The 59,253-nt window shown below is 46.9% G+C and overlaps 2 protein-coding genes across 3 annotated transcripts; one reads left to right on the forward strand and one right to left on the reverse strand.

Annotated features, from left to right (window-relative positions):
* The first annotated feature begins 33,612 nt into the window (after positions 1-33,612).
* PERM1 (PPARGC1 and ESRR induced regulator, muscle 1) lies at positions 33,613-40,704 on the forward strand. Of its 2 annotated transcripts, none has more exons than XM_074218795.1 (4): positions 33,613-33,778; positions 35,622-38,079; positions 38,625-38,750; positions 39,196-40,704. In XM_074218795.1, exons 1-4 carry the CDS (start codon positions 33,707-33,709, stop codon positions 39,273-39,275), a joined length of 2,736 nt encoding a protein of 911 aa, XP_074074896.1. In that variant the 5' UTR covers positions 33,613-33,706; the 3' UTR covers positions 39,276-40,704. The 2 variants fall into 2 exon arrangements, with proteins under 2 accessions (XP_074074896.1, XP_074074897.1); XM_074218796.1 differs by having other exon boundaries at positions 33,697-33,778; positions 35,680-38,079.
* Positions 40,705-40,729: 25 nt separating this feature from the next.
* On the reverse strand, positions 40,730-59,006 carry PLEKHN1 (pleckstrin homology domain containing N1). Its single transcript, XM_074218797.1, has 16 exons — positions 58,757-59,006; positions 58,219-58,321; positions 54,776-54,913; positions 53,250-53,330; positions 51,665-51,737; positions 50,390-50,514; positions 48,927-49,070; positions 48,617-48,697; positions 46,920-46,995; positions 46,077-46,234; positions 45,626-45,784; positions 45,124-45,282; positions 44,612-44,752; positions 44,226-44,432; positions 42,909-42,963; positions 40,730-42,512 (listed from the first exon to the last, which is right to left on the reverse strand). Exons 1-16 carry the CDS (start codon positions 58,837-58,839, stop codon positions 42,328-42,330), a joined length of 1,968 nt encoding a protein of 655 aa, XP_074074898.1. The 5' UTR covers positions 58,840-59,006; the 3' UTR covers positions 40,730-42,327.
* Positions 59,007-59,253: the final 247 nt, after the last annotated feature.

A 59,253-nucleotide genomic window follows, 5' to 3' on the forward strand; every position in this document is an offset into this window, starting at 1 on the left:
AAAAAAGAAGTGTTGGATGTGTTTGGACACCAAAAAGGCAATTAATTAATAGAGGTTTTTTTAAAACTCTGATATAAGGTACTGCTCACATAACTTATAGCTATTTTATTTGCCAAGGGTCCAAAAACAGGAGAAAAGTTGCTTGAGAGTGTATGCTGAAGACCTGAAAGAAGTCTGGCCCTCAGATAAATGGACTATCTGAAAATTCAACAGGGTCCAGAGTCTGGTTGGAGATGGTAGAAGCTGAACCATTTTCCAGCAGGTGATAGATACATAGGTGGCAGCTAGATGACATAGGGTAGAACGCTGGCCTTGAAGTACAGAAGACCTGACCTCAGACACTTACTAGCTGTGTGACCTTGGGCAAGTCAGTTAACCCTGATTGCCTTGCATTGGGTTATCTTCAATCATTCTGGTTCAGATGGCTTCAGAGGAGAAGATGAGGCTGGTGACTTTGAACAGTAATCCCCTTACTCAAATCCTATTCACAGGACAGGCTTCTTCCATGCTTTTCACTCCCAAGATACTTTTCCTAAAAATTGATTGATTGCAGAGCACAGTGCTTTCCTTCCTACCCTTTCCAATTCAAGACTTAAAATCAACAAATCAATACTGTCTCCAATTATTATGGTCAACTTTTAATTCCTCATGATGGCATTCCATCTACTACCACATGCCTATGCCCTGACTGTCCCCCATGCCCTCTCACCCCTACTTCTAAATTTCTCCTGGTTTCCTTCAAGAATCTTCTACAATTCCACCCCTAGCTGCTAATACTTCCCCTTTCAGATAACCTTCAAATAATCTATGTATGTCTCTTAACAAGATATGTAAAGATGGTCTCCCATTAGAGCATTCAAACCCCAATGAGGTGATTACTTTGTTTGAATGCCAAACATACATTTGCCTACAAGTAAACTACCTAAGTGAGTTTTTCAAAACTTCTCCATTTGCTGTAACTGATGGTTTCATGAATGGATAATATGGTGTTGGCTGGTGTTTTGGGGATTTTTTTTTGATGGTGTTAAATGTTAGGCCAAAATTAGCATAAGTAGCAGAGAAATTTATCTATACTTTGTTGCATCTCAGTTTCAGAGACTGCAGTGAGCACACAGTCATCTCCAAACAAAAAAAAAAAAGTCATGTGCCAATTCTCCTTCCACTTTAGTGCTGGCTTGTAGCATTTTCCCTTTTTCCTTTTTTCTTTCTTTATTTTAAAATTTTATTTATTTATTTACACATTACTAAAATAGTCTTCATGTGAACATGTAAAAAAAAATGAAGTGAGAGAAAAAGAAAATTGTACTTCAGTCTGTGTTCAGATACCATCAGTTCTGTCTCTGGGATGGATCGCATTCTTTATCAAGTCTATCAGAGAGGGGTGGCTAGGTGGCTAGGTGGCTAGGTGGCTAGGTGGCTAGGTGGCTAGGTGGCGCAGTGGATAGAGCCAGCCCTGGAGTCAGGAAGCTTCAAGCCCAAATCCTGCCCCATACATCCAACAACCACCCAGCCTGGAGGACTGGGCAGGCCACCCAACTCCATTACCTGGCAAAAACCAAAAAAGTGTTGTATCTTATTGGCCTCTCTCACAATCTTCCCTCTTCTCTTTCACCTACTCCCTCCCCTCCCATTGACCCCTTTCTCCTATCCCTTTCGTCTCCTTATTCATTTTGAGGTAGGACAGATTTCTATACCCTATTAAGTGTGTGTGTGTATTGTTTCCTTTCTGAGCCAATTCTTTGTTTTTTGGAGGTTTTTTTGTAAGGCAATGGGGTTAAGTGGCTTGCCCAAGGCCACACAGTTAGGTAATTATTAAGTGTCTGAGACTGGATTTGAACTCAGGTACTCCTGACTCCAGAGTTGGTGCTCTATCCATTGTGCCACCTAGCTACCATCTAGCTACCACCTAGCTGCCCCCTCTCTGAGCCAATTCTGATGAGAATGAAGGCTCACTCATTTCCCCTTGCCTTCCCCCCTTCCACTCCATTGCAAATGCTTTTTCTTGACTCTTTTATGTGAAATATCTTAACCCTTTCTACTTCTCATTTCCCTTTCTCCTAGTACATTCCTTTTTCACCCATTGACCCCATCTTATAATATATAATACCTTCATATTCAGCTCTCTCCCGTGCCTTATCTATATATGCTCCTTCTAACAGCTTGATCAAGCTGATGACGTGGATTTCATGATTTTCCTGCATCACTCTCATTTCTCTTCCCAATTTTTCCTCTACCTCCCTTTCTTGATTTTCAAAATCTTTTTTGAGCTCATCCATAGTGTGAGACCAATTCATATTTTTCTTCAAGGATTTGGATACAGAAAATTGGACTTTGTCATCTTCTGAGTGTGTTTTGATCCTCCATGGGACCAAAGTAATTATTCACTGTCAGGTTTTTTTTTTTCTGTTTACTCATTCCCCCCCCCCCCAACCTCTGGTTTAAAGGTGCTTCCCAAGCTATTGAGTGTTACTGGGACACCCCACAAGGACTGCTGTCCTGGTCTGTGCTCTGGTCTATGGATGAATACAAGCACTCCACTATGCCCTAGATCTGTGAGGAGGGTCCCTGTTCTTCTGTGGTAATAGGCTGACCAGGATCTGAACAGAGCACCAGAGTCCTGCCCCAGGGATAGCAGAGAGACCTTGACAGTCTCCCCTGATCTCCTTACCTTCTGTGGGCTGAGCACTCTGGAAGCAGCTGCTGGGTGGCTCCCTGTTGGGTGGCTCTGCAGGCCTACTTCCATTTCCTGGACAGGGGCTGATTTGAAGACCATGCTGGCCTGAGTTCCATGATTACTGTGGCAGAAGTTTTTTTGCTGATCTTCTAAGTAGTGCTTGGTGATCCCTGGGTCTGGAAACTGCCTTGGCTATCCTGAGGCCAGGCACCCCCAGAGACCCAGGCTACCCATGGGCTACCCCTGGAAAGTTGGAGCATGTTTGCTCTAGCACCCTGGTGGAACAGAGCCTTCCCATGGATCTTCCAAGTTACCTTGCACTGGAGAATTGATTCACTGGGGTTTTTATGTGGGTTCTTCCTCTCTAAAATTTGGTTTGAGTCATAATATTAAGGTTTTTGGAGTATTTAGGAAGAGACTTTCTGCAAATTCCTGCTTTCATGCCGTTATCTTGACTCCGCCCCAACTTGTAACATTTTCAAGTTAAATAATTTATTGTCAGTAAAGCAGTTGATCTTATTGGAGGCATCTGATGAATCTGCTGAAAATATCATGCTAAAAAGCATGGGATGGGCCGGCTAGGTGGTGCAGTGGATAAAGCACCGGGCCCTGGAGTCAGGAGTACCTGGGTTCAAATCCGTCTTAGACACTTAATAATTATCTAGCTGTGTGGCCTTGGGCAAGCCACTTAACCCTGTTTGCCTTGCAAAAAAAAAAAACCAAAACAATAAAAAGCATGGGAGCAAGCACATAACCTTATTTGCTCCATTAGTGACTGGGAAAATGAAAGAGCAATGCCCATTATCCAGAGTCTGAGAAGCATGCCATCTTGGAAATGGTGTAGAACAGTGTTGAACTCTTCTGAGTAACCAAATGTTGACATAATTTTCCACAAGTCCTCATGAATGACAGTATAAAAAGCCTTGGTCAGATCTATAAATGTTGTAAATATACTTTTTTCTTTTTCCTGAAGTTGTTGAACAGCAAACCACACTGGCTGTTCCTTGGTTCTTTCTGAAGCCACACTACCTCTAAGTTAAATAAGCATCTTCCAGGTGAAGAATCAGTCTATTAAGGAGGACTCTAGTAAGAATCCTACCAATAGGGACAAAGAAAGAGATCCCTCTGTGATTGTCACAGGGCAATCCATTTCCTCTACTTTTATAGAGATGGAGACTTGAACTTCTGAGGGCTAATCTCCTATAGCTATGTGCAACTTTGAAAATTTCAGTCCACTTGGATATCCCCACTCCCCACCCCCATGTAATTCTCAGCTGGAATAGAATAAAACACAAGGTGCCTTGCCATAAGAGGAGTCTAATGATTTTCAAGACCTCTTCAATTGGAAATTTGACTAGAGAAGGGACCTGAAGTATAAGTCAATTGATAATGATCTGTTGAGAACACTGTGATGTGTTCAACCCCTCTCTCTAGAATCCTGTCCTGATTAATCCATGTGGCTCCATCAGCACTGAGTAGTTGAGATGTTTCATAGGTCTTTGGCCCATAAATAGCCTTCAGGGCAGTACTAAAAGTACTTTGGATGGTTACTATTGGCATAAAACTAAATTTCATCTGCCTTTTTTACTGAATCAAGAATCCTGCATCGCAGGGCAGCTAGGTGGCACAGTGGATAGAGCACCATCCCTGGAGTCAGGAGTACCTGAGTTCAAATCCGGTCTTAGACACTTAATAATTACCTAGCTGTGTGGCCTTAGGCAAGCCACTTAACTCTATTTGCTTGCAAAAACCTAAAAAAAAGAATCCTGCATCTCTCTAAACCCTAACACACTTTATACTTTTGATGGAGTTAACCACTGCCTTCTTAGAAGCAGATGAATTATCCTGCTAGGAAACCTTGGAGTTCTCTTTGTTTTTTCATTTAACAGCTTCTGAATTTCTCCATCATTTTCATCAACCAGTATTATCCTTCATTTGGGGGGGGTTGGGGGGGCTTGCTTTTTGTAAGGCACAGGGGTTAAGTGACTTGCTCAGGGTCACACAGCTAGGCAATTCTTAAGTGTCTGAGGCCAATTTGAACTCTGGTCCTCCTGACTCCAGGGCTGGTACTCTATCCACTGTGTCACCTAGCTGTCCCCATCGACCAGTATTGATATTTGCAGGTGTTCTGACCCAGATAAGAAAGGCAGTATACCAAATCTCTGAAAGCTGCCCACTCCTTTTCTCCTCCTCTTTTGCCAAACTGTATTGATTCATCTTTCCCTCTAAGTTGGCAACAACCTTTTCTGCTCAGAGAAACATTCAAAATTGTTGACATTAAGTCTTTGGGTAGTCATCTTGCCTTGGGGTCTTCATTTTAGATGAGTGGAAATATTTATCTTGGAGAGGATAAGTCTATGATCAGTCTGACACTGCATCACACATTATCACCTTTGTCATTCTCACATCTTGGGTTATTTTTTAGGTTTTTGCAAGGCAGTGAGGTTAAGTGGCTTGCCCAAGGCCACACAGTTAGGTAATTATTAAGTGTCTGAGGCCAGATTTGAACTCAGGTACTCCTGACTCCAGGGCCGGTGCTCTATCCACTGTACCACCTAGCCGACTCATCATTCTCACATCTTATCTGTCTCTTCTCTTTATAAAGACATAATCTATTAAATATCCTCATTAGTTCCAAGGACGTATGCACAAAGTTTTATGGCATTTAGGTAAATGGAAGACAATGCTTGTGATGAATGAGAAGACCAAAAGACACACAAATCTTCAGTAGTAATGTGATCAATATTATTGCTGTTTCAGATTCCATTCTATCAACCAGCACCACATTCATCCATATGTGGAACCAGTGACTACAGCAAATGGAGAAGTTTTGAGTACTGTGGACAAGTTCACTGACCTTGGCAGTGCCTTTTCCAAGGAGGTTCACATTGACAATGAGATCAACACACACATTACCAGAGCTAGCTCAGTATTTGGGAGACTCCAAAAGAAAGTATGGGAGAGAAGAGTTATTAGACTGACTACCAAACTGAGGATCTACAAAGCCGTTGTGCGGACCTCACTGCTATATGCCTGTGAAACCTGGACAGTCTACCAGTGCTATGACAGTAAACGGAATCACTTCCATTTAAACTGTCTTAGGAACATTCTGAAGATCACCTGGCAGGAGAAGCTACCACACACTGAGGTCCTTTCTCCAGCTAAACTACCTAGCATTCCAACATTACTATAGAGAATGCAGCTGTGATGAACTGGACACGTTGCTGGAATGCCAGATGTACTATGCCCAAAACACTATTCTATGGAGAACTCACACAGGACAAGCACTCACAAGAGGGTCAGAAGAAGGCTTATTGGGACACCCTAAAGGCTTCTCTTAAAACTTTTGGAACTGATTGTGCAACATGAGAGACACCAATCAGCATGATGTGCCCTCATCAGTGAGGGGGCTATGCTCTATGAGAAGGGCAGAATTTAAGCAACTCAAAGGAAATGTGGCATATAAAAGTTTAGGGTACTCATCCCAGGTTTTCACATGGACTATTTGTGCCCAACCTGTGGTAGAGGATTCCAAGTTCATACTGGTCTCATGCAGTCAGATACACTGTAATTTGTCTTAGACACAGGGATGGCATTTTTTGGTCTTCAATAATGGACAAGAACCAAACCAAACCAACCAAACCTTCCAAGGACTCCCTGATAGTCTGAGCCTACTGTAGCATTAAGATTCTCAAAAATTATAAACTTGTTCTCTTTTAGCACATTAATGATGATAGTTTCCAGGTCTTCATAAAATTTTTCTTTAGCTTTATCAGATGGTGAGAACATAGGCACTGATGACGAGATGATGGTGATATGTTGGGAGCCAGGGTCTTTAATCTGCTTGACACAGTCGAGGAAAGAAGACGCAAGGTGGTCACACCACCTGATGGAACTACATTTCCTTCTGTGATATATATAGGGATTCCATGCATACCAATATTTATAGGTCTATTATTGATTGCAATACTTACTCATCCTAATAGTGGAATGACTATAAAGGAAGGATTCCAGAGAAATTTCCTGAATAAAAGAGATTGTAAACTCTGTCCAGATTTAACAGGACTGCCTCTCCCTGAGGCATACAAAAGGTTTAAACATTATGAAATCTCTGGAAAACCCAACACTGGGAATTCCAAGGAGATGTCAGAATATAGACAGGGAAAACAGATACAAGATGGGTCAGATAGAATTCCAGGGAAATTAACAGTTTTTCCCCCCTACCATACACAGGAATATATGAAAAAGATGGTGAGAGAATAGTTAGTATAGGTGACCGATATGTGAACACCAGCAGCCTTAGTTTTGTGGGAAAGAATAAAAAAGTTACAGAAACTGTGGTTTCTACCAACAAGGCCTGAAAGGAAACTTGGTTATTGTAAGAGTTAATGGATGGGTGGACAAGCATAATGACCCTCACTATAGATTGTTAAGGAAGTGTATCAAAAAACATTACTTACATAGGAAATATAAAAACTTTCCATTAAAAAACTGCTTAATTAATAACTTTAAATGAATTAACAATTATACATTGTAGTAATAAACTAGGTAACAGATAGGTTGAGGTCATCATGGTCTGAGTAGGGATAAGAAATCAATTAACTATATGATTATTAATTAAACTTGTAATCACATGATCAAACTTGTAACCATATGAACTATATGATTGATGATGAAAACTGTACACTTTTGTAACCAAGGAAATGATCTTAGCTTGCTTGCTTGATGCATACATGATTCTGAGACTCTAAAAATAAATCCAAGCAGTTGATAGTCAGTCAACCTGCTCCTGCCTTTACCCCTTTGTTGACTCAACTCATTTCACCAACTCTACCCCTCCTGTCAGGCTCCAAGGACCCCGCAGAGGCTGGACCCCTGCAGTGAAATGGCATTTTCCTGCAAATGGCAATTGAATTATAGTGAGCTTCTTTTAGACAGGCATACACGTTTTGATTGCAAAACTGACCCCAGCTTCATGGAGCTCCCCTTCACTGCAGCCACTCCAGGAAAAACTTGTATCCAATTCCAACTTGAGTATTTCTTATCACTGGTGGTTCTCAGGAAGGGAAGAGGGAGGAATGAGAGGCAAAAATCTGAATGATAAGAAGGGAAAGACATAAGTAGTTATTAATCACTGGGAAAAGTGCTGCCCTTAAAGAGCTTACAATCTAATAAGCAAAACAGCCTGCTAACATCTATATACAAATCGAGTTACCTACAGGATAAATAGGAAATAATAAACAAACTTTACATTTGATTAGTCATTGTAATATAATAAATAGTTAACAGACTTTTGTCTCATTTGATCCTCAAAACAACCTTGAGATATGAGTTCCTTTAGTGTGGCTGTTACATCTCTCTCTGAGCCTCAGGCAATAATTACAATTCACATCTCTGTCTGTTTCTAAGTTTTTCAAATTACCTTACAAACATCTTCATCATCACAGCAACCCAGAGAGTTAAATCTTATTATTCTCACTATTTTATAGGTGAGGAAATTGAGGCAGGCAGAGGTTAAGAGACTTTTTTCATTTAAACTCAAGACTTCTTGACTTCAGGCCCAGAAGTCTGTTCCAAGTTACTGCCCATGGGCTTGGAGCTAATACAAAAACAAATTCATAAATTATAAATAAAAGCAGACACTGACATACCAACTCTGTCCACAGAGGAACTCACATCTACACGTATAGATATAGACATAGATACAATAGAGACACAGAAATATAAGAACTTCAGTCAGGACTCGCATCAATAAACATACAGACACTATAGACATATAGACACTGACTTTAGGGATGGACCATTACATCAAAGATCCTAACATCAGAATGGTGATGTCATGACAAGCACATGAATTGGATTTGAGTGAGAGGGTGCTGTCCTAAGCGCCAACCTCACTTTTTCCTCCTGAACCATCTGCATCCAAATTTGAATCAGGATGACTGAAGATTGCCCTTGATGCCAGGCAATCAGGGTGAAGTGACTTGCCCAGGGTCACACAGTTAAGTGTCTGAGGCTAGATTTGAACTCAGGTCCTCCTGACTCTAGGGCTGGTATTCTACCCATTGTGTCACCTAGCTGCTCTGTTATGATACTACTACCTGTGAAATCACAACAGCAGTATGCTTAATGAGAGCATGCTGGACTTGGAGTAGGGAAGATTTTGAGTTCAAATTCTGTCTGTTGTGTGAATGTAAGAAGATAAGTTAATGTTTCTGAGACTCCATTTCTTTAGTGGTAAAATAAGATCTAGAAAACTGTCCACTTAGTTGGAGACTTAGGAAAACCAAAGGGAAATAATGATATATTTTTTAAAGTTCTTACTATACCTCAAGCCCTTAGGCTAACCCCCTAGGTATATGAATTTAAAAGCAAGATAATTCCTGCCCTCCAAGAGTTTTACTAATTGGGAAAGAGAAGACTTCTCTGGGAATCTAGAGTGGGTGTTTTAGTTAGGGAAGTTAAGAGTAGTGAATGAAGAAGTGAAAGTGTACAGGTTGATATGTCTGATTATTTTTCTGAAAAGGGGAAGATGGTAGTTGGACAGCAGATTTAAAGGGTTATTTTGTCAATTGGATTGTTACCTTCCTGAAGCTCCCAAAGCCCTAGTTTCCTATCAAATGGAGATAGCACTGGTAGCATCTATCTCTAAGGAGTTATTATTCCAAGGATCCAGATAACTAATAACTTTATAACATACCTATATGATATTTAGCTATATAAATGTAAATTGATTATTTTTACCCCAGTCAACCTAATCTAGGAGTATAAGATCCAATTCCCCAGTGCTTAAGGCCATTTGTGGCCCCTGAGGTAGGAGTATGTAGTATAGAAAAAAGTAAAATGTAGTTTAATACAACAATCCAAATATGAAGTTCCTCTTAGGGGGACACAAAAATAAGAAATCTCAGTAGTGGATAAGCTGGCTTTCTTCCAAGGTGGGATGGGAGATAATTAAATACAAAATACTAAGACAGCAAGCAGTTCAAATTGAATAAGGATTCCCAGATCACTATAAGGGCTTACAGATCCTTCTCTTTTCAAGTGACATCAAGCTGATGAACAGAACCAGAAGAACGTTGTACACCATGACAGCAATATGGGGTGATGATCAACCTTAATAGATTTGCTCATTTCATCAGTGCAATAATCAGAGGCAATTTTAGGGTAAATGCGATGTAGAATACCATCTGTATCCAAAGAAAGAATTGTAGAGTTTAAACAAAGACCAAAGACCTTTAATTAAAAAAAGTAATCTTATGAATTATGTAATTTGGCTATCTCTGATATTTTATTTTCACCTTAAGGATATGATTTTTCTCTCCACATGTTCAATTTTGATCAATGTATAGCATGGAAACAATGTAAAGACTATCAGACTGCCTTCTGTAGGGGGTGGGGGGAGGGAAGCGAGATGGGGGTGGGGATTGTAAAATTTAAAAAAATCAAAATCAAATGATATCAAGTTGGTTACATCAGTCCTAGGCATACTGCGAGCATCCTGGAAAAAATCCATAACCTAGTCATTCACACAGGAAAAAACAAGTGGATGAAAAAGGTTATTTTTCCAGATTATGACATCAAAAATCATGTTCTTCCAAGTGTTTATAAGGTCAATGCCACAAAATTTCTCCTGGTTTTCACTGGAAGGCTGATGTTTTATAAGAACATAATGGATTACATTAAATCTTTATTACTGCAAGTTTAAGCAAAACTAGGAAACCATCACAAATATTCTTGGAACCTGGAAAGTCAATCCATTGAAACAAATATCTCTCCAAAAACCAGTAAAAACAAAACAGAAAATCCATTCCAGGTACTGTTGATAACTGACTAACCCAACTAAACACCAAAATGTTGATTTAGGGATGTAGGAAGACTCCTTTGGCACAAATTTTTATTTTAGATTTTTCAAGGCAGTGGGGTTAAGTGGCTTGCCCAAGGCCACACAGATAAGTGTCTGAGGTCAGATTTGAACCCAGGTACTCCTGACTCCAAGGCCAGTGCTTTGTCCACTGCGCCAGCTAGCCACCCCAACACAAAATTTTCAAGAAAAAAATGTTTCACACACAAAGATAACTCTACAAAGTAGACAGTTAACTCCAAGATAATGAAATTTAAAAAAAAACCTATTGAAATAGACATTAATACACACTCTTGTTCCCTGTTCATTTTTGTCTTTCTGATTATGATTTTGTTATTGACGATTGTTTGATATAATGTCCTAACCCTTATAGAAAGTACCTAGATGTCAGATTTAGAACACCACTAGAAAGGTAGGTGGCACAGTGGATGGAGCCAGGAAGACCTGAGTTAAAATCCAGCCTCCAGCACTTACTAGCTATGCGATCCTGGACAAATGAATGGAAACAACATAGGTCTCTCTAAGTTCCTAATCTTTGAGGTCTGGTTTCTTCATCTCTAAGCATGGTTAATTTTACCAAATAGTTGCATCTGTTTTAAGACTATAGCTGTAGAAGCTGTATAATGGGGACTGAATTCTACAAATGATTGTGACTTTCTTATCTTGTTAAGAAGTTTGGATTAGACTTTTGGGGGGGGGTGCAAGGCAGTGGGGTTAAGTGACTTGCCCAAGGCCACACAGCTAGGTAATTTTTTTTAAATGTCTGAGGTCACATTTGAACTCTGATTCTCCTGACTCCAGGTCCGGTGCCCTATCCACTGCACCACCTAGCTGCCCTAGATTAGACTATTTTAAATTTATTTTTTATTCCTTGTCAAATTTATTATAGTGTATGCAAATAACTCTTCCAGTATTGCAAATACTTAGCTGACCCACTGATTTAAAAAATATTTTTTAATCCAAGGCCAAAGGGAGAATAGTTGAAAGTGGCTTTTTGGGAGAATATAATTGATTATGTTTATACTATTTTTGCTATTTTTTATTTTTTCTTTCTTTCTTTTTCTTTTTTTTTAAATCTATACTAAATACTTTGATAAAAGAAAAAATGCAGACTTTCTATCAATCCAACTTGGTTCAAAATCACTACTTCTATAGACTTGATAAAAATGGAAACTTTCAAGGTATACAGGCATTTTCTCATCTTGTCAGGGAAATACCAATATGATTTTTTAAGAGCTTGCAAATTCATAATCTACACCAATTCCTAATTTAGGTTTCTTATCTTCTAATTCACCTAGAAAATTAAATTCCTAAATTATTCACCACTAACATATCACAGGGTGGGGGAAAATTCTGATTCCAAAAAGTATTTTTCTTTACAAGCTGGACAGAATAGTTCATAGGTGCATTAAATTATTAATAGTCTTTAAAAGTTTACTTTTTATTGCCTTATTTGAAAGATAAAACTTTTAAACTTCCTTTAATTCTATTTAAGGATTGAGCTTTTTTTGTCATTCTCTAGAAAAGAGAGAAAATAATAGGAGTGGTACTGCTTCTGTAAAAATTTACACTAAGTTGGAGCAATCAAGTGGCTCTAGGAGCACCAGGCCTGGAGTCAGAAAGACCTGAGCTCAAATTTGACATCAGACACTTAATAATTACCTAGCTGTGTGACCTTAGGTAAGTCACTTAACCCCATTGCCTTGCAAAAACAAAAACAAAACAAGACATGTTAACCTTTAAAATTTCACTAAGTTAAATACTAGCTATCTCCTAACATATTTTGACATTTATTTTTAAAAATTCATTCATTTTGACATTTATTTTTAAAAATTCATCTTATCTCTTTTTCTCGATTCTGCCTTCTTGAACAGAATTGAGAATATCAACAAAAAAAAAATCAATAAACATTTATTTGACTGTTTGGTTGGTTTTTCTCAGTTCTGGAAGATGACCAAAATAACATCACTATATTTGAGTCAAGTCGCACTGTGTCCATCTGTGGATGATTAGACCATTAAGAGTTTAGAAGACTTTACCACAGGTTAGGATAAATAATTCATGTGAACATTCAGGATATGTAAAACAAATACTGGGAAAAGGAGGAACAACAAAAACATAGTCTCTGCCCTCAAAGAGCTTACAATCCAATGGAAAATCTCACAACTTGGAAATTTTCTTCTTTCTTTTTTCCTTCCCTCTTTTCTTCCTTCCTTCCTTCTTTCTTTCTTTCTTTCTTTCTTTCTTTCTTTCTTTCTTTCTTTCTTTCTTTCTTTCTTTCTTTCTTTCTTTCTTTTCTTTCTTTCTTTCTTTCTTTCTTTCTTTCTTTCTTTCTTTCTTTTTTCTTCCTTTTATTTCTTTCTTTCTTCCTTCTTTCCTTCCTTTTTTTCCTTCTTTTTTTGCTTCCTTCCTTTTTTTTTTTGAGATAATCAGGGTTAAATGATTTTGCCTGGGATCACACAGCTAATAAGAGTCTGAGACCAAGTATTAACTCAGGTCCTCTTGACTCCAGGTCAGGTGTTGATGCTCTCTCCATTGTACCACTTAGCTATCTCCAGCTTTGAAATTTTCTTCCCCCCCCCCAATGTTATTTTATTTTTAATTACTCGAAAAGATAGTTTTTCCTCTTTTTTGTAAGCTTTTGAATTCTACATTTTTCTACTTCCCTCCATCCTCCTCAGTGCTCTCCATGTTGTGAAAGAAGAATCAGAACAAAAGGTGGAGGAACTATGAGAAAAAAGAAAAAGAATATAAAACCAGTTTTATAAAGTGAAAGTAGTATGCTTTGGTCTGCATTCAGAATCCATAGTTTCTTCTCTGGATATGGATGGCATTTTCCATCACAGGTCTTTTAGAATTGTCTTTGCTCATTGAACTCTTGAAGTGAGCTGGTATCTTAGCCACTGCACTACCCAGCTGATTTAGAGAATAAAGGTTCTGGATAGCAACTTTTGCAACTGTTCCAGTTTCTCTTCTCTAGACATTCCCAAATGGGTGAATCACCTTCTATGGATGCACTGGAAGTTCTTTAGGATGAAACTCTGAAAGTCTGAATCAGCAGTGCCTTCGTGGTTGCCTGAATTTTTATGGTCCTTGCTAGCCACAGCACAAATAAGCCAGCCAGGTTACAGACAGGTTACTCATCCCCTGCAGGTTAATTATTCATTCAAGGGTGTGACCCACACCATTCATAGGTGAGAGACATGTATGTCTCACAATTCCACAGAATCTCTCTCACACACACAAAAGCACACACACACACACACACACACACATAAACACGTGTCCATTTTTGGAAGTAATCAGGGTTAAGTAACTTGTGGAGGGTAACATAGCTACTAAGTATCTGAGATCAAATTTGAACTCAGGTCCTGACTCCATTGTACCTCCTAACTGCCCCTGTACATAGAAGCTGTCTTCCAGAGTTGTGTGATCCAGAGTTTGGGTAAGATCATATTGGTTATAGACAGCAAAAGGTCCATTTTTATAAAAAGATTATATTTATAAAAAGATAAAAAGAAAAATATTCTTAAACTGTTCTTTATTCTGTAACCCTCTTCCTTTGAGGCTCATGTTTTTCATGTCAAACACCCTATCAAAATCCTGGTAGTTATTATCTCTAGACCCCCCAAAATCACTCCCCTTTCTTCTTTTCCTTACTTTTTTTTTGCAAGGCAGTGGGGTTAAGTGGCTTGCCCAAGGCCACACAGCTAGGTAATTATTAAGTGTCTGAGACCACATTTGAACCCAGGTACTCCTGACTCCAGGGCCGGTGCTTTATCCACTTCACCATCTAGCCACCCTCCCCTTTCTTCTTTGATAAATTCTGTATGTGAATTACATTTTCCACTTTCCCCTCCCCAAATCCTGCCCTCATACTAGGGAATTTTAATATACAAATTTGCTCTTCCTGGAATACCCTAACCATTCAGTTCCTCAACCTACATACCTCCCCTGAGCTATACTCTTGCACTCCCACTCAGCCACACACAAAGATGATCATACTTTGATCTTGCTATCACTCACAAATGCACCACTTCATATTCAAGAAATATGAAATCCCCTTCTCTAACCATATTTTATTGAATCCTCACCTCTCTTTCTGCTTTCACTTACCAAGCCCTTCTCTATCCACACTGTGACCCCTTATCCCTTGACCCCTCAATTCTCTCCCAGGCTATCTCCCTTGCACAAGCCACTCTCCTCTTTGATGAGCTCATTCAACTCTATACTCTCCCCATCTCTTGAATCCCTTCCTCCCTTATCATATCCTCAATTATACCAGCTAACCCTTAACCTTGGATCATTTTCAATATTTATTGCCTTCATTCCTGAAAACACAAATGCCAAAAGAAGGTGGAGAAATCCACACAACTTTTCATATGAATTTATGCTATATAACCTCAACTGGGCCCTCACTGTTGCTAGGCAATATTACACTCACTCTCACTCTCTCTATAATAGTTCTTACAAATCTTTTCATCCTTCTTCAAATCTCCCAAGGCTTCCTTCTATTTCCACTTGCTTAGCTGAGAACTTTGTCTCATAATTTATAGAAAAAAAATGAGACCATTCACCAAGAGCTCCCTCTTCTCCCTCCTTCCTTATCTCCTGGCACTCAAGTACTTTCTGCCACTGTTTCCCTTCTAGGATGACTAATGATTTCTTAGATGCCAAATTCATGGTCTTTCCTCTCTCCTTGATTATTCTGTAGCCTTTGACACTGTGTATCCCTCTTCCTTGAGACTTTCTTCTCTCTAGGTTTTCAATACACTGTTCTCTCCTGGTTCCCTTCCTACCTATCTGACCATTTCTTCTTTCTCCTTTACTGATTCCTCTTCCAGATTACACCCTCTGATTGTAGGTGTCCCTCAAGGTTCTGTCCTGGATCTTCTTCTTTTCTCCCTCTATAGGACTTCACTGGGGTAATCTCATCAGTTCTCATGGATTTAATTACTATTCCAATGCTGATGATTCTCAAATCTACTTTTCCTGACCTACCCTCTCTGTGGATCTCTAATTTCACATTTCTTTTTGTCTTTCAGACATCTCAACCTGGATGTTCGGTGGTCATCTTAAATTCAGTATTCTAAAATAGAACTTATGATCCTTCTTCCTAAATCCTCCTCACCTACCACCTTTCCTTTTATTGTAGAGGGCAATATCATCACCAGTTTCCCAGGTTCACAATCCAGAAGTCATTCCAGAATCCTCACTCACTCTCCCCTTACACATCAAGATGTTGTCAAGGCCTGGTGATGTCATCTCTGTAAGATTTCTCTCATCTGCCTCCTTTTCTCCTCTGACACTACCCATACCCCGGTGCCTACTTCTGATCATCTCGCCCCAAATTAGTGTCATAGTTGCTGATGGGTCTGCTTGCCTCAGGTCTCTTTCCAATCTAATCCATTCTCCATTTAACCACAAAAGTAATTTTCCTAAAGCACAGAAATGACTGTGTCACTCATCTACTCAATAAATTCCAGTGGTTTCCAATTACTCCAAGATCAGGTCATTTTCCCAAAGCCCAGAAATGACTGTCATTCCCCTACTCAATAAACTCCAGTGGTCCCCTATGACCTATAGGATCAAATACACGATCATCTGTGTGGTATTTGAAGCTCTTCATAAGTGAGCTTCCTACTTTTCCAATCTTCTCATGCTTTATTCCCCAATCCAGAGAGACAGTTTCCTGGCTATTCTAGGAGAAGGACCCACCCTCTCCAGGGATCCTGGTAAGTGGTGTCCCTGTTCTGCTTCAATTAGTTGGCTTCCTGTCTTCCTTGAAGTCCCAGCTAAAATCCCACCTTTTCCAGGAAGATTTCCCCAACCCCTTTCATTCCAGGACCTTCCTCCTATTAATTTTATCTCCTATTTAACTTAAGCATTGTTTGCTCTGTGTGTGTGTGTGTGTGTGTGTGTGTGTGTGTTTTGCATATTGTTCTCTCCATTAGACTTGTAAACTCCTCTTGATTCTTCTTTGTATCCTCAGAGCTTAGCACAATGTCTAGCATAGAATAGGAGTTTTTGTTTTTGTTCAGTCTTATCAGTCATGCCTAACTTTTCATGGGCCCATTTGGAGTTTCTGGGCACAGATATTTCAATCATTTTCCATTTCCTTCTTCAGTTCATTTTACAGATGAGGAAACTGAGGCAAACAGGGTGTAAGTGACTGGCTCACACTCACACAGCTAATCAAATGTCTGAGGTCAAATTTGAACTCAAGTCCACTCAAGTCTAAACCCCATGCTTTCAGCATTGTGCCATCTAGCCACCCTCAAGTACAGGAGTTTAATAAATATTTATTGAATGAAATTGAATACATAAAGGCAAAACCATTTACACACAAAAACCCCAGCATCTTCTTTATCACCCAATTTATTAGCATTTGTTCTGCTCTTATTATGTGTCTTCTTAGATGTTGTTTGTCCTTCCTTCTAGAAGAAGACCATGATATCAGGGAGGTGATACCATGATATACAAGTGAACTGGATTTGATTGAAGGGTCCTGTGCTAAGTCACCAGTTTCATTTTTTCTTCCAGAAATATCTGGGTCTAGTGGCCTGACCTGGATGACTGGAGATGGTCATTGATGCCAAGCAATCAGGGTTAAGTGACTTGCCCAGGATCATATAACTAGTAAGTAAAAAGTGTCTGTCTGATCTCAGGTCCTCCTGACTGCAGGGTCAGTGTGCCACTATGCAATCTAACCCCTAGAGATCTTCTTAGAAAGGATAAAGAGAACTACATTAGTTCCTGGAAAATATTCAAAATCCTGTGATTTCCTTTTGTAATCATAAAGTGATTGGGGGAAAGGAGGTACTGAGGATGACCCTCAGTACATTTATATAATAATAGCAAATAAAGCACAAAATGGAGTCTATTATAATTTCCCCAAAATCTAATTCTATCAATAGACTTGGACTCCGTATAAAATCTTTCCATAGATCCTGAGAGAACTTATACTTCATTGGCAGAGCTCCAAAGCCCAGAATTATTTCAATTAGACATCAGTGAGGATCTTATACAACTCAACCTCATTCAAAGCCAATTAACCAAAAATTCCAGTACTCTATGAAGTCATTGATCCTCTTCAAAAATGAAGGAGGAGGGGCGGCTAGGTGGTATAGTGGATAAAGCACCGGCCCTGGAGTCAGGAGTACCTGGTTGAAATCCAGTCTCAGACAGTTAATAATTACCTAGCTGTGTGGCCTTGGGCAAGTCACTTAACCCCATTGCCTTACAAAAACCTAAAAAGAATGGAGGAACAACAGTGAGGACCTTTCATGTAGGGAAATGGTAAATAAGTATAGTAGTGATGGTTTGATGGATGAATACTCACCCACTATAATTTGTCCCTATCTTATTCTGGAATCATTGACTGAACTATCTTCCAGTATAAACAGTCTATTTCATTGGCAGGATGTTGTAACAAATGAGTTAATGATAATAACACTTAGAATTAACTTTTTTTTTATTATTTAGCTCTGATTCCCTAGCCAGAGACAGTATTTAGCAAAACACCAATTTTACATCTATCCTTTCTTTCCTGGAAAGCTTCCCTCAATTTATTTCCAGTAAGTACATGTGGTATGGCAATGACAGTGGTTAACACTGTTTATCACAATTGCTGACTTAAAAGACAATTGAAATGTTTAAAACAAAACAAAAATTATAAATGAAATCCCAGACTTTCCCCTCCACCCAGAGAAAAGACTTCAAGCTCCTATTTAGAAGTTCAAAGAGAGTAATAAAAAAATACAGAATGTCCTGAGGTTAGTTGATCCCCTAAACCTAGCTATCTCCAGAATCAGTCTTCATGGCTGCTTTCTCTCAGTTGCTTCTGTTTTTATCCCTTTCTCCAAGAGTCTTTTACTGGGCTGCTCTTTGAGTCTCTTTCCTGTTCAGTCTTTTTCTCAGTTGTGTTAGAAAATTTTGGAATTTTCTTGGAAAAGATATTGGAGTGGTTTGCTTTTTCCTTCTCCAGCTCATTTTATAGCTGAGGAAACTAAGGCAAATAGGGTTAATTGATTTACCCAGGGTCACACGACTAAATGTCTGAGGTCAGATTTGGACTCAGACCTTCCTGACTCTGAGGTCAATGCTCTATCTATTATGTCACCTAGCTGCCCATCTTGTTTCCTTAAAAGGCTAGTAAATCAGCTTCTTTTAAGGAGGATGAGGATGATGGTCAGACAATGGTCAGCTGAACTTCTAATTTAACTTTTCCACCTAGAACCCAGACATGTCTAGATACTTCATTAACATGTTAATAGCTTTTTTTCAGTTTGTTTGTTTTTTTGCAAGGCAATAATGTTAAGTGGCTTGCCCAAGGCCACCCAGCTAGGTAATTATTAAGTGTCTGGAGACTGAATTTGAACCCAGGTCCTCCTGACTCCAGTGCTCCATCCGCTTCACCACCTAGCTGCCCCAACATGTTAATAGTTTTGTTGTCTTCTGCCCCTTATTTCCTGTGATTACAAGTCTAGAGGGGAGAGAATCAAATCTTCCTTTCTCTCTCCTCCCAAATGAACTTTGTCTGTTCCCAGAAAATCAATTGAGGTATGTATTCCCAATTCAGGATGCATCTTTAGTTATGGTCTTGTATTAAAATGTCTTGTGGGGGCGGCTAGGTGACTAGAGCATGGCCCTGAAGTCAGGAGTACCGGAGTTCAAATCCAGTCTCAGACACTTAATAATTACCTAGCTGTGTGGCGTTGGGCAAGCCACTTAATCCCATTTGCCTTGCAAAAAAAAAAAAATCTAAAAAAAAAGTCTTGTGAAAGTTCATCAGGAAATCTAAATATTTAGATTTTTCCACGAGTATTTAGGCCTATCTTGATTGGGGAGCCTGGGGGTTATAATACTAGACCCCAAATATGCAGTTAGCTAATTTACAGACATAATTAACTGTCTGGGTGTTTGCTTGCCTTAGCTCCCAGCCTATCTCCTACCCATAAGTCCCTTTCAAGGTTCAGGGTCTCTCCCAAAGTTAGGGTGTGGATGCCTTCTCTCTCCTTATGTAAATGCCATATAACAACTAAAATCAATGGTGGGGGGGGGGATGGGAAATCCAGGCAAAGTGATCTAGGGAAATTTAAGGAGAGGGAAAATGTTTTCATTTAGGGCAGAAGAGAAGGTTTTCATGACAGTAACCACTAAGCCAGACCTTGAAGAAGGGGAAAAAATCAATATTCATTAATAAATGTTTGTTTAATTTATTATCATTCATTATCAAATTTATTATGAATTTATTATCAAAAATAATGTCCATATTATTATTCAATTATTGTTTGGTCTTTATTATTTAATAAATGCACATCTATTGTGGGTGATAACCTGAATATAGGACTGGGAATGAAATGATGAAAAACTGCACAGTCTCCCAACCCTCAAGCAGCTTATAATCTAATTCTGTCCACTTCTTTCATTCCATTTTTTTCAAATTTATATTGATGGCTTTTGTGTTTCCATCATTGATATATCTTCCCAGCCTACTTTCCTAGAGAGCAAACCCTAATAACAAAGATTAAAAAGAGAAAAGAGAACCAGTACTTCAAGGAAATCAAACATTGTATTTAATGCTCTGCACACATAGGACCCCATCTCTGCTTTAAAAACAAAAAAAGGAAAATTAATTCTCCTATCTTTTCCTTAGACCAAGCCTGGTCCTTATAATGCCACAACTTTCCGTTTAGTTTCAACTAACATTTATTAACATATATTATGAGTCAGACACTCTGCCTGCAGTGCATATATTCTGTTCATTCAATTTACTTAAATGATGACTTAAAGCATCCTAGATTTGAGACCATTTAGCCCAATCCTATCATTTTACAGATGAAGGAACTGAGGCACAGAGGGATCATGAATTGCTTAATATTACAAAGATAATAAGTGACTGAGGACAAGCTTTGAATTGACTTGGGTCTTCCTGACACCAGATGTAAGCTCTCTCCATCAAATAATACTTTCATTGTTGTTCTTCCATTGTGTCTGACTCTTGGTGACCTAATTTGGGAAAGTTACTGGACTGGTTTGCCATTTCCTTCTCCAGTTGGTTTTACAGTTGAAGAAATTGAGGTCAACAGGGTGAAGTGACTTGCCCAGGGTCACACAGCTAGTAAGTATCTGAGGATGAATTTGAACTTGAGTCTTCCTGACTCCTGATCAGCACTCCATACTCTAGGACCCTCTTGGCGGTTCACTGTATAATAATACCTCTTATTCATTACCCTTGGGACTTGGCAATGACAGCTTTGTGGGGTGGGGCTCAGCCTCTTCAACAGCAAAAGGACAGGGGTGTGCTAGAGGGCAGAGGTGATTTTCACCTCCAAATTTGTGATTCTTCCTGGGCTTTTAGTCAATTCTAAATCAAAATAATTCAGAGAAGCTACCAATCTATAGTTACCCACTGGTATGAAATTATAACCTGGGGCGGCTAGGTGGCACAGTGGATACAGCACCGGCCCCGGAGTCAGGAGTACCTGAATTCAAATCCGGCCTCAAACACTTAATAATGACCTAGCTGTGTGGCCTTGGGCAAGCCACTTAACCCCATTGCCTTACAAAACAAAACAAAAAAAGAAGAAATTATAACTTCCCTCCTTCCCCACCCCCCAAGTGCCCACTGAACCTTAGGAGCTCCTGCCCTCATCTAGGTCAGGGACCTGGAGTCAGGAAGCTGCCTCAAGTACTTGTTACCTTTGTGATAAGGGGCAAGTCATTCTCTGTGCCTCAGTTTCCTCATCTGTAAAATGGGGCTAACAGCACCTCCTTCCCAAGTTGGTTGTGAAGGCCAAATGAATTCCCCTTGGTAAAGTGCTTTGCAAAGCATTATCATCACTACCTTCCAACAGAAAGAAACAATAAGCCAAAAGAGTTGATACCCAAGACGTACATGGAGATACAAAGTAATTTTCTTGTAAAGGGGGAAAAGATACTTCCAGTAACTATAAGAGAGACAAATGTTGGCCAAGTTCTCTGGCAGCCCAGGGACAAATTGGAGAACACACTCTGACTAGCCGTGTGGCCTCAGGGAGTTGCCACAATCATAATCCACCTTAATCTACCCTATCTCAGGTAGTAGAGAGATTTAAAAAAAAAAAGTGTGTTTGTGTGTGTGTGTGTGTGTGTGTGTGTGTGTGTGTGTGTGTGATCCTTTGCCCACTCAAGGAAATCACATCCAAGAGGTCATTTCCAGGTGATTCCAGAGATGGCTCACCATTCCACTCCAGGCTGCTGGGGAAGGCTGGGGATCCTCCCAGGAGGGGATGCCTCCCAGGTAGGGGGACTTTCTAAGACTCCCATTGCTCGGCTGTAGCACAAAAAGCTTGACCTGATGACCTCGAGGTTGCATTTCCAACACCTAGAGCTGGGGTGATCTGTGAAAGGGGGGGGGGCTCTCGGTGCTCCCTCCAGAAGATGATGATGGTCCGGCAAGCGGAAATTTTCAAGGGCCGGGAGGTCCATCCGAAAAGTCATTTCCCCCTTTTGATCCCCACCCCAGCTCCTCCCCCTTCCCCAAGCCTGCCCCAGCAGCCCTAGCCCAGCCTCAGAGCAAACCCGGCCTGACCCCGGGCCGGGCCCTGGGCGGGGCATCGGCTCCTGCCAAGGTGTGTTTGTCCCGGGCTGAGCAAACATTTGCGGAGGGAGGGGGGCGGGGGGCGGGGCAGGAATGCGCCCCGGGCCGCGGCGGCTGCGGGCGTGGGAAAGCGCTGCTCCTTCCAACCTCATTCCCTCCCCCCCACCCCGCCGCCCCGGGCCCTGCCAGGGAGAGTCAATAAAGGCCGCGCCAGGGCCTCGGAGCACTGATAACCGGGCCGGGGGCCCCCGGCGTGCAGCCGCCAGCCGGGGAGGTCACCTCCTGCTGGGACTACCGTCTCCCCACTCTCCTCCTGAAGGATCTCCACTCCCTAGGCGGTCAGGAAAGGGGGGGGGCAGCTGTCCTTGACCTTCAAACTCGGGCCGTAAATAGTCAGTTTCAGCGCCAAGGCTAGTCAGTTTCACCACCCTGGTCCATTTCGCCAGCAGCACTAGGCAACGTCACCAGCAGCAGCTGCTCCCGCCTCCCCGGGGAGCCCCCTCCTCAAATTTCTTATCTTTACCGCCTTTTCATCCCTCTTTCAGTCTGGGAAAGGTCGTCCTCAGGGCGCCGGCCACCCACCCTGGCTGAGCAGCTCGAGCCTTTGGACTGCACACCTCACCCCAAACTTGGCTGCCCTTTGGGGATGACAAAGGATGGGGAAGTGGATCCCTCTGGACTTAGTTGTTTGGGGTTTCAGGTGGCTCAAGTCTTCCTGGGGTAGCGGTCCCTAGACTTCTGCATTGAGAGGAAGCTGGGTCAGATTTCTGGGGTCTTGGAGGAATTGAAGGGGACAGGAGATGCACCTCTGGACTCCAGGAATCCCATTGAGAACTAAATAGACTGCTGTGCCTCCAGTCCCAAGAGCTACAGAGAAGACTGAATCTAGGGGCTGGAACTTAACCCCCCCCCTTTGTCTGGAAGTATCCTGGCCTCAGGGTGGTGGGAAGTCCTGTCAGAGCAGGAAAGTCTTTGGGCACCTTCATACCTAACAATCCTTGTATGCACAATCCAGATAAAGAAACTGAGGCCCAATGCCTGGGCTTTCCCACAGCCTTTGTTTGCAAAGAACCTTCAAGTGTTCAGATGTGTGTGAGGGGCGTGTGGGGCCTGGCCTTCAACTCCCTGGAGTTTCTCTTTGGCCTGCCCCAGGGATGGGCCCCTGGGATTAGGTGGTAGAAAGGAGGTTAACTCTTTTTCCTCAGGTGAGAAAGTAGTCTGGCAGTTTCCAGGACCCCCTCTGGGCCTGGAGTGTGGATAGGGGCTGGGGGTGGTGCAGTTAGGTTGTTCTGGAGTCCCGAGGTCATTTATTATCTTTGCCAAGGAGGACAGTTGGAGAGGAGGAGATTTCTTTGTGGGGACCTCTATTCATTACCTGTTCAGGCCCAAGGGAGCTGGGTGGTCAGTGGCAGGGGTGGTGGGGTGAGGTTATTGGGAAGGACAGTTTTGTGACTTGGAAGGTGGAGAAGCAGGATTCTGGAAGCCCTTCCCAGGCTGTTTTGGCCTTAAACTATCCCATATGCTCCAGATGTGGATCCTGACTCTATGGGAGGGCAGGGGGAATGGGAAGAGGGGAGTAAGGCAGGGAGGAACCATGGCTTCGAGCCAGAGCTCAGAAGAGCCGGAAATCATCCTCCCCCTCTCCTTCTTTGCGAGTCTGGCCCCCAGCCCAATGTCCCCTCCCAGGATACCCTGTCCTTTCTCCCCGAGGCTGCTGTTTCTGCTCCAGGAAATCTTTTGTAGGCAGCACCAGGAGGGTGGGAAGGAAACCCAGGCAATCTGCCCAGGGTGGGGCTTGATTTCCCATCTGAGGAATGGGGCAACCCTTGGAATTGGAGTTGGCACATCTGGATCAGCTGAGAGAAGGATTCGGGGAGCTGTATCTGGGTGGGGGGGTCACAGGCTGAGTCAGAAATGTTCCCCCTTCCCTCATAAACCTAGATTGAAATCAGAAAGGGGGTCCCTCCCCTTGGGCTGGGGAAGGCTGAAAATGAAAGCTTGAGGTGTCTAGGGCCCAGGGGCCCTTGGCCTTTAGGACCTGCCCCTGCCCCACCCCTGCCGAAAGCTCTGAGATCCAGACATTTTATTGCTGAGGCCCTAATCTAGGACTCTCCCTCTTCACCTGGAAATTTGTTTCCTAGATCTGACTCCAACTTCCCCCCCTCCAGGACCCCACAGCCCAACGCCTTTTCTCTCTACCCACTCAGGACGCTACTGCATTCCCCCAGGGGTGCCTTCTGCCCTTCTTCCTCAGCCTCCTCTGTCATCCCAGCAAAAGGGACTCCAGAGTCACATCCTGATAGGAAACATTCAAGCCAAAAGATACAGGCCCCAGAAGGAAGTCAGAGAAGTGGCTCCCAATTTCCTCTCTGGGAGGCAGAGTGCACCAGTGGACAGTGCCTTGATTCTAGAGGAAAGGGTCTTGGATTCAAGTCAAGAAGCATTAAAGAACCCACTACTCCTCAGGCTTAATGCTGTTTGTCTTTCCTTTTCCAAGAGCATCAGTGACATCATTGGGCCATATCTTGCTTTAGGAGGGAATTGGATTGAAGTGAGGCAGAGTTGCACAAAACTTCCTGAGACATCAAAACAGGATTCCTGGGATGGCCTGGGATGCAGGGGATGACCTTGTCTTCTTTGATGTCTGAACAAGCTCTAAGTGCTTCACAGCCTAGGAATCAGAATGGGGGGGTTCCTCCCCCTTCCTTTGGACTGGGTGGAGCTGAACATGAAATATTTCAACCCCCTTTGTGGCTGCTGGAACATATTGTTCTCATCCACCCATTCTACCAGAGGAGGACTCCACATGCTTGGGACAGAGACCCCCACCCCCAACCTTTTCCCCACTAAGGGCTAAGGATCCAAAGGAAGGCAAACAGGCCTCGCCTTCCAAGAGCTCAGGTACAAACTTCAGGTCAACCATTTATTTTCTGGGTGACCTTGAATAAGTTATTTAATCTCCCTTGTTTCCTCATCTGTAGAAAGGAGTTGGACTAGAGGGTCTCCTCAGTCCAATCTGGCACTAAATCTGTGATCTGAGCTCCCTATTTCCCTGCAATTGAAGTTCCTTGATCCTTGGTCTTGTGGTTCTGATCTTAAACCTGAGATTTCCCCACATAAAAAAGTTTCCTCTGGTCACCGATAAGCCAATTAGAATGTGAACAGGCCAGGAGCTGGTCTCTGTTTCTCCTGACTCTGAATCAATGATCCTATCATTGTGGACTCATTTTCCTTATCTGTAAAACAAGAGTTGAATTCATACATTACCCCATTGAAATTTCACAGTAACCTGTATCTACACAGGAAGACCTGAGTTCTAATTCACTCACAGATACTTACAAGTGGTGTGACCTTGGGCAAGTCATTTTCCTCATCTGTAAAATAAGCTGGAGAAGGAAATGGCAACTGACTCCAGTAGTTCTGCCAAGGTAACTCCAAATAGGGTCACAAATATGAACCTGTCTGAACAACAGTGTTCAGTCATATCCACATATAAATATTAACTTTTATTACTGATAAAATAGGCATAATGATAAAACTGCTTTGCAAATCTTAAGGCATGGTGTAAATGCTAATGATTATTTACATTTCCATCATCATCATCCTAATTTTAAGGATGAAGATGGGAGGATTTACTATGTATAAATTTTTTCACATATATTATCTCATTTTTGATCCTCACAACAACCCTGGGAGGAAAGTGCTATTATCATTATTTCACTGCTGAGGAAACTGAGTCAAAAACTCAGAGAAGAATCCTGATTAGACCATGATTACCATGAATGAAAATCTGAGGTGAGATGAGGTTATTTTTTACTGCCAGGACCTGGGACCATCCATCCCACTTAGTTGATCTCCTCAAGTTTTGAACTTGGGACTAGAAATGAGATGCTCTTGTTTCTCCTTAGGGCAAGAGATCCAGTGCCCATGGTGTCAGAGGACCGAACATTTGACCTATTAATGATATGACCTTGGGCAAGTCATTTAACCTTGACTGCCTCCCATCCAGGGCCATCTCCAGTCTTCTGATTCCTATCTGGCCACTGGACTCAGATGATTCTGGAGGAGAAAGTGAGACTGGTGACTTAGCACAGCATCCCCTCACTCAAATCCAATTCACTTGTTTGTCATGGCATGGCCTTTCTGATGTGTGGTCTTCTTCTGAGAAGGAAGGATAAACATCACTGTGCAGAGGAAGACAAAAAACCATCTGCATTTGAAATTCCATTTATTCTGTTCATTGCTTGCCCAGAAGGCATCTATAAAATGAGGGGTGAGAAGATTTGGGCTGGGGCTGGGGTGGGAGGGAGGCCCTAAATTCTATGATTACCAGACAGACTCCTGATTCCACTATTCAAGACCATTAGACCCTGGAGTTCTCATAAAACTCCCCTCCCTTATTGCTTCCTGGTTTATACTCACATTATATCAGCTACCTGGAAAGTTGCCCACCTCTCCCTTTGACTTTCTAACCACCTCCAATCCCTGGCCCCTGTTTGATGGAGACATTCTATCCTTAGACCTGGGCCAGGAAGGGGAGGAATTGGCAAAGAGATTCCCAGACTCCTATGGGCACAGATGTCCTGCTTCTAAATCTACCCACCAGTCACCAACCCTCCAAAGGAGGGGCTAAGGCCTTTAGAAGGAGAGGCAATAGTGAGCTGCCCTTTTTCCTTTCACTTCCTATGGGGAGGTTTGAGTCTGGTGTGCCAGAACCTAAAGGACTCTCAGATCCTCAATAGTACCTGCAAAGACCTTGCCAAATCTCTGAGCTCCTTCTTACCCCTCAGTCCTCTCAGAGAAGGGGTTCCTAACTTTGGAATGGGTCAGAAGCCTGGAGAAGTTTAGGAACCTGTTTTCAGAACCACCATATGGAATCATTGAAGAAAATTCCAAATTTCAGTTAGAAGTTAGTGATGTAATTTTTTTCTAATTCAAAGTTTCCTGAATTCTCTCTGTTAATAACCAGTTCTAGGGGCAGCTAAATGGATAGAGCACCAGCCCTGGAATCATGAGGAGCCAAATTCAAATCTGCCCTTAGGCACTTGACTGACTAGCTGTGTGATCCTGGGCAAGTCACAACCCCAACTGCCTTGTCAACAGTAATTATAATAATAATAATAATAATAATAACCAATCTTAGAATCTCTAAGTCCTTCCCCTACTCCCAAGTAACTAGCCCAGGCTGCTCAAATTCTCAAGGCTCTTGCCTTGTGCTTAGACCAATAGAATTAATAACACTGATTTAAGTAGTTCAAAGGGACCTTGATAAAGACAGACCCAGAGGAATAAAGTAGTTAAACCAGTGTCAAACAGGTAATAAGTGACTAAATGGGATTTGAAAACAAGTCTATGACCTGTTTATTCATTTATTTTGGTTTTTTGCAAGTCAATAGGGTGGAGTGACTTATCCAAGGTCACATAGGTTATTATTAAGTTTCTGAGGTCAGATTTAAACTTAGGTCCTCCTGACTCTAGGGCCAGTGCTCTACCCACTGTAAATCTATGACCTTAAGGCCCATGTTTCTTTCATTTTCTTTCCAAGGAGGATGCCTCCCTATCCCAGACTGTTTAGCCCCCAGACACTCTGTAGGGCCCCAGGCCAGGTCTCTCAGGTCCTTTATATACCCTCTTCTCTTCTTCCTCTCTCTTCTCTCCCAGGCCTCTCATATGTCTCCCCAGATCCATGGTTCTCTCAGCCTCCCCAAATCTATCTCTAATTTCACTCAGGGCCTTGGCCCCAACCTTTCAGACTCCCCATTTCTTTGGGCCAGCAGCCTATTTAGCTCCCTCCCTTGCTCATCAGGCTTCTCAGACTGGCCCTGTTCTCCCCAGTCCTGCTCTGGGTGGGGCTGTCCACGAGAGAGGGACTGATTCATGAGCTCTGGCACACATCGGGCTTGTGTGGGCAGCCCAATGATGCCACAGTCCCATGAGCTTGAAGGAAGCAGGAGGGGAGGGGGCTGCAGTTGTCTTGCGGTCAGTGGGAGGTGGAGGAGGCAGGATGTGTGTGCTGGGCCAGCAGAGACTCTGGGTGAATGGGCAAGAGGCCAAGGACTCAAAGGTGAAGCTTGCCCTGGGCTTCCTGCCAAGGCTGCAGGAAGGGGAAGGCTTTTCTACCTGCTGGATCTGGCTGTTGGTTCCGGCTCTGGGGAGTGAGAACACAGAAGTCTGGAGAGGTCATATCTGGGAGTGCAGATAGCTTGAAGCCACTTCCAAGAAGTCCTGTCTTCTAGACAGGCCCATCACCTAGGCCTCCCCAACTGGGGTTCAAAGCAGGAAGGACCTTCTCGATTAAGCCTAAGACCCTAGCTGACCCTTGCCTCCACCCTCCCTGCATGGCTCTGGGCTGCCAACTAACCCTCTCCACCCAGGCCCAGATCCTGGCAAACTGGGAAGTGGGCATGCCAAGCTGTCCTGCTCTCCCTGCCCCCAGGGGCCTAGCAAGTGGGCTGGCAGCATGCTGAGAAGAAGCAAGCCCTAATTCAGTTGGATTAGGAAGCCCGGTCTGGGGGCAGGGAAGGAGAAATGCCATCACTATTCTCCTTGGCTTGAATCCCTGCCTAGGCATGGCTAGGGAAGAGGAAGGGAAAAGCACCATTGGACCTCTCTCATTGTGTCCCCATCAATGCTCTAGGTGCCTCTCTGTTCCCCTCTGCCCCAAGCCCTGGGAAGGCTTTGCTCTGAAATCAAACATACCAGATCTTTCCTTCCTTCAGAAGATATTCTTGGCAGCATGTTAAAGCCCCTAAGACTAACCCTAACACCTTGCCCTCTGTGTGGGCCCTTAAGGCTTTCTCTCAAGATCACAGAAAGAGTTAGCAAGGAAGGAAGTTAGGGACCATCCAGACTTTCTGTCAAAGACCCTGTTGATAGTCTTGGGAGTCTATGGCCCCTTTTCAAGATAATGCTTTACAAAGGCAGGCAACAAGATGGAAATAAAGTTGTCTTTTTTTTTCAATATCTCTGATTACGATGCCTGACCTAGTCCAATGTTCTCTGTAAAAGAATTAAAGTTTAGAATGTGGAAATGACTTGTCCAAAATCATATCATGTCAATAAACAAAAAGCAAAGCCTAGATTTTGAACCCAGTTCTTCCCACAGGTGTTGGGAAGGGGGGGGGGGAACTTGTAGGACCATAAAGACCATCTTGTCCATCCTCAACCCCCATTTGTGTGCAGCAGTGGAAAATGACTCTGACAGAGGGGAAATGACTTGCCCAAGAGCACAGGTCAGTGGTGAGCCAGAGTCATCTTATCTCAAAATTCAGGCCTCTTTCCATTGAACTCTGGCCCCAGCCTTGGGGATACAGGCTTTGCTGTCTCTCCCAAGGGTGTCCGCAGATGCCCTGAGGATCCATAGAGGAAAACATCTTTGGCCATCTCCTCTGTGAGACAGGAGAGTCTTCATCTGTCTATGCCAGCCACATCCTTGACAAGGTCAGGGAAGGCCCCTTCTGGTGGGGGGGAGGGCTCTTTACTCATTCTGTAGTGAGGCCACCTTATTCAGTCTGGGATGGGGTAAGGGGGAGGGTCCTTAGCAGAACTGGCTGCTGACATAGGGCGCAGGAGCCAGAGAGGGAAGAGACCCAGCCCAAGGTGGCTGGGCCAGGGAGGTCAGGAGACTGGTTGGGAACATGGTGATCACCTAGCCCAGTTACCCAGGTATTACAGGCCTGAGCCAGTATTTGAACCCAGATCCTGGAACCTTCCCTGTTCCAAGCTTTCCTCACATGACCTGGTCCAGAGTCTCACTTTGTCTAACTGGACACATCCCTTCCCGGCTCCTTGGTTCCTCCCTAGTAAAATAAGAGGAAAGGCCTGGGGATCTCTGAGGGCCTTCCTGGCCTGGGGAGTGGGAGAGGCAATTCCCTGGAAAGGAAGGCTCCGAGCCTTAGCAAGTCATAAATAATCCCCTCCCCCAGCCGGCAGTGCCCCCCCTCCCCCAGGAGAGCTTCTGGGGAAGGAAATCAGGCCGCCAGCTCCCCTTCCTACACACATCTGGGAGTGCATCTGTCAGGTTTGGGGAGGCTCCATCCTGGCCACCCAGCCAGGCCCCCCAGAGCCGGGGACCAGCTCGGACAAAGCCCCTCCCCGGGCCCGGGGGCACCCGAGGGAGGCGGGCCGGCCAGAGAATGGGCCGTGGGGGCTGGATGACAGTTTGGGCGGTTTGATTCCGCTGGAGGTGGAAAGGCTCCCAGCCCGGGCCCTTCTGCTCGGGGTCCAGTCTGCACCGCCGCCCTTCGGGGCCCGGCCCGGCCCGGCCCCGGGTCAGTGCGTGCGGCCTGGGCGGGCGGCTCGGGCTCGGGTTTCCTCTCCCCGGGGCCGCCCGCCGCGCGCGAGGCCGGTGAGTCAGCGCGGGAGGGGCCGCCGCCCCCGGCCTCCGGCCTGGGCTGGGCCCCCTCCCTCCGGCCTCGGCTGGGCCCCCTCCCGGCCGGAAATCTCTCTCCCATGGGGGGGGCTCGGCTCCTCCGGCCCGGCCCCTCCCCCGGCCGGCCCCCTCCCCCGGCCCGGCCCAGCGCCCGCAGCTGCAGGACTGAGGTCAGACAGCGGCTGTGGATTTCATCGGCAGGGAAGCTTCCAGACCGGAGGCCGCCTGGGGGGGGGGGGGGGCAGAGAGAGGAGACGGGCGGGACAAGCCCTCATGTGGCCCAGGGGTCTTGGCCAGGAGGTCACCAGCTCCCTTCCGTCCAGCCCAAGTCGGGGGCCCGGCTGGAGGATGGGGGGGCGGGACAGGCTAAGGTCCCTGCTGCCCCACTTGTGTTTTACGGCTCATAGCCTCCTCCCAAGGTCCGAAAGTCCTGCCGAGTCTGGCCCCAGTCTCTCCTCTGTCAGCTCTACCGGAATGGAAAGGAGGCTGGGCAGTGGGGGAGGGCAGGCTTTGGGGGACCTGGTTTCCGTCTCTGCTCCCCATTTCCCCCTGGACATTCCTGATGGGGAGAAATCAGAGAAGGGGCTTCATGAGGAAGGCATTGGGCAAGGGAAGGAACGTTGCCACAGTTGGCTTCGAAAAGACGTGTCATTGAGGAAGAAAGGGGGGGTCAAGAAATCTGTTCTTTTGTACACCCCCCCCGGGTTGACAGGTGGCCAGGATGAGGGGTCTCAGCCTTTTGGGGGCCTGTGGGGACACATTGTTCTTTCACCTTGCCCCAAATGAGGGAGGGAGGGGGCTTTCCTCCCCTAAATCTGGAACTGGGATGGGGGAGGGGGCTGAGTTTTGGACCAGATCTCGAACTCAAACCGATAATTTTCAGGATCCTTCCCGGCCACAACCCCCAGGTCCTATTTACACAGGACTCTGGAAGGGTCATATGACTCTGGGTAACCACAGGCTCCCCAAGGAGGGGCTGCGATGAGTGGCCACAGGACACCCTCCCCTGGCCCTGCTGACCTCCTCCCCGGTCCATGGTCCACTTTGCCCATCTCCCTATTTCCCCGAGGGACTGTTTCGCTGCTCACCACTCCCCCATTGTTTGCATTCACCTTCTCTCAGACTCCCCTCACTATTCCCTTCAGTCTTCCTTCACTCTTTCCTCATCTTCCCCCTTTGGTAATAAATGCTTTCATTGTCCCTTCCCTCCCTCCCTAACTTGTTTTCTTCCCTAAATTACCGGCTCCCTGTCCCCTCTCATTTTCCCCTCCTCACACTGCTATGGAAGCTTGACCCCCCCCCTGCTTTAGAGACGGGTCACTACCTCCCCCTTGTGGAAAAATGTGGTCATGGCATCATTCTCTCTCTCACTACATTTCTAACTTCCAGGCTGGAGGGAGGGAACCATTCTGGGAAGGCTGGGGGAATGTAGACTCCCTGGTCAACCCTGGGCTCCCCCAAAGTCTCACTTAATGCAATTATCCACTCCTGGGTCCTTTTCAGTTTCATTGCTTTCCTTCTAGATTATTCATCTCCAATTTATCTTCGTCTCTCTTGTTTTTACATAATTGCTTTCACATTGTCTCCCCCGTTTGACTGAAAGCTCCTGGAGGACAGGGATTATCTTTTGCCTTTCTTTGGATGGGGCAGGTCCAAGGTGCAGTGGGTAGAAAGCCAACCTTGAAGTCAGGAGGGCCTGAGTTCAAATATGGCCTCAGATGCTTACTAACTGTGTGACCTTGGGCAAGTCATTTAACCCTGATTGCCTCACATCCAGGGCCAAATTCAGTCAGCCTGATCCATATCTGGCCACTGGACCCAGATGGGTCCAGGGAAGAAATTGAGGCTGGTGACAGTGCAGTCCCCCCTCACTCAAATCCAATTCACACCCCTGTCACAGCATCACCTCCTTGATGTCATAGTCTTCCTTGAGAACAAAAGGCACCATCATCATCATCCCTAGCTTAATAGTAGGCGATTAATAAATGCTTTTTGACTTGACCGTGTTGAGACCTTCAGAGATGTGGGCCCCACCCAGGGCCTGAATCTCCTACCTTCAGATTCCTCTGCCCTTCTTCCCCCAGGGATCCTTTCCATAAATGCTAGTGTCTGGACTGAGAGCCTACACACTTTCCTCCTTCCAAGTGGAGAAATTATGGTCAGAGGCTGAATCATGGACATGGGGTTCTTTGTACTTCCAGTAGGGGGCTCCTCTGATCTAGTTTTCAGCAACCGGCTTGTGTCTCCTTTTACCCATATTGGAAATGAGAAAGCTTTAGGGTTATCTCCCAGAGGGGTTCTGAAGGGACAGCTCCTTTGGCTATGTCTGGCTGCCCTGTCTCCCCCATGAAGGAAGCCCCCCTTTCCTGGCCCCCGCAACTCCATGGGTATTTTGTATGTAAGTACTTTGCATTTATTCTTTTTTTCTTTTTTAGTTTTTTTGGCAAGGCAACAGGGTTAAGTGGCTTGCCCAGGGCCACACAGCTAGGTAATTATTAAGTGTCTGAGGCAGGATTTGAACTCAGGTACTCCTGACTCCAAGGCCCGTGCTTTATCCACTGCACCACCTAGCCACCCCTACTTTGCATTTATTCTTGCTATGTTTATTCCGACATATAGATGTACTAGAGCCTATTTCAGTCTTAATATTTGCCTATAATCCCTTCTCCCACCCCTCACCATCATCATCATTTCAACTTTTATTCCTTCTGGGAGGAGAGACACCCTGGTGTCTCATGGTTTAGATCTTCCTCTAAACAGCTGTGTGACCTTGGGTGAGTCCCCTTCCTTTTTGGGCTTCCGTATCTCTCCAATGAAGGCATGGAACCCGATTTCTTAGGCCTCTGAATCTTAGGAATTTGTTCCCAGTTATCTGTGCTATGAGAGCATGGATTGGCCTTGAGGTTCATGTCACCCAAATAGAATTCGCAGCACTCTGGGTCCCTGCCACTAAGGAGCTGTGCCTACAACACGTGGCTTGGGCTGTCCTACCCTGTGTTCAGGGCATAGGAAGACCCCTCCGATTCCCCGCCTCCCCCAGGGGGCTGGGCCCTCTCAAATGCCATCTATTTGTAGAGCTCAGTCCCAGGATGGCTGAGGCAGGGGCTGACAGGTAGCATGTGACCAATGGGCAGGGGAAAGTATTTTTAGGATGTCAATGAGAGAGGCTTGAGGGGCGGGGCTCAGACCAGTGTCCTGGACTGAGCCAACACCATGCTCCTCTGGAGCCAGCTGCCTCACACCCCCAGCCTGCTTCATGTCCCCCATCAAGCTGTGGGGACTCAGGTAGGATCTGTCAATCCCTTCCCCCCTCTCTATTTTCTAACAGAGTAAGGACCCTGGAGGGATGGGGCTGAGTGAGGGCTAATTCCATCCATTTGGGGTTTCCCTGTGGCCAAAGAGTCATAAGGAGGGGGGCTTGATCCTCTGTTTTTCAGGTCACTGGGGGGGTGTCTGTCCCCAAATACTTAGGAAAGGGCTAAGACTCAGTTCCTAGAGGATGGGACTCCTTAAAACCTGGGATGCCTCTTGTACCAAGGGTCATTTGGGGAAGAGAATCAGGGAAGAAGGCAAGGAGTACAGGTTTACAACATGGAGATGTGGTTTTGGGGATCTTGGGGATGTCCCTGCTAAGTTGAGCTGGAAAATCAGAACTTAGATTCTCCTCTTATTGTCACTCCCATGTGCTGTGTGACTCTGAGTCTCAGTGCCTCAGTTTCCCCACCTTCCCTCAGGGTTATCTGGGTACTCCCCCTACTTTCTATGTAAAGGAGAGGGAATGACTGAAAGTCTCCTAGAAGAACTAAGACACAGGTTCCGATTCTGGCCCTGCTTTTTACTATTGGTCTGACCTTGGGCAAATCAATCCCTCTGGTTTTCAGTTTCCTCGTTTGTAAAATGAGTGGGTTGGCCTACTGGCTTAGGGGATTCTTTCCAGCCCTAAGCCCATGATCTCCCAGCTGACCACAGGTCCCTGGCCTCTGGGTGTGAAATGACCTTGATGGACTGACCCAGTGACCTCTTGAGGGGAGGGATCTTGCAGGGCTTAAGGAGTTTGGTGCTCAGCATCCAGGAAGCCAGCAGGGTGACATCTGGCCCCCTCCCTCTACTGTGGGCCCACCCCAAGGTCTGCTCCTACTTGAGAAGGGGTCAGGGTGTCTGATCACCTTAGGTGGCCCCTAGAGGTGCCCACTCAGGAAGGGATAGGGTAGAGGTCTCTCTCTCTCTGGAGGTTATTTTGGAATATCAGCCTTTGACTGAAGAATTCTTTGGAAGGTCTAAGTCCACTTAAAATTAGTGGGGTTGAGGGAGCAAGAGGGAAGAGAGACCCTGGGATGAAGAAAAAAAGATCTCAAATATTCATTATTTTGGTAATTTTTACAAATATAAAGTCATGCTGTAGAATTGTATTTTTTATATATATATATGTATATATAATATATATTTTCTCCAAGAAATAATTGTGTTTGATAAATTGAAAGACTTATGGGACCCAAAGACAAAATAGAAACATGTGGGGAAAACATTTTTGTTTTCTAATTTTAGGGCAAACTTCTTAAAAAAGTATTTAGGGGGTAGCTAGGTGGCACAGTGGATAAAGCACCGGCCCTGGAGTCAGGAGTACCTGGGTTCAAATCCAGTCTCAGACACTTAATAATTACCTAGCTGTGTGGCGTTGGGCAAGCCAATTAACCCCATTTGGCTTGCAAAAAACCTAAAAACAAAACAAAACAAAACAAAAAAAAAGTATTTAGAAAAGGGGGGGGAATTCCTGGAGTTTTATATCTCCAGTCCCAGCAAGGTTGGAGGGAGGGCTCCCCAGGATCACAGTCTCAGACCATGTAGGCCAACTGGCTCACTTCAGATGAAGTGAGAAAGGGAAATGACATGGGTCATAAATGGCAGGGTGAGAATTACTCCAGAACTATTGCCTTATGCTTTGTTCCAGGCTTCTTTCAGAAAGAGGGGAGGGAAGAGGAGGGGAAGGGAGAAACTACAGAATCTGAGAGCCAGACCCTAGGGAAAAACTGAGGCACAAAGCTTGGGGTCAGGGAATGGGAGGTTGTGGGTCTGGGGAGAGAACTTAGGAAGTCCAGGCCATCTTGGAACACAACTTCCTGTCCCCCAGCCTCCACAGAACACCCAGAGGCCTCCCAAATTGCCACACTGTGTCTCTGTCACCCCAGAAATGGAGAACTTCGAATATAGCATCCAGCTGAGTGACAAGGACTGGGCTGACTTCTCAGAAGCTGCAGAGGAGTGTGGCCTTCTTCAGGCTGCCCTGGCCTCGGGGGACGAGCCGCTTTCCAGTGACATTGACCAAGGGGACAGCAGTGGCAGCAGCCCCCCCGGACCCCCTCCCCCTCGGTTCCTCCGGGTGCGAGCAGGCAGCCCCCTAGCTGAAAGCCTGCTCAAGGTCCTGGACAGGCGGTCTCTGCCTGGGCACCTGGCCACTGCCCAGGGGGGCTGCTCTGGCAGCGAGGAGGAGGAGGGCCCAGACGTCCGCCTGGTCAGCAGGTTTCGGTGTGAGCGTGTCCTGGCCTCGGGGGCCGGTCAGCAGACTCGAGGCACGTCCACCCCGCTGGAGGAGCAGCTGCACTCCACTGTCCTCTGCCCTGACCAGCTCACTCCTGCCCTGGTTCCTGGCAGCACCATGCAGAAGTCCTTGCAAGGGGAGGCTTCCCAGGCCTCGGAGGTTGGAGTCCACTCAGGGAAGGACCCTCCAAGCCAGGGTCCCTCTGGCCAGGGGCAGTCCAGCAGCCTTGGCTTAGTGGATGGGAAGAGATCTCCTCGAGAGCCCAATCCGGGAGCCTCCCCCCGAAGTCCAGGAAAGAAGAAGCGGAGGTCTGTCGGGGCCAAGGGAAGTGGATCCCCTAAAGCTCAGGACACCAAGAGACAGGCCCCCCCGAGTCCCTCAGTGGCTCTGCCACCTTCTTCAGGGAGCCAGTCAGCCAGAAGCCCCAGCACCGGGGCTCACAGCATCTTGACCCCAGTTGATTTGGAGGGGAATGGCCCAGGATTCGAGTCTGGCCCTGGAGCAACTGGATTAGGAACCAAATCTAGTTGGGGGATAGAGCCCCAGGGCACATCCTCCACCCCTGATCTGGGGCCTGAGGCAGGAGTCAATGGCTCAACACCTGCCCCCCTGGAACAGACATTCTTGGATCTATCTTCACCTGTCTCAAAGACTGAGACCCGAGTGAATATGTCTACATCTACCAGGATTCCTAAAGAGGGAGAGAACCTGTCTCTACCTGTCTCCTTACCTGAGAAGAGTGTGAACTTGACTGGAGAAGCCTCTGAGGTGGAGCCAAGCAGCAACCCGTCTCCACAGGTCTCCAAAGAGAAGCTGCACAAAGATGTGTTTACATCGGATACCAAGACCAATTCAGATCTTGGACTCCCCATGTCTATCCCCAAGTTGGAACCGGAAAGGCATCAGTCTACACATGTTCTCTTGGCCAATGCAGATGTAGGCCCAGCCACCCCTATCCCCAAAGTCCAACCAGATGTGAAGCTATCTACACCTGTTCCCCAGGTCCAACCAGATGTGAAGCTATCTACACCCGTTCCCCAGGTCCAGCCAGATGTGAAGCTGTGTACACCTGACTGCAAGCCTGAGCCCATTAAGAATCTCTCTCCTTCTTCTCCCAGAGCCAGGGCAGATGTGGATGTGTCTTCACCTGACCACAGAGCTGAGCCAGATAGGAATCTCTCTATTTCTGCCCTGGGAGCCAGAGCAGGTGTGTCTGTCTCTACACCTGTCCCAATTACTAGGAGTTTCAATTTTCCAGTATCTCCACAGGGGCTCCATGGGGAACCTGAGAAAGGCAACAGGGCCCCCTTGTCTCCAGGAGCCCTGGGGGAGCCTTCACTGGTCTCTGATGGTGGCACACCATCCCCTGGCATTGTCACCCCAGCCCCAAGGAGGAAGAAGGTCCGTTTTTCAGGGATTTCCAGCTCCCCTCAGGAGGACTCAGCCTCAGCCTCCCCATCTTCAGTCTTGTCTGACAGCGCTGCCTCTGAGAGCCCAAGGACTTTGGGAGCAGGCCGAGGGGGCCCAAGAGTCTGGGATGCAGTGGCTGTGGGCTTGCGTCCCCAGCCCCGAATTCTGAAACACCCACCTTCCCCCTCAGTCTTGGCAAGGGACTCTGCCGGACCCAGGGAGGACTACGCTCTGACTCTCCCTGAGGCCTATGACTATTTTTTCTGTGACACCATAGTTGAGGAGGAAGAAGAAGAGGAGGAGGACATCCCATCCAACTTGCAGTGGCCCGAGGTGTGTGAATATTTTTTCTGGGACAATCGGCATCCAGGGCAGAGGCCCCTCCCAGGACCTCCTCTCCAAGTGCCTGCCCGAGTCGACCCAGTCCCCATCTCTATCCCAGAGGCCTATGAACACTTTTTTGGGGAGGAGGGGCCAAGTGAAAACTTGTTGCCCCCAAATTGGGTCCCAGTGACCCTCTCCAACGAGCAGACTCTGGGGCCTGAGCGGGCTCCTCTACAGGTCTGGCCTAGGGTCCCTGCCCCTGAAGACCAGAACCCACCGAAAACTGAGGAACTAGGCCTGACCGTGAGTCTCGAAGGTAATGGCCAAAGGTGGGGGGTGAGTACAGTCTGTACTAGGTCCGGGGAACAGCCTGTCCAGGGGGGAGGAAGGCCAAAGCCAAGGGGGAGGCATGGTGCCACTTGGACTGGGCTGCTCAGTTAACCCTTTACATCTCTTCTTGCCTTATCAATTCCTCCCTCCCCACCAAGTGACTAGGAGACCTAATAAGGGTGGGGGGTTGTCCAGGTCATCAGGGGCTGGGAGGAACACTGCTTTCATAAGTGAATGACTTCCAGGAAAGTGAGGACCCCTCCCACCGGCTGGGCAATCTGACCCAGCCTCACCCATGATCTCCATGGTGGTTTCCAACCTGGTGCCTCTAGCCTGCCTCTGGTTTCTTGGGTAATGCAATGATATTGATTAATCAAAATTCATAATTGAATAATAATGCTGGTATCCAGGGTAAGGAGACTCCTGTGTCCCCTCTGAGCTGGGGGACATGAACCCTTGGTGGGAGTGACTAGAGTAGGTCCATGGACAGATGCAGCTCCAGATCCAGCTGGTCTGTCCTTCTCCCTCCAGGGGAGCAGAGGGCTCCATTCATCCCCATCACCTTCAACCAGAATGACATGTGTCTGGGGTTCGTGGCCTTCGCCACGTGGGCTGTGAGGACTTCGGATCTTCATGCTCCAGATGCTTGGAAAACAGGTCTGGGGGCTGGGACCTGGGAAGGTCCTGGGGGGGGGAGATAAGGGGCAGGGGGAGGTGGGAGCACCTCTGTGTGACCTTGGACAGATCCTTTCCCTTCTCTGGGCCTCAGTTTTAGCATCTGTAGTATCAAGGGGGTTGGGTTGGAGCCATGAGTTCACAGTGAATGGTAGGGAGTCCTGGTAGTGACAGTTGATCTCAGGGTTCAAGAGTCCTTTAGAGACATCATCCCCTCTCCTGGCACCTTCTGAAGTTGGATGCCCTCTGCCCCTACATTCCTGGTTCCACTTTGGAACTGGCCTGGTACCTTTTTAAGGGTCATTTCAGTGATTTTTAGTCTGACTGAGCACACCCTGAGACCTGGAGCAGGGTGGCCCCTAAGCCAACATTCTACCTGAAGCACCCCAACCCACCCCAGCTGCCTCTTTCTGCTTTTCTCCCCCAGTGTTGCTGGCCAACATCGGTGCCATCTCAGCTATTCGATACTTCCGGAGACAGGCGAGAGAAGGACGTCCAAGCCTGTAGCCCCACGTTGGGGCCAGCTGGGGCCCAGGCAGGCAAAGCCCCAACCCAGGATGGCTGCCTGGACTCAGGGTTCTAGTGAGGCTGGCGTCCTGCTTCTCTGTAATGATCCTAAGGCATGTTCACACCGCTCTCCCCTTTCCCCACCCACCCACCCACTCTTTCCTTCCACATCCTGGGCTTGTCCAGAGGACAGTTGTCCAATCTTCAGCCTTCTCTTCTTGGGAAAGAGAAGGAAACCAAATCCTGAGGCCATTCTCACCTTTCCCTCTCAATAGGGGCCCCTCCAGCTGACGGTCCACTTATAGGACCTTTGGCAAGTCAGGTTTCAGAAGGGGGTGATGGTGAAGGGTGGGGTGTATCAGAGGTCTTGGCGTGAATCTTGGTAAACAATGAGCATAATGGGATACCCGCTGACTTGGAGGCAGGGGGCCTCGAGCAGCTCCCAAATGACTTGAAGGTGGGGGGCAAGAGACTAAGTTGGCAGTATGGTGGTGTTTGTCTTTCCTTCTGGAAGAAGACCATGAGGTCCGGGAGGTGATGCCATGACAATCAAGTGGATTAGATTTGAGTGAGGGTGGGTGCTAAGTCACCAGTTTCACTTTCTCCTCTGGAGCCATCTGGGTCCTGTGGCCAGATGTGGATCAGGAAGGAGATGGCTCTGGGTGTGAGGCAATCAGAGTGAAGTGACTTGCCCAAGGTCACATAGTGTCTGAGGCCAAATTTGAACTCAGGTCCTCCTGACTCCAACCACCTATATATGGAGGGTAAGTGGGGGCCAGGCCAGGCTGGCAGGCTACAGCCTTGACTGTCCTTGCTTTGCCTGTCCAGAACTCACTGATGACAGATAAGACTCTCAAGATAGTTCATGGAAGTATCTTTTTCCGCTGCCTTTACTTGGTGATAATGTAGTCATGAGAGTGAGAGGGGAGGGTGGTCATGAGGACATGGCCCAGGCCCAGCAGATTGTGGGTACATGGAATGAGGATGTCCTGGAAGGAGCTGGTGGGATGGGTTTGCGGGTCACAGACAGTGATGGCAGATATCGGCCATGCATTTGGAAACTGAGGACTCCCTAACAAAGTCCTGAGATTTGAAGGAGCAGAGATGATGAGAGGTGCGCAGGAGATGGAGGTCATGTGGATCCTGGTCAGAGGCTGGTGATGGGGAACCTCTAGAGGGCTCATGAGGGAGAATGGAGGCTCCTGGTCATTTTGGGAAGGGTTAGGGGAAGTGGAAGGAAAAGAGGAATGGGAAGGGGCTGAAGGGCAGCGGGGAGGTTAAAGGTTAAAGGTCCAAGGTCCTCAGTGGGGGTTCTGAATTCCTCTGGTGAGAGTCCTTGAGATTGCTGGTGAGTGTGTGTGTGTGTGTATGTGTGTGTGTGTGTGTGTGTGTGTGTGTGTGTGTGTGTGTGTGTGTTTTGGGTGGGTGGGGTTGGGTGGGAAGGACACACAGACACCGGGTGACAATAAAATGTCTTTTTCTATTTCTGGGTTGTTGGGTTGATTTTCCCAGGATTAGCTCCACCCCCCCTCCCCAAGACAGAGCTGTCATGATTGTGGGTGGCTATTTACCTAGAGGCCACCCTGTGACACAGGTTCAATTCTGATTTAAGGGGCAACTGTGATCTATGGAGAGGATCACTCAGGAGGTCCAGAGTCCCTCCCACATCTCTGGAACTGGCTGGGGAGACTGGGGAAGCTTCCCAAAAGGAAGATTCTAGAATCTTTGGTCAAAAAAAAAAAGACTACACAGACCAGTCCCCCTCCTGAGTTGTCTCCAATCCTTCCCTGGCCCATCTCAAGAGAGTATGGGGGAATCTCTAGGTTCTGTCTAACCTGTCTTTACTTAATCCCACCCCTCCCAGCAAAGCTGAGAATGCATTGACCTTTTCCTCAAATTGCTCCTCACCAACAACCATGCTGCTTCCCACTAATTTCACTGCTCACCGACCCTCATTACCCGATTACTCACTACCTCTCACTAACTTGCTGGCTCACTGCCCCCGCAGCTCCCCATTGATCTCCTCAGTGGCTCACTGCCCTTCACCATCCTCACAACTCACTACCCTTCACAGCCTTCATGGCTCACTGTCCCTTACTCTCCTCCTACTTCCACTTCTCACTGACCACTGCTATCCAATGCCCATCACTGAAAGCCCTTCCCCCAGAGATGGGGGTTATGTGTGATTTTGTTTCCACCTTCCCAGATTCACCTAGGCCTTCTCCACCCCCACCTTCATCCCATGATATTCCTTGTAATTTCTTTTCCTAGAGTAGTGTATTGTATAATACAGATTTGTGTTCAAAACCCCACTGCTGTTTGTGACCTTGGCCAAGTCACCTGCCTCAGTTTCCCCTTCTCCTCTCTGTCTCATTCTCTGTTATCCATAGCTTATGATCCTCGAAACTTCTTCCCATTTCTCCCTAGTTCTACTAACTCCTCATGCCTTCACTTCTAATTTTCCTCTCCCAGTGGATAGTCACCAGGGGGCAGCACAGAACCTTGGTTTGGGGTACAGGGAGGGAGGAAGAGCAATTGTCACATCTCAGGATTCCCTCCCCTCGAAACTAGGTCAGATTTGGAAAGGGAGGGGTGGGGGAGGAATAGGAACAAGAATAATAGCAGCCACTTACGAGTTGTATCCCCCACTATCTCCACTCAGGAATTCTTCACTGAGGGACCCAGATCTATCTAGTCATGATTCCCTGGGTAGATCTTTTTGTCCCTGGCCCCAAGGTCCTATCCCAAAATCTCATTGATTCGGGCAAAGATGGCAGAAAAGTGGCTCCCTCCTTCCCTAGGATTTCTGGGAAAGCGGAGTGAGGAGAGGTTGGGTCTGCTGAGCTCTCCCCAAAATGTAACAATCTCTGGCTCAATCTCCCCAGCTGTTTGGGGGTGTAGAAAGAAGCAGATTGAGATGGTCCAGGACCTCATTCACCTTGGCCCCCCAAATTCAGTGTGGCATCCCCTTAGCACCAAGATGGAGCTGAAGGCTAGGCTGTCTGGCTTCCTTGTGGTCCCCACATTGACTGAAAAAAGACCTCGGGTCAGGTCAGATCCACTGAGTCAACCTCCCCGCAGTCTTTGATGTGGGAGAGCGCTGCCACTTGTGTCGAGAAGAGGGAGATGGTCCTACTTTATCCCAGATGTTGTCATAACTGATGTCTTTCTGGCTACTGGGGGGCTCTGAGGAGGACTGTCCCTGTTCACAGCCCTTCCTTCTGGGGGAGCCGCCATCTGCAAAGATCCAGAGAGGTCAGTGAGATTAGGAGCGAGGGCGGAAGAAAGAGCTTCAATGGGGAGGTGGGGAGCAGGCCACCTTGATCAAAGGCCTGTGGGCTGAAGAACCAACTGCCTTCAGCTCCTTCAGCGGGGGTCAGAGTCTAGTTGGAACAGATGTTCCCAGAACCTGGGGTCAACGACTGTTCTGGGGCAAGAGAGGCAGCTGCACTGGGCTGCCACACCCATCAGTCCAAGAGAAAGTGAGCTCAGGTGTGGCTGGAGGATGGGAGGAAGGGAATCATTTACCGAGGCGCATGGATAGGGAGAGGCATGGGGAGGTGGAACAGCATCGGACCCCTTGGGGGAAGGTCCCATGCGGCTAGCCGCTAAGCATCAAATGGGGGAACTCACCTGGGAGTCGAAGCTGAGGGTCAGGGGAACCTTCCTTTGATGGGGAGACCTGGACCTGGGAGACAAAGTAGGAAACTGAGGCATGGGGTGGAGATACTCATCCTATCATATCCTTTCCTGTTCTATCCTGTCCTGTATCAGAAATCCGAGGAGCTGGATGTGATTTTCATCTCTGTCACTTATTACCTAGCTGTGAGGCAACTGTGGGGGGGGGAGTGGGGGGGGTGCTATAGTGCATAGAGTGCTGGGGCTGGCATCACGAAGACCCAAGTTCAAATCCAGACCCAGACACTTATTGGAGATGTGACCCTGAGCTAGTCATTTAACCTGCTTGTCTCAGTTTTCTCATCTGTACCATGGGGAGAATAACAGGACTTGGGAGGCATCCCAGAGTTGCCAAGAGGATAAAATGAGATAATCCTTGTAAAAGGGCTTAAACACAATGCCTGCTATCCTGCAGGCTTTTAATAAATTCTAGTTATTACTACTTGCTTGACCTTGAGAAAAATCATCTCTGCACCTCATTAGGAAGAGAGTGTGTGTGTGTGTGTGTGTGTGTGTGTGTGTATGTGTGTGTATGTGTGTGATTATGGGTGTGTGGGTATGTGTGTGTGCATGTGTATGTGGATATGGGAGTGTGTATGTGTGGGATTGTGGGAGTGTGTGCGTGTGTGTGCATGTGTATGTGTGTGATTGTGGGTGTGTGGGTATGTGTGTGCATGTGTATGTGGATATGGGAGTGTGTATGTATGTGTGGGATTGTGGGAGTGTGTGCGTGTGTGTGCATGTGTATGTGTGTGATTGTGGGTGTGTGGGTATGTGTGTGCATGTGTATGTGGATATGGGAGTGTGTATGTGTGTGTGGGATTGTGAGAGTATGTGCATGTGTGTGTGCATGTGTATGTGGATATGGGAGTGTGTATGTGTGTGAGATTGTGGGAGTGTGTGCTTGTGTGTGTGCGCGCGTGCGCGCTCCCTTCAGTTCTGACATTTTATTTTCTATATTCTAGACTAAGGTTCTCCCAATTCTGACATTCTCCACTCTATGTTCTAATATTCCTTATTCTAAGAGCTCTCTCAGCTCCAATAGTCACTGTTCTAGGTTCCTTCAAGCTATGGTATTCCATGTCCTAAGGTCTTCCTGGCTCTAAATATTGCCAGACTACAAAAGGGGACCCCAAACCTGTCTGCATCTCTTCATATGAATCTCCATCTCTGCGTCTTTCCCCTCCACCTGTACCCCCAGCTTCAGACACTGTTCTCCCCCTGTGGTTCCAGGTCAGGACCAAGGCCCCTTCTCAGTCAGCCCCTACTCACCTGACGGGGTCGGGAAGGATCCAGAGGCCCAGCTCCCCGGACTTTGAAGGAGCCTCTCTGTTTCTGAGGCTCCCAATGCTGATGAGCTGGCTTTTTCTGAAGGGGCTGTGAGCTGGGGGAGGGGACAGGCACTGGGATGGAGACGGGGATAGTGGGGAAGTTGTTCAGAGGTTCTTGGCCTACACAACTCTTTGCTGCTACCAGGAACTGTGAGAAAAATCAAGTCTCCATCAGGTCCTGATGATGAACCAGAGAAGGCTGGGAGCCAGGGACACCCACTTAAGGCTCCCCAGAGCCAGTCTAGACCAAGACCCTGGGATGTAGGCCTTGGACATGAATCAGATCAAGTTTAACAGAACCCTCCCCATGTTCACTGGAGGACTGACCTCATCCAGGTTACTGACGTCTGTGATTTTGTTGTGGGTAGTGAAGGTTGGGGTATAGGGATCTGCATACAGTGGGGACTGGGGTTTCTCGGAGGTATCAGCTGCTGCTTCCTCACTGCCTTCTACACTCCTCCGGTTTAGCTGCAGGAGAAGTTGGGTGAAGGGGGTGTGGGTGATCATGCTTGGTGATGGCTTCCTTGGCTCCCTTTCATCAGCAGTGATGTCTACCTGCTTTGAGCTGGGGGACCAGGTAACATGGCAGCTATTTGAACCCTCCCTTTACCAGCTAGTACCACACTTGTTTGCCAGCTATTCTTTGGGGACCAGGAGAGAGACAGACACAGGGAGACAACATGAGACAAATGGGGGAGATATGAAGCCATACGGAGTCAGAGACAGGGAGACAGAGGCAGAGGAAGTATAGGATGGTCTGTCAAAAAAGGAAAAGGGGTTAAGGAAGAGCCAGGGATGAGTTAAGATAGTCAAGGATGGGGGCTGAAGCAGACCCTTACATTGTTGAGGCCCAGATCCAGATGCAGGGGAGCCCTGACAACTGGTTCCTCCCCTTTTGACTGTCCTGTGCCTTTTCCCTTGGATGAGCGGCCACTACCCCTCCGTCTCAGTTCTGCCCGACGCCTTCCCAAACTGGAGTTGCTGAGGTTGGACAGGCCCTGGAGATACAGAAAGGGATAAAGTTAAGTGTTCTTCTAATCAAATGAGGGATAGATGCTCCCCACCACCAGGTTCTGCAGCCTCAGCCTCTGGAACTTAAGAACAAGAAGCACTCTGGTGCCAAGGTCTTGTGGACCTTCAGTCCCTACCCAGGGTGACAAGTGGAGCCAGAGAATTTGTTTTAGGGGCACATGGGCAGCCTTAGCTCTTTCTCTTCTTTTAGGCATCTCAGACAACCTCACAAACCTCTCCGCCCCCATGTCAACTAGACCCAAACCCTACCAGAAGCCCTTCTCCATTCCCAGAAGTCAAATCTGACCTATTAGGTCCTATGTCACTCACATATGGGGTTCTGTCCACTTCAACAGAGAAGTTGTCGGGCATCATGGGGTAGTCAGGGAGGGAACTGCTGGTGTGGGAGGAGGTGGATGGAAACCCTGTGGATGCCCAGGAGTTGGTCTGGCCATCAGAGGTAAAGGATGCTCGCCCACCAACTGTGAACTGAGCCAAGTAGTGTGGTGTTAGGCTGGACCCAGAGAGGAAGGAATGTCCCCACACACACATTCCACCTACCCCAAACCTTCCCAGGCAGAGCCTACAGATCTTTGCTGTCCTCCCTGTCTGCTCACCACTTCTGGCTAACTCCCAGAGGACAGTGTTGAGCATTGAAAATACAAAGACAAGACCAAAATTGGTTTTGCCTTCAAGGAGCTCACATTGAATAGAGGCTCTCAAGTTTCATTCTTGTTTGCGCCTGCCTAGTCCCATGGTGCCTGAACTATTCTTTCCTCACCTGTGTGGGAAGGGGTGGCCGTGGACCCTGGAAGGTCTCAGGACCTGAGCGGGTAGAGGAGCCCCCTCTTCTGTGGTGGATAGTCCGAAAACAAAGCAACCAGTCTTGGTAGTCTTCATAGCTGGCACAAAGTACTCGAATGCTATTGATGAAACGGCCTATGGAGGTTGGACATACAACATGGGTTCCTCCTGGAATCTCTATTGCTGCTCCTTCTCTTGGAATGAAGGTTCCTTCACACTGAGACCAGTCTGGGGTAAGCTCTCTAAAGAACCCTAATAACAGATCTATGATCCCAGGATCCAATTTTGCTTATGTTCAGAAGCCCCCCAATATTAGGATGTGGTAGTTGAGTAGCTGCCCCAAGAATGATCTCTGAGTCCCTGATCCAACACTACCTTGGCAGAGTGAACCCAGGAATGAGCTCTGATTTACTGACCCTGCTTCATTTTAAGAGGAGAGTTTAGGACTATCAGGATGTTCCCGAAATCCAGGGCAAACTTATGAGACTCATAGAGGCAGATAGCCAGATAGCAGCCAGAGAGACCAGGTACACCCCAAGCAAGAATGTCACTCATCCAGCTGATCCTACTGAGATTCCTCCCCTGCCCTGGGCCCAGACTGCCTCCCCCCCCCCCACCTTCCTTGCTCAATGAGAGAGGAAGAATGACTAAGTCTCCACTCATTATATAACTATGGGACCAGAAGATAGGGTGGGTATGGGGTCAGAGGAAGCAACTGGGAAGGTACCAGAGATAAGGACAGGTTGAAAGGAGGAAAGGGACTGAAGGTCTTTGGGCCCTTGGTCCCATCCAAGGTCTAGGGAGGCTTCAGTTCACCAACCTTCTATCAGGAAGGACCGGATCTGTTTGTCATTCTCCTCAAAGTTGAGATGGATTGAGTTGAGTGGAAGCTCCCCCTTAGGAAAGACAAGGGGCAGCATTAGGTCTAATGAGAGGGAGGCCAGGAGGACAAAAGAGGATTCCATTTTCCTGTTTTTCCTCCAAGTCTTAGCTCATTTTTCTGACGTTGATTGGGGAGAGGCAATTGAAGATTTCTTCATACTGACTCATTCTAAAGAATCACTTGTGGTCAATGGTCATTATTATAATATATTGTAATGACTACTGGTCATTAGCAATTTTGGACTCGGGAGTCTGAAAAATGAATTCAAATCAGTACTAGACATGTGAGCCTACTGAGCATCTCAGTTAACCTCACTTGGGCTTCTTCAGTTTCCTCATTTGTAAAAGGGGGATCATAGCATCTACTTTGAAAGATTGTTCTAAGGATACAACATTTATTTGTTTGTTTGCTTATATTTTAGGATCCAATGATAACTAGCTTTGCAAACCCAGAGAACTAAGAAAATGCCAGCTGTTGTTATTAAAGGGGAAGTTGGGGGGGGGTTGAATGGAGTGCCAAGGTTGGAATCCCTGAGATCATTTCAAATTCAGCCTCAGACCCTCATCAGCTTTGTGTCCCTGGGACAAGGCACTTACAGACATAAAATGGGTATTATAATAATAATAATAATAATAATAATAATAACAACAAATGTCTATCTCTTAGTTATTCTGAGAGATTTGTGAAGAAGGGATTTGCGCACCTTTTATGTAATGTCAATGCTAATTTATTAGTATCAATGTGAATCATTTTATGGGAAGCCAGTTCAGCTCTGGAGACAATCTCCACTTACAGTCTTGGTCATTGACCTGACAGAAAAGTCCCCAGGATTAAAGCATCCATGAGGGTCAATGTGTCTATCCCTTTGTCTTTGAGCAGGTCTCACCTGCCCATGAATACCTAAGAAAAAAGAATCTTTTGACCTTGCTCTCTGTCAGGCCCTAACCCAGTGACTTACACATCTCTTGGACAGGAAATCCTTCTGAGATATATAAACTAATCCTTCATGCTCTAGGTTAATCCTTTCTTTGTTGCTTTCCTTAACATGGGAAGGAAAGGAGGGAAATGAATCACCAGAAAACTGGTGACCCTGGCTGGGAGATGAAGATGGCACAGGACCATAGTTCAGGGTCAGTTCATAGTCGGTCCTGACCCACTTCACCCCCAGGGATTCCAGGGGAGCAGAGGCCCCCTCTACACAAGCCTGGGCCCAGGGAAGGCAAATAAACTGGGCCCGGTAGGAACCTCCCTTACTAAGACCAATCTTGAAATTCTGGTTTTCAATTTGAATCATTCCCCATAGCCCCACCCATCCATCTGATTCTGGAAGGGAGGGGAGGGGGACAGGCAGGAGATCTAGAGAAGGGGTATAATCTGGGAAGACACAGACAGTAGATAAACCTTTTGGAGTCTCAGTTTCCTCATCTACAAAATGGGGATGATAGCTGCAGTTCTACCTCACTGGGTTGTAGGGAGGTTCAAACTAGAGAATGGAACTTCTATAGGCTTATGGAAACATCACTTAGTGTTACCCAAAGGGGCACAGCCTAGAAGAAGGAGAGGTAATGCCCAGGGGTAACTGAGTACTATGATCAAGACCCAGAGGTGAGGGTGGGAGTGGGCATTAGGGCTACCTTGAAGTGCAGTCCATCAGAATCTTCAGTCAGGATGACCAGTGTATGTGGGTAGAGGACTAGAATCCGATTGTGCTGCTCCTGAGAGGTCAGAGAAAGTTAGAAGGGAATTGGAAAATCATGGATGATGTCAGCTAGCGCAGAGCTTGATCATAAATTCGGGTGAAGGAAGGGGGTTAGTGTCCTCCCCCTCCCATCTCTGTGCTGCACCCTCCTACCCTTCCCATCCCATCCCTCTCCCCTCTCCCCCTTTTCTAGCTTTCCTTCCCTCTTCTTTCCTTGCTCCCCTCCAACCTGTTTTCATTCTCACCTGGAAAGGCAGATGTTGCATTTTCACTCTGGAGGCACAGATCACATCTCCCAGAGACTCTCGACTCGTTCCTTCCCAGTGATGAACTGGTTGGTGCTGGAGGGCCCATGGGAGAGGGCAGAGATGATTCTCCTCTGAATGACCCTTAAGGACAGAGATGGGAAGAGCCAGTTACAGGACTTGAACCTGAAGCAATCAACAAAGCACAGAACTGGAGAATGGGAAGGGATCTGGCCCTCCCACACCTCTCAGATACCAAAGGAATCCTCACTGTAATATACCCCCCCAAATTCATCATGCAGCCTTTCCTTGAAGACCTCCAAGAACAGTGATCTCACTCTCTCTCTAGGTTGGTAGGTCACTGATATCTAGCTTTCATTGCTAGGAAAGTTTCCCTGACATCATGCCTAGGATTGCCTTTTTTACAACTTCCGTCTGTTGCTCCTGACTCAGGAGAAAGTATAATATCTCGAAACTTCAACATAGCTTTTGTAACTCAGTGAATTCTCTCTCTCTCTCTCTCTCTCTCTCTCTCTTTAAAATAATTTTTATTGATGTTTTGTTTCTTACATCATCATCCTATCCCAGGTAACTTCCTGCTTTCCCTTACCCTGCCCCTCCCCAAGAGCCATCCCATATGACAAAGAATGTTTTTTTCCTTAGAGAGGATAAAAAAATCAACATGAATGATCAATATATTGAGAAAGTCTGAAAACATACCTAATATGTAATATCCTGAATTCCCACCTCCACACAGACAGGTTGGGATTTCTTTACAATTCTCTTCATTCAAGGCCCACTTGGTCTTTATAACTTTGTTCCATTTACTTTTGATTTTTTGAACTATCATTCTTTCTAATTGCATTATTGTAGTTACTCTCTATATTGTTCCCTTTGATCTGCAGACTTCATTGTCTCTGTATTTGTTCCATTCAGAATTTCTTGCAGTAGTAGTATTGCATTCTATTCACATACCACAATTTATTTGACCATTCCCAATGATGACCATCTAATTGGTTTCCAAATCTTAGTTATCACAAAAAGAATTGTTCTAAATATTTTGGAGTATATGGGGGCTTTTTTCTTACCAATAATTTCCTTGGAGAACATGTTAGTCACTTTGCATAATTCCAAATTGGTTTCCAACATGGTTATAGCGTTTTGCAACTCTATCAATGTTGAATTTGCTTTTCTTTCCACTAAACATGACTAGTTCCTTCAACTGATCCTCATTGGATTTAAATTTTAAGATCCTTCAGCAGGATCGTTATTCAGCAAGGATATTCCATCTCCTCTGGACGTGCCCCAGATTAATCTATGACACCTGGAAATGTACACAGTACTCCAGATAAAGTCAGATGAGGGCAGAGTTCAGGACAAATATCAACTCCCTATTCCCAGAAGCTACCTCTTCTTAGACAGGCTAAAAGGGAGGGGGAGGGAGGCTGACATGGAGCACCCACCTGAAACCGAAGGGATGGACACTGGGGCCCCTTTACAAGATCCATCTGCTTCTCCAGGTGATAAAACCAGCGACGGAGTTCAGTCTCATTGGGACAGAATACCAGAAGAGGAGATGGCAAGGGGCCTTGGGAAATGGGGGAGCAGGGAAGGATGGGGAGGTCACTGGCCAGCCTGGGGTCAGCCAATTTCCCCATATCCCCTTTCCTGGGCCACCAGCTCCCTCCCCTCTTTTTCCTCCTCCAACCAGCTGCCCAACCCTCATCCTGTTCTCAGACCTGCTCCACCCAACTGCTCATTTCCTGCTTGTTTGGAAGAGGGAGCATCAATCACCAGGTTCAGGGCCCAGAAGAAGACCCAGAGGGTCTAACTCCTAGCTAGCTCCACAGGCAGCCTCAATTCTCTGAGCTTCCCTGGGAGAACCAAGATGGCCTCCAAAGAGCTTCCTGCTGGTCAGAACTTTGGCTAGCACGTCAAGTCACAATTGTTGACTGAGTGACTCCAGTGTCAACTGGTAAACCGGACAGCCTTCATCAGCATCCTTATCCAGGACTTGAGTCAGCGTCCTTGGTCACTATGGGTCAGTGAGTGAGACGTCAGTACTTAAGCCAGTGTCCTAGTCTGCACTGCCACTGAGTCAGTAACTCATGGTCAGCACCGTGGCCAGCACCCCACCCTTCACCCCAGGCTATAGCTAATCCGAGCCTAATGATGTCCCTGCATAGCCCACATCTCACCTCCGCCTAGGCCAATCAGAACATGCCACTGAATTTCTAACACCTGTTTGTTAGGCACCTAGGTCAGTGTCCTATCTACACACCCTATCTTCTGTAGATCTTAGTGTAGTGTCCTCATGCAACATCCTGGCCATCTCCCTTGATAATCACATGCTTCAAGTCTATGTCGCTGCCTTGGTCAGCATCCTCAGTAAGCATGGTCCAACTAGTGTTTCCATTTAATACCCTTGTCAGTAGTCCTAGGCATCACTGACCCAAGGTCAGGATCCAAATCAGTGCAAATATTTAACCGAGATCACAGTCATTTGCTAGGTCCTCCACTGCCCCCCCCCCCCAGTGATGTCCCAATCCTACTCTGGATCAGTGCCCTGCCCTTGGGTCCACTAATCTCTCTTTGTGGCTCAGGAGGACAGGCCTAGACCAAGGGAAAGATGGTAGGCTAGTGATGAGTTGGCATAATGGTCATTACCAGAGGCTCCAGATAAATATTCCCCAAATTGCTCTTGCCTCTTGTGATCTCAAAGGCATGTCTTCCCTTACCTGTGATCTGGAAGGCATGTTCTCCTTCTATCTCTAGTCTAGAGATGTTCAAGTCAGTTAGTGGAAGCAACCCCTGGAGAAGTACAAATTGAATTAGAAGGGAGGAGCTAAGGGTTCTGGGGCCCAAGGAAGAGAACAGAGGGATGAAACTGGACCTTCCCCTAGCCTTGATCCATCCCTTCCTGCAGGACTGTCCTGAACTGCAAAACTAGGGGCACAGGAGGGACAGAAAAGGCTTGGCAGCCCTGGGGAGAGGGTGAGGTAGGGGCCAAAGAAAATCCTCTTCTTCCCTATTTATTATTTTTTATAAACTTTTTTGGGGGTGGACATGGGGTTAAGTGACTTGCCCAAGGTCACACAGTGAGTATCAAGTGTCTGAGGCTGAATTTGAATTCAGGTTCATCTGATTCTGGGGCTGATGCTTTATTCTCTGTGCCATCTAGTTGCTCCCTCTTTTCCCCTATTTATATCCTAGGCATAATTAACAATCACTGTGACGAAGTACAGGGTCAATTCATTTCCATCAAGGTAGCTTTGAGGATAAGATAAAGACAGATTAAGGCTAAGCAAAGTCCTGTTCTCCTGGAAGGCTGGATATTAGCAGAGGCAGTTCCAACAGATGATGACAGTGGGGAAATGAGGCTTCTGAGAGCTACTGTATGAGTGGGGGGCTAAAAGGCTAAAATGTAAACTCTTTGTTTTGTTTTTTGTTTTTGCAAGGAAGTGGGGTTAAGTAACCTGTCCAAGGTCACACAGCTAGATAATTATTAAGTGTCTGAGGCTGGATTTGAACTGAGGCTGGTGCTCTATCCATTGTGCCACCTAGTTGCCCCAGAATGTAAACTCTTTAAGGAACACTAAGGTAGCACCATAGTGTACAGGATTCTAGGCTTAGAATCAGGAAGGCATGAGTTTGAATCCAGTTGCAGACACTCACTAGCTGTATAACCCTGGGCAATTCCCTTAACTATTTGCCTCAGTTTCCTCATCTGTAAAATGAGCTGGAAAAAGAAATGGCAAACCACTCCAGTATTTCTACCAAGAAAATCTCAAATGGAGTCATAAAGATTTGGGCACAACTGGAAACAACTGAACAAAATCAAAAAGCACAGAGACTCTCAGGGTTAGTACTTCATTGCTTGCTGATTTGGGAGGCAGTAGAATTAGCCCTGGCTTTGGCTGTAGTCAGAAGACTTGGCTTCAAATTTTACCACCCAACATTCACATCCCCTTCAACCTCCCCTAGGCCTCAGTTTCATAATCTGTAAAAAGGGGGGATGTATCAGAAGGCCTCTGGGAGGTTCCTTCCAGCTCTGGATATGTTTGGAATCAAATTGAGGCCAAGAAGGCCAACAAGGCTTCAGCTCCCCTGGGGCAGAGTGTTGCATGCCCTTATCGGTACATCATGGAGGACCCACCCCTATGGAAAGGGCAGGGTTCCCAATGTTCTGCAGGCCTGACCTGGCAGAGTCAGGGCTCAGGGAAGCCCATCACATGTGCCCCACTTTGCCGAGCTGGCTCTTAGAGGAAGAGGTCCCAGGTTGGGTGTTGGCTTCTCTCACCCCTTTGCTCAATTGCTACTCACCTGGTAGGTGAGGCCGCTAGAGCCATGAGCCTGGAAGTACAGACAGGAGGGGAACAGTTCCAGGTAGCAATCATTGATGTCCTGTGGGGAAGGGGGAAGCCTCTGTTCAAGGAACTGAGAAGGGTGGAGGTTTCAATGGGGGTGGGAAAGGGTATGGAGGACAGTGTCTGTTGGCTAATTGTGCCCAAAGAGTTATAAAACTGTGCGCACCCTTTGATCTAGCAATGCCACTACTAGGTCTATATCTCAAAGAGATCATAAAAAAGGGGAAAGGACCTATATGTACAACAATATTTATAGCCACTTTTTTGTAGTGGCAAAAAAATTGGAAGTTAAGGGGCTGCCCATCATTTAGGGAATGACTGAACAAGCTATGATATATGAATTTATGGGGTACTAATGTTCTATAAGAAATCATGAGCAGCCAGACTTTTGAGAAGCATGGGAAGACTGGCGTGAACTGATGCTGAGTGATGTGAATAGAACCAGAAGAACATTATACAGCCACACTGGGTGATGATCATCTATGATGGACTTATTTCAACAATAATAATCAAAAATAACTTGTGATGGAAAATACCATCCATATTTAGAGAAGAAATTGTGGAGTTTAAATGCAGACCAAAGCTTCATATCTTCAATTTTTTAAAAGTAGTCTTATGTGTTATAATTTTTTCCCTTTCAATGTTTTCCCCCCTGTTTTGATTTGGTTCTTCTTTCACAACATCCTTAATATGGGTTTATATTTAGCATGGTCATACATATATCGCCTATGTTAGATTACTTTCTGTCAAGGGGAGGGGGGAGGGAAGAGAGGGAAGAAAAATGTGAAACTCAAAACCTTGCCTGAAAACCACTATTCCATGTTGCTGGAAAAATAATAATTAATTTTTTTAAAAAACGAATGTCCTTTCCTTGCTCATTCCATCAGTGCAACAATCAGGGACAATTTAGGGCTGTCTGCGATGGAGAATACCCTCTGTATCCAGAGAAAGAACTGTGGAGTTTGAACAAAGACCAAGGACTATTGCCTTAAATTTAGAAAAAAACCTGATATCTTATTGTCTGATCCTGTCATCTCTTATACTTTATGTTTCTTCCTTAAGGATATGATTTCTCTTTCCTCACACTCAGTTTGGATCAATGTATACCATGGAAACAATGTAAAGACTGGCAAATTGCCTTCTGTGGGGGGTGGGGGAAGGGAAGCAAGATTAGGGGAAAAAATGTAAAACTCAAAATAAATAAAACTTTAATTAAAAAAAAAAAGCAATGTCCTTTCTAACCCAGTCACTGAATGTGAAATCTTAACCTAGGGTCTGAAAAGAGCTTTATTGGATCCTCTTCTCTGAATGGCCATGAACTTTGGCTTCCAAGGGCCAGGAGTTCTTCTGGCAGCTTCTCCCTGGTCCTCTGAGGAATGGAGCTATCACCCCTAGGGGATAGGCTTCCCTGCTCATAAGCCTGGGACTTCCCCTACTACCCATATTTGGGGGCCCAATCCTGATCTCCAGGGCAGGACTCACCGGGCAGTGTTGGAACTTGAACTTGACCTTGGCATAATGGATCATCTTCCCGAGGTTCCTCACAGACATTTTCTGCTGGCCCTTCTTGTATATACTGAGAAAGGGTTGATCCTTTTGACTTTCCGGGCCTGGAATGTCCTAGAGGAGGGTATAGCCTGGGAGTTTAGGCCTGGGGGGGAAGTGGCTACAAAAGAAGACCCCTCTCCCCTAGCCTATGGAATCAGATTGGGGACCATGGCCAGTCCAAAGCAGGACAAGGAAACACCCAGCATGAACAGAGGTTACACAACAAAATCCAGATATACATATTAGCTCTCTACATGGGAAGAGGGCAAGGAGGGAGGAGCCAGCCTTTATTAGAGGCCTACTGTCTACCAGCTGCTGTATTAAACCCTTTACAAATATTCTCTCATTTGATCATCTCTAAACATGGACAGATACAAAGAAAGAAGTCTAGATTTGTAGAACTGCTCAGACCATGGGATCAAAGTTAGGAATCTCAGAAACTGTTCCCTCCAACTGGCTCATTTTTCCCAGAGACATGCATAAAGCCCCAGAAGGAGGAAAAGCCAGGATTTGAACCCTGAGCTCTTTTCATATTATACCCCCCCAGTCTCTAGACCTAGTCATGTTACATAGCCACCAACCTACATACAGATGCAGCCACACATGGGCAGAGAATCATACAGATAGATTCATACAGAATTCTGCCTGTCATTTACTTCCTGTGTGACCTTGTATAAGTCACTTCTCCTCTAGAAGTGGGCCTCAATTTCCTCATCTGTAAAAATGAAGGAAATGGACTAGAAGGTGATCCCTGCCATCCCTTCCAGCCCTAGAACTGAGCCCATGAAAGTTCAGAGGTCTAGACACAGATCCATAAATGAAAGCCGTACATAGACACAAATATACGTTATCATGCTGACACACCTATAGACATAATCACACATAGGAATTAGGCCTGGAAACAGGTAAACCTTAGAAAAGTGGCCTGTGACTGGGGGATGGGACACGGGGCGGGGGGGGGTCCAGGGCTCTCTCATCCTCGATTTCATGCATTGGGTAAGGTAGCCAAATAAGGCATGTTGCAACCCAGGACACTGGCTTTGGGCCGATGCGTTTCTAATGCCAGGGCCTCCCCCCCTTGCTTGGGCAATCTCAGGGAATGTGGAAGGGCAGACAGACACAAGAGCTGGCTTCCCCGGCCCTCCCACCCTTGGGTGGGGCCTCCCACTCCCCGTGGGAACTGGCTCAGGGCCCCGGGGACCAGCATAAAAGTAGGCCACAGACTCAGCCTTGTAAGTTGCCCATGAACCTCAGATGTTTAAAAGGAATGTGACCAGATGCAGAAATGGACTTTGAGAATAAGAACTATAAAGCTGGCCCTCCACTCCTTTCATAGGGAGAAGAATTTAGGAAAGGTCGTTGGAAAATCTGACTCAGCTCCGTCACTTCTCAGGCCCTGGCCACAGCTGGCTGCTCCCAGGATTACCTGGGGCCTCCCAAGACAGGTCTGCCCCCAAGTGGTCAACTCCCCCACCCCCACAGTCTGCGCAGATGGAGACATGTCAGGAGTCCTACTTCCAAACTGAGAGGCTCTTACTCCAATCAGAGGGTGACCTTAAGAGCCCGGCAATGTCCCCCTTCCATTTCTGCAGGGTCAGCACCCCCTGCTTCAGTGACTATCTGGTGACATAGGGCTATTAATAGAGAGGATGAGGGTGGCCTGAGGCTTCATTGGTCACTCAGCCAGGTTGGTGAACCCAGAGAGTAGAACAGCCCCCCACCTCAGAGGATTTCCCCCCTAAATGCTTCTAGGTAGGAGGTACCTAGGTCCTGAGGGGCCTTATGGGGAAGGTACAGCCCTTCCTACTTCCTACTTCCCACCTTGTATGTTCAGTGTTATGTGTATGTGTGTGTGTGTGTGTGTGTGTGTGTGTGTGTGCATGTGTAGGGGGTGGGGCTGGCAGACAGAAGAGGCAGGAATTTCTGGTCCAAGACTCTGGATAGTCCCAGACAAAGAAGCAGTCCTTTCCTTGCCATGGCACAGAGAGGGCCTCAGGCCCTTGGCCCACAAGAACCTTCCCAACAGAGAGATTTGGTCTCAGGTCCCTGCAGATATCACTAAGCAATTGGAATAAAGACAGTCCCCAGGGCCCCCAGAATGAATTAACAGACAGGAAAATGTCCTCTGAGTTTAACAGTTAATGGATTTCACCTGCAGCAGGAGGGGACCGAATTAGCTTTGAGGACTACCCCTTTAAGGAGTCCTTGAAGCATCCTGAGTAAAGGTTGCCCAAATGGGGGGCGGGGGGGGGGGGTGATTTACTGACTCCCCTCCTCCCTCCCAGGTCCCTTTGAGCCAGAAGGTATAGGTGCCTTATAATGGAAAGCCTGTAGGCTGGGAGCCAGGACACCTGGGTCCCAGGCTTGACTGCTGGTGGTGGGACCCATCTCTGGAACCCTGTTTTCTCCTTTGTCTAGTGGAGGGGTTGGGGGTTGGTTCAGCTAGTTAAGGGCCATCCTTATCTTGGCACCTTGAGACTTTGAGCTTCTCTCCTCTCCACAGCCTCCTCCCAGCTCCCTTAGGATCTTCTTCAGAAGTCTCGATTTACAATTACAAGAGACCTCAGAGGCCAGGGAGCCCAGTCCTCTCATGATACAGAGGAGGAAACTGAGGCTCAGGCCCCCAAGACAAAAAAATTTGGACTGGGGGACCTTGGGCAAGTCCCCCTCTCCAACTTGTAAGATCTGAGACAGTCCTTCATGAAGTTCTCTCCCAGGGACTGCTCCTGGGGTGGGGTGAACCCTGAATTTGGGGCTGGAGTTACTTGTACCCTTAGGCTAGGCCCCCCCCCCACCTGGCTTCCCCAGTCAGTTATACTCGGGTGTGAGCTCTCCTGGGGACGGGATGGTGCCGGGGCTTCCCCGCAGTTTCGGGTGGGGGAGGAAGCCGGGAAGCCTTCCTGGAGGAGTTGGCCTGGAGTCAGGGTTGGGGTGGAGGCCCCTCCCCATCTCCCTCTCCCCCTCTGCGCACACTGACTCAGTCTGACTCTCCCGGCAGTTTCGCTGTGTGAGGAGACTTTCGGGCCGGGCAGGAGGAGCGGGGTGCCCCAGGGTGGGGCCCCAGCTGCTCCGAGCTGAATGGAGGGGGGGCAGAGAGCCGGGCACCCCGACCCGGGAACCTCCGGCCCCGAGCGAGGGCCAGCCGCACGCATACACGTACTCTCTCTCACACACACACACACACAGACTCACACGCACATGACACACAACACACAGACATGCGAACACACAAACACACGTATACAGACACAAACACACACCACACCGCACAAACCTACAAACACACAGACACACAAAGCACGCACAGAGAACACCGAGACACCGAGCCACAGAGACACCGAGCCACAGGTGTGGCCTTCCTCCCCGCCAGCTCTCACCGTCCCGGAGATGTAATACAGAATCTTGTCGCTGGCCTTGGTGTCCCCGTCTTGGCTGCTCTGGCTTCCGAAGAGCCCCCCGCGACGCCTTATGCTCTCCTGTCTGGGGGGGGGGGAGAGGCTCAGAGAACGACCTCCTTCCCTTCCCTTCTGCGTCACCCCGCCCCCTGCCCCTGGCCGGGCAAGCAGGCAATGAGGGAGCCCCTGACCCGGCTGGAAGATGATGGGGGGCCCAGGTGGGCAGGGGACTCCAAAATAGCGTCCAGGGAGGGAGCCTCCTCTCCTCACCCCCATCCCCTGGTGGGGGCCAGCCAGCCCAGGAGGAGGTGGAAGGGAAGGGACCCCCCTTCACAGGCAGGGGTGCCAAGCGCCTCGCGGAGCCCCCCACCCCACCCCGACTCCTCGGCCCAGCCACAGTCTGTCCTAATTTCCCCGAGTCCTCCCAGCTCCCTGGGGCGGCTCGCCCCGCTCGGGGGCTGGGACCCGGCCCGGGCCTGCGGCGGACACCCCAACCCCTGCCAGCCCCCCCAAGCCTTACTTTTTTCCTTTGAGCGAGGATTTCCTGGAGAAGGAGGCTCGGAACCGGGCCGGAGCCTGGGGGATACAGTTGGCATTGCCCATGGCGAAGGGGGGTGGAGAAGAGTTGGGGACGGGGCGCGAGGGGCTTGTGAGGGGCGGAGGGTCCCAGGGAACTTCTGCCCGGCACCCCGGGGTGCAGCTGGCCGGGCCGCGGGGCAGAGCTGTTACTGAAGCCAGTTGAGCGGGCTGAACCCCAGCTACTTAGAGAGGCCGCCTTCCAGTGGTGGGCGTGGCCTTGGGGCTCGGGGGCGGGGCAGGTCCTGCCCCCCTCCCCAGCTGGTTTCCAGGCAGAGGCATCCCAGGGAGCAGGGGAACAGCTGAGGTCAGAGGTCACCTCAGCCCTCAGTCCCGCTTTCGGACTGGCTCCTCTTGGGGCCAGGGGCGGGGTGGGGGGGGCAGAGCATCCACCCTGCTCTCCTTCCCCGGGTGGGGGGACCCACCCACCCAGGCTGACTT

The sequence above is a fragment of the Macrotis lagotis genome, chromosome 1 (assembly GCF_037893015.1).
Source record: "Macrotis lagotis isolate mMagLag1 chromosome 1, bilby.v1.9.chrom.fasta, whole genome shotgun sequence".
NCBI lineage: Eukaryota > Metazoa > Chordata > Mammalia > Peramelemorphia > Peramelidae > Macrotis > Macrotis lagotis.

Bases quoted from the DNA above. Each gene is read 5' to 3' on its own strand.
- PERM1 (XM_074218795.1), top strand. From the start codon at position 33,707: ATGCTCCTCTGGAGCCAGCTGCCTCACACCCCCAGCCTGCTTCATGTC. The intron at 38,080-38,624 runs GTAATGGCCAAA...TTCTCCCTCCAG, and splicing joins CCTGACCGTGAGTCTCGAAG to GGGAGCAGAGGGCTCCATTC. The intron at 38,751-39,195 runs GTCTGGGGGCTG...TTTCTCCCCCAG, and splicing joins TCCAGATGCTTGGAAAACAG to TGTTGCTGGCCAACATCGGT.
- PLEKHN1 (XM_074218797.1), bottom strand. From the start codon at position 58,839: ATGGGCAATGCCAACTGTATCCCCCAGGCTCCGGCCCGGTTCCGAGCC. The intron at 46,996-48,616 runs GTAGCCCTAATG...GTCTTTCCTAAG, and splicing joins CTGATGGACTGCACTTCAAG to GGGGAGCTTCCACTCAACTC. The intron at 42,513-42,908 runs GTGAGTTCCCCC...GGATCTTTGCAG, and splicing joins CCCTCAGCTTCGACTCCCAG to ATGGCGGCTCCCCCAGAAGG.